Genomic DNA, 70,537 nt, shown 5'->3' with positions numbered 1-70,537 from the left:
CCTCCAGCTACCATGAGGCCCAGGAGGAGTTGCTGGAGAGACAGTGTGGTAGTGTGTGACTGTGTGTAACAGTCCGTTCTCTCCCGTGTCTTCCTCAGTTACCATGAGGCCCAGGAGGAGTTGCTGGAGAGACAGTGTGTGACTGTGTGTAACAGTCCGTTCTCTCCCGTGTCTTCCTCAGTTACCATGAGGCCCAGGAGGAGTTGCTGGAGAGACAGTGTGGTAGTGTGTGACTGTGTGTAACAGTCCGTTCTCTCCTGTGTCTTCCTCAGTTACCATGAGGCCCAGGAGGAGTTGCTGGAGTTCCAGGAAGGGAGCAGAGAGCTGGAGGCAGAGTTAGAGGCCCAGCTAGGACAGGCTGAACACCGCCTCAGAGACCTGCACACAGAGAACCAAAGACTGAAGAGCGAGTTGGACAACCTCAAGGTAACATACGCAGGAACGGAGACACACACACACACACACACACACACACACACACACAGACAGAGGGGTTAGAACCAAACACTGAAGTGCGAGCTGGATAACCTCAAGGTAAATGTTGGAATTTTAACAAATATGTGAAACGGTTGGGATTCGGTTCAGCAAACACTGTTCCTGGGGATTCGGTTCGGTAAACACTGTTCCTGGGGATTCGGTTCAGCAAACACTGTTCCTGGGGATTCGGTTCGGCAAACACTGTTCCTGGGGATTCGGTTCAGCAAACACTGTTCCTGGGGATTCGGTTCGGCAAACACTGTTCCTGGGGATTCGGTTCGGCAAACACTGTTCCTGGGGATTCGGTTCGGTAAACACTGTTCCTGGGGATTCGGTTCGGCAAACACTGTTCCTGGGGATTCGGTTCGGTAAACACTGTTCCTGGGGATTCGGTTCGGCAAACACTGTTCCTGGGGATTCGGTTCGGTAAACACTGTTCCTGGGGATTCGGTTCGGCAAACACTGTTCCTGGGGATTCGGTTCGGTAAACACTGTTCCTGGGGATTCGGTTCGGCAAACACTGTTCCTGGGGATTCGGTTCGGTAAACACTGTTCCTGGGGATTCGGTTCGGCTAACACTGTTCCTGGGGATTCGGTTCGGTAAACACTGGATTACGGTTCCGGAACATCAGTTGACGTCAGCCATTCACCAGGGACTGGAAACAGGAAACAGGGCTCAACCACTACATCTGGATGTCAGAGTAAAGCCACTCCTGGATGTCCCTGCTGCCTGCCAGAGAGAGAGAGCTGCTTGTGTTGGCTGGCTGACCAGCATATCACTGGTTAGATCACTAGTGCTGGCCAGGTATATCACTGACCAGGATGTAGATCACTGAGATAATAGAACATGATGCTAACCAGGATGTAATGCACTGAGATAATAGAACATGATGCTAACCAGGATGTAGATCACTGAGATAATAGAACATGATGCTAACCAGGATGTAGATCACTGGGATAATAGAACATGATGCTAACCAGGATGTAGATCACTGGGATAATAGAACATGATGCTAACCAGGATGTAGATCACTGAGATAATAGAACATGATGCTAACCAGGATGTAGATCACTGGGATAATAGAACATGATGCTAACCAGGATGTAGATCACTGGGATAATAGAACATGATGCTAACCAGGATGTAGATCACTGAGATAATAGAACATGATGCTAACCAGGATGTAGATCACTGAGATAATAGAACATGATGCTAACCAGGATGTAGATCACTGAGATAATAGAACATGATGCTAACCAGGATGTAGATCACTGGGATAATAGAACATGATGCTAACCAGGATGTAGAGCACTGAGATTAAATAACACATGCTTCTTTATGATGAGGTGCTGTCTTTCATGACCATTTCCTTCTGTCTGTGGGATAACCATATTCATGTGTGTTAGACAGCCTGTTAGACTACATATAGCAGCAACATGTGAGTGTGCAGTAGACTAGACTACAGTTCTATGATCGGGCCATGGAGGACTGTGATTCATGTGGGGGCCGGTGGGGCCGGGGGCCGGTGGAGCTGGCCTAGCCTTGCTGTTGACCCAGACCTTAGGTTGGCTTGATTCTGACACCTATGAGCCATTCTTCACCCCTCGCCACAGAACAAAGGAGTTGTAGAGTCTATGAACACTGAGAATGTTAACATGAAGAAAGTTGGCATGTCAACACATTTACATTTACATTTAAGTCATTTAGCAGACGCTCTTATCCAGAGCGACTTACAAATTGGTGCATTCACCTTATGATATCCAGTGGAACAACCACTTTACAATAGTGCATCTCAGTCTTTTAAGGGGGAGGGGGGGGTTAGAAGGATTACTCCCTTCCACCTGTCACCTCGGTCATCAATGCAACCATCTCCACACACTCATTCCCTCTCTCTCCCCCCCCCCCCCCCCCCCCGCAGGAGCAGCAGTATGTTCAGAGCTATAAACAGGTCTATATGTTGTCTGAACGTTGTTCTCTCTCCCTGTAGGAGAAGTTGGAACAGCAGTATGCTCAGAGCTATAAGCAGGTCTATATGTTGTCTGAACGTTGTTCTCTCTCCCCCTGTAGAAGTTGGAACAGCAGTATGCTCAGAGCTATAAGCAGGTCTATATGTTGTCTGAATGTTGTTCTCTCTCCCCCTGTAGGAGAAGTTGGAACAGCAGTATGCTCAGAGCTATAAGCAGGTCTATATGTTGTCTGAACGTTGTTCTCTCTCCCCCTGTAGGAGAAGTTGGAGCAGCAGTATGCTCAGAGCTATAAGCAGGTCTATATGTTGTCTGAACGTTGTTCTCTCTCCCCCTGTAGGAGAAGTTGGAACAGCAGTATGCTCAGAGCTATAAGCAGGTCTATATGTTGTCTGAACGTTGTTCTCTCTCCCCCTGTAGGAGAAGTTGGAGCAGCAGTATGCTCAGAGCTATAAGCAGGTCTCCATGTTAGAGGATGACCTGGGACAGACCAGAGGAATCAAGGAACAGCTTCATAAATACGTCAGAGAACTGGAGCAGGCCAACGATGACCTGGAGAGAGCCAAGAGGTCACTATATACCACAGTAGAACGTTACTAACACAGCCATTCAGATGTTTTGAGTTCCGGCCTCGGTTGTAGGCTAAGTGGATGCTGCCTGGTAGCTGTGCCTCAGTATCAAATGAATTGGTCACATACACATATTTAGCAGATGTCATTGTGGGTGTAGTGAAATGCTTGTAAAGAGAGTGTTACTCCACTCAGTGTTAACCCAGTTATCCAACCCGCACAGATACTGTACATTTTTCACCTCCTGCTACTAACCGTTGTCCACCCCAACTCTTCTCCTCCTGCCTCCCTCAGGGCGACCATCGTATCTCTGGAGGACTTTGAGGGTCGTCTGAACCAAGCCATAGAGAGGAATGCCTTCCTGGAGAGTGAGCTGGATGAGAAGGAGTCTCTACTGGAGTCAGTTCAGAGACTGAAGGATGAAGCCAGAGGTATGAAGACATGAAACACATACCTCTATATCAGACCGACCCTTGCTGTTATGGGTAATACTGCTGTATTAAGTCAGCTGGATGAGAATGAGTCTACTGGTCTCAGTAGAGACTGAAGGATGAAGCCAGCGGTTTGGATGGGGGTAACCCCTAACTCCCTGTCCCCCCCAGTAACTCCCTGTTCCCCCGCGTAACTCCCTGTCCCCCCCAGTAACTCCCTGTCCCCTACTAATCATATGCTTGATGATAGTAGACCAGTGTAATCAGATGTAGTGATAGTACTGGAGTATATGACATAGTTGGAGCTGTCTGGCTGGTACTTGAGGAGAGGGTTGTGAAACACTGCTCTATCCATTTGGTAGAATCATGTCTGTATTGGTGTGACTGATGCCTCAGACCTGAGACAGGAGCTGGCGGAGAGGGAGAAGACTGCAGACGGAATGTCATGTCTGTATTGGTGTGACTGATGCCTCAGACCTGAGACAGGAGCTGGCGGAGAGGGGAGAAGACTGCAGACAATGTCATGTCTGTATTGGTGTGACTGATGCCTCAGACCTGAGACAGGAGCTGGCGGAGAGGGAGAAGACTGCAGACGGAATGTCATGTCTGTATTGGTGTGACTGATGCCTCAGACCTGAGACAGGAGCTGGTGGAGAGGGAGAAGACTGCAGACGGAATGTCATGTCTGTATTGGTGTGACTGATGCCTCAGACCTGAGACAGGAGCTGGTGGTGAGGGAGAAGACTGCAGACGGAATGTCATGTCTGTATTGGTGTGACTGATGCCTCAGACCTGAGACAGGAGCTGGTGGTGAGGGAGAAGACTGCAGACGGAATGTCATGTCTGTGTTGGTGTGACTGATGCCTCAGACCTGAGACAGGAGCTGGTGGTGAGGGAGAAGACTGCAGACGGAATGTCATGTCTGTGTTGGTGTGACTGATGCCTCAGACCTGAGACAGGAGCTGGTGGAGAGGGAGAAGACTGCAGACGGAATGTCATGTCTGTGTTGGTGCTTGTATCTCATGTCTATCTGCCCCTCCCCCCCAGATCTGAGACAAGAGATGGTGGTGAGGGAGAGGACTGCAGACAGGATGTCAGCCCCCAGCTCTCCTACCCTGGACATGGACAAGATGGACTCTGCTGTCCAGGCCTCCCTGTCCCTGCCTGTCACCCCTGTAGGGAAGGGCATGGAGCACCCGTTCATCAACCCTAAATCATCAGGTAGGTCAACAGCCGTGTCTTCTAACAGACCTGGGTGGAAATAGTGTTCCTTGTCTTTCAAATACTTTACATGTGCTTTATTGAGCTTGCTGGGTGCAATGGAATCCATGGAAGAGTCTCAAAAGTCCCTCCAGGCAGTCTCAATTAAATGCTCAAAGTGTTTTGAAAGTATATAAATACTATTTGAACCCAGGTTTGTTATTTAGTTCCTTCACTTTTGGAGCTGTACCTCCGTGTGAAAGTTTATAGGTATCTGTCATGTACTAAACACTGTCTCCTCTCCTCTCCTCTCTCCTCTCTCTCTCTCCTCTCTCTCTCCTCTCTCTCTCTCTACAGTGTTAACAAATGGCTGTGGGCCTGGCGGCTCACCTCTGACCCCATCAGCAAGAATCTCTGCTCTTAATATCGTTGGGGACCTTCTTAGAAAAGTGGGGGTAAATATCAGACTTTTGTTTCTTGTAGCAATGTTTTCCATTGCTATGTATCCATCGTCTGACGCTAATTTTGACGACAAAACATTATGAACACTCTTCTTGAGTGAACCCAACAGTTTGGCTTCCAGCTCCTCTCTTGACAGCAGAGTATATTGGAATGGTGTCTGTGACCTGAATTAAAGGTTAAAGGTTACAACAGAATCCACAGCTTGTGATTAGTCTAATGTAGGCCATGTTTCTCTGTCCTTAGGCGCTGGAGTCCAAGCTAGCTGCATGTAGGAACTTTGCCAAGGACCAGGCGGTGAGGAAAAGCTACTCCACGTCGTCCACCAACATGATCACTGGGAACGGAAACCTCCTCAACAGCAACGCCACCAAGTTCTCCCACTCACTACACACCACCTACTACGACAAAACGTGAGTTCTGTCTCAGGACTATTCCTACTGGGCCATCTACCTCTCTGCTTGACTTCCTGTCTGCAGTGTTAGTGTGACTCACTCTGAGACAGTAGAAGAAGTGACAGGCTGAATGGACTCTATCCCATTTTGAGTCAGAGTTGGTCTAACCAGAGTATGTAGAGAATACACAAACAGCTTTCTATTTGATATTGTGAATGAACTAACTTCTGTCTTTGTGGTTTCTCTCTGTCTGGTGTCGTCCCCCACAGGGCTGTGAATGGACTGGACCCCAGCACCCTGACTGCCCTGGCGTCACCCCGGACTGTCTCCCCTCCTGGCATGCTGCCTCTCACCGTTTAGCATGGCCCCAACCTCTGTACAAGCTCCCCGCAGAACAAGGGTACCCCTCATCCTTCACCCCAACCTCACCCCCTCCGTCACCCCAAACCCCCACCCCAAATCTCTGTACAACTCCTGTACACCCCGCAGAACACTGAGAGGAGAGAACACTTGAAGAACCGTTACTGTGTGTGTGTGTAGGAGAGACACTTGACTGAATGATTGAAAAGGCCTCACTCACCTATGAGTGGGGTTGGATGCTGAGTGTGTTTGTGTATTTAACATACAGGCACATGCCTCTGCCTGAGCTGTTCTTTGCTCATGTGGATGATGTGTTGGTGACCTCTGTGCTCTGGAGTGTCTCCATTTTGGCTCCATCAGTTTATCAGTTTCACTCTATAACAGCTATATAACAGCAACTGTACCTGACAAAGGTCCCCAACGGACTGCAGCTTCCTTCCTCTTAACCTTTTATTTTCTTCTCTGAATGAATTGCACAATTACAAATAATGTATATTTACAGTGTTGTATTTAAAAATGAAAAGGGACTTTTTGCAAAGTTAGATGATTTCATCATTACTGTATGTATGCTTTAAGATGCAATATCTCCTGTTTGTTTGTGTTTATGTTATGGGGTCAGATGGAGTTGATGACCCTTAACCCCCATGTCCAGAAGAATGACTGAATTCACTTTTATTGTGTTCAGGCTGTGATCAGAACCATGTTCTCTTATTGGGCTGCATCTCAATAGCACAGTTAATAGCCTCATCTCCTCATCTCAATAATCCAGTTAGTCTTGGAGAGAATGAGAAAACAGGACCGGTAAAAGCAATATGGATGATCAATCTCTACCAGAAATGAGCTTTCACCTGTAATTTCCTTCCCATCAGTGCAGAGGAGGGAAAGGAGAGAAGGCGAGGAAACCACTTTATACTATTGAGATGCACCCCCAAAGTCCCTATTGTCCTGAGTGTGGGCTGACCAGACAGAACAGGCCGGTCAGCTGGTGGACCATCTGTAGTCTGGTAGGGACCTCCCTGTTAAATAGCCTGGAAACATCGGCTGCTGTCCTCTTCATTAATGAAGTGAGGTCCGCTTCACCACAGACTGTACCGTGCTAATGGCACCCTATCCACTATCTAGTGCACTCCTTTTGACCAGGGACCATGGTGCTCTGGTCTAAGGTAATGCACTACATAGGAATAGAGTGTCATTTTGGACTCAGTCCTTCTTTATATAAGCCTTGGATGGATGGCCGGTGATGTTCAGGGAAAGACTAAGTCCTTACTACTTTATATAAGCCTTGGATGGATGACCGTGTATTTACATGAGGTTGGTACCGTGTTATATTAAATTAATCCTCTTTCCCTGATGCGTAACTAGTATCAGACAAAACTGTTGCTTATAGAAACAAACAAGTCAACCCTGAGCACAGCAGTGTGTCAGACAAAACTTATTCACATTGAGATATATATATATACTGTACTGTGCACCTGTTGGTGGTTGAATCTCATCCAGCTAACACCCTGTCTACCATAACCTGCAGCAACAATAACCCAGCAGTCCAACCATCTAACAGGTTTTGGGTGAAGTTGCCTTAGATGCTGACCCTGGGTCAGTTTTTCCCTTTACCCCACTAATGGTTAAGTTTAGGATTGGGGAGGGGAAGCTGATCCTAGATCTGTACTTGGGGGAAACCTCACCCTAGAGCTACCTAACAGTGGGTCACGCTCATCCCTTTTTCTAGACTAGATCCTAGCCTGGTTAAACCAGACTTAATGTTGTGTTCACCATGAGGGGAGTGCTCAGTCTAGTTTTAATCGGGCTAAAAATGCTCATCTTTGACTAATATGCAAATTGTTATTGGTGACCATTTTGTCACGTTGGCTCCTGTCCTGTCGATGAAACGTTTGTAATAGAGAACCTCATAGAGAACTGACATGCCTCTTCCTGGTTTCTGTCGTTGATATTCACTTGTGATGTATTTTCCATCCCCCATTCTGTCTTATCTCCATCTGGGGTTAATAGTGCTCCCTCCTATCACAGCCTTAAATGAAAAGCCTTAAGGACAGTTTCCCAGACACAGATTAAAGCTGCAATAAATAGCTTTTTGGGTGCCCTGACCAAATTTACATAGAAATGTTATAGATCTGTTATTTTCATTGAAAGCAAGTCTAAGAAGATGGTAGATCTGTTATTTTTCTATGCTTCCGCATTTATAGTTTTGTTTTTTGGTTCTTTTACTTTGGATTTTGTACACCAGCTTCAAATCAGCTGAAAATACAATGTTTTTGGTTATGGAAAATATATTTCACAGCGGTTTAGATGCTACAATGATTCTCTACACTATACTTGCTTGTTTTCTCACAAGTTGAAATTCGAATTCAAGCAACCAGGAAATGGCGGTGCGATATCTGCATAGTGCATCTTTTAAGCCTAGTCTTGGATTTAACACTTTCAATGGAGATTCTCCATTCAGAATGATTTAGAATCCAGCACTAGGCTTAATCTGTGTCTGGGAAACTGGTCCTAAAACTATTCTAGAACTATCATTTTGGAGTGCTTGCTTACTCCCATGGTCTATGATGTCACCCTCCTCTACCATGTCACTCTGTCAGCCTGTTGCTGTGTCCCCATATATACAGGTTTGGAACTAAGCATTGTAACTCTGCCTAACAACACATTTGTACATACCAACGTTTGTCATTATTACAGTTCTATTTATTTCAGATGTCTTTATGGCATGTTTAAAATGAAGAACCTGAGTTTTACTATTGTACATCAGTCCAAGATCACATATGATGTACAATTGGTTGTCCAGTCTGTTCGATAAAACGAAATAAAGATATTGAAAAATAAGTACTGAAACGTTGTTGTACATCACTCGGGATGCAGCTTCTCATGAAGAAGTGAACCTAAAGGTAATGTTTTCCTGACCTGTTGGTTTGAGAGGCTAGAAAGAGCCGTATTATAGGAGTTATCCTCCCACTGTTATTGGCTACAAACACACAATGCTGTCTCTTTCCAGATGGACACACCCCCAACACACGTAGTGTACAGATCTGCTGAACACACTGGGACAATTGCAACCCAAGAAAATAAAGGGAAATATCCAGAATACTGTTGTCACAGTTATCAAATAAAATGTTCTTGTAAACAGGCTATTGGCATTCTGTGTTTGCGTCTCTCTCTCTCTCGCTCTGTCGCTCTCTTCTCTCTGTCTCTCTCGTTGAAATTTGTACTGTCTTTGGTGAAATTACTCGGGGGGGGGGGGGTTTACAAGCCGAGGAGAGACGCAGTTAAAAGATTGATGCATAACCAGAGGAAGCGAGAGGGATAACAGACATGTCTTCTCCAGCAGGTGGCGATGTTGCGTTTCTTTCGCTCACTAAGTGAGGAGATTTTGTATAAAGGTCAATGTGTCGAGTTTGGTAAACATACATTTGAATTGATTATTTGCTACATGAGGTTTATTTATTTTTTAATCAAATACTTGTTTCGTAATGCTTAGGTTAAGTGTACTGATATAATTAGGAAATGTGACATCCGGCAAATTTGAGAAAAAACATTATTGGATTTGTCACGAGGTGGCTATGCATATTCATGATCTCGTGAACAAGTGATCAACAACAATGGACGTGACGGATAGAAGTAGTCACTACAGGTGTGATCATGCCTTACGTCAAAAGTTGCCTGAAGCTGATTGGAAAATGCTATGCCCTGACAAGTTATTCAGAAGAAAATCCTAGGGGACAGAGTCTAATTTACATAACCAACCTTAACTTACCAGTGTTGACCCTAAACAAACACATTTACAAACTACTTGTCTAAAGTGTTATTACATCCATGGTGTTATTGTTTTTACAGAAGCTTGTAAATCAATTAACCTGATAATGATCCACATCATATGGGTAGAAAAACTGTGTGGTATGCAGCAAAACAACTATATATATATATATATTGGTCCATCCTGTTCTGATCTAATGAGATGGATGTAGGATCTTCTCCGACCTAGAATCTAGGCCTTTCCCAGTAATGAAGGACAGAAAGCATACTACATACTACATACTCTGGTTATATTTACGGAGAGCAATTTCCATTTAATAACAGGTAGCGTCCATTTATTTATAGTAATTGTGTTAATTATTGCTTTCTTCCGTGGAAAAATAGAATGTATAAAAATGGAAAATATACCAAAAGCAAAATCAAGCAGAGATTTACGACTATTTAACCATGTTAATCATTGCTGAAACATGCAAACTACAAACATTTAACCAGTTAAAGATAATGAATACATGACAATGAAATACAAATATATTTTATTAAAAACAATTCAGACAAAAGTGGCCAACGTGAGTGTGACGTATAATCACTACTTTACGTACCCCAGGGCATTGTGAAGCAGAATGACGCTCGTAGGTACCCCGTCTAACTGGGAGTGGGGACAGACAATTGTAAATGGCTTTACTTTAATCAAAGTGCAGTACAGATTCACAGAATCCAGGCAATGTAAAAGATAAACAAATTATTTTCTACTTCAGTCGTGCTTCTACAAAAACTACAGATATAACTGGGTGATCAATAAATCATGGGATTTATGTCAGTTGCTAGGTCGTAGCAGGTGAAGGATTCCTTGTCTAATGATTATGCCAGCTAGCTATGGCTCTATACAGAAGATTCGAGCAACTTAAAAATAGCTTGCAAAATAACTTAGCGTAGCTTAGGTGCTTCTACACCTGCATTGCTTGCTGTTTGGGGTTTTAGGCTGGGTTTCTGTACAGCACTTTGAGATATCAGCTGATGTAAGAAGGGCTATATAAATACATTTGATTTGAGCGTAATCGATTTCTGTAAATAGCATCAGACCACAAAGTTAGTTGTAGAAAACTCTTAATAACGGTGATTTGGACAATAGCTTTCAAAAACGTATTCCAAAGAAGAAAATAGGTTGCTACCTAGCCAGAAAATAAAGACATTTTAATTTACCCGCCTTGACAGCTGGGTTTTTATGTTGGACATGCGCAATCAGGACATACGCAAGCAGATTGCGCACGTCGTGTTTCGTAACAGGTTGTACCAGAGCGTCACTGCGGGTAATTGAGCGGACAGTTACAAAAGGCAGTCAAGCCAATAACATTGTTCAGCCATCCGTTCTTCAGTTTCCTCCTGAATTTCTGTGTGCGAATACACAACACTTTACGGTATCGCGTGTTTTCTGGTAGGGAAACTTACGTATGTTATACTTGAAAAGTTTTCTGAAGTTAGAGAACATTTTGTCATTTACTGTAAGGATCTGTTCAGAAAAGTTACAATAGTTTATCATGCAAATATGGTTTGAAAACTCTTGTTATGTGTAACGACCTAGCGATAGCCTACCCATTACCAAGCTCAAATAAGAAGTGCGAGTAATCTATGTTGTAATGACGTGTTATTCAGAAGTAAATGTTCACAGTAAATGTGTTGCATCGAGTATGCTGTATAGCCGCAACATGATTTTAGATAGATGCGCTTGCTGAAAGCAAGAACTGCTTTAGAAATTCGACGTACTTCTTATTAATGTGCGTGCGGGAAATCTGACACTTGTCATGTGCATGCTGAAAGCACATACGTTATCCAACTTCAGAATGTGCAGGTTCCTGTTTGATACTATTCATACTTTTTGTACTGCAACCAATATTAGCTTAAAACCCAATGCATTTCAATGGTCATCGACTTTCTAGATGGGTCATTCCACGAATAGAGTGCCTTTTGCTTTCCTTTGATATTTTACACAGGAATTGTGCACCAATATTGAATTTCAAAAACCTGCTAAATAAAGTGCCTCTTTTAATAGAAACAACATAGAAAAATTAATTAAATCAGAGTTATAAAATGATTTAAGAATTTCTAAAGTGCCAATAATCTGCATTTGTACATGTCCCTTCTGTTTTTCTGACTTCTAGGAAGAGTTTAAGCCAACATGTTTAACAAGGGGTCTAAATGGATTCAGAACCTAATAAATGGGGTCTTATTTTCAGAGGTGACTGAGGCCATGTCAGCGGTGTGGATCAGCTCCTCGCTACTGAGGTCCAGGGCAGCTCACCTCAGACAGCTCAGTGTGTTCTCTAGAAGGGCTGTGTTACAACCTCTACAGGTGGTCTCCTCACTACACAAGACACCTGGGAACCCAACCTGGCTCTGGTGCTGTAGGTAGGTCAGCTCTCTTGACATTGTCATACATAAACAGACTAACTGGATTGTCTTGGCTGTAAGGAACGGGGTTCAGCGTGGTTGTCTTGGCTGTAAGGAACGGGGTTCAGCGTGGTTGTCTTGGCTGTAAGGAACGGGGTTCAGCGTGGTTGTCTTGGCTGTAAGGAACGGGGCTCAGCGTGGTTGTCTTGGCTGTAAGGAACGGGGCTCAGCGTGGTTGTCTTGGCTGTAAGGAACGGGGTTCAGCGTGGTTGTCTTGGCTGTAAGGAACGGGGTTCAGCGTGGTTGTCTTGGCTGTAAGGAACGGGGTTCAGCGTGGTTGTCTTGGCTGTAAGGAACGGGGCTCAGCGTGGTTGTCTTGGCTGTAAGGAACGGGGCTCAGCGTGGTTGTCTTGGCTGTAAGGAACGGGGTTCAGCGTGGTTGTCTTGGCTGTAAGGAACGGGGTTCAGCGTGGTTGTCTTGGCTGTAAGGAACGGGGTTCAGCGTGGTTGTCTTGGCTGTAAGGAACGGGGCTCAGCGTGGTTGTCTTGGCTGTAAGGAACGGGGTTCAGCGTGGTTGTCTTGGCTGTAAGGAACGGGGCTCAGCGTGGTTGTCTTGGCTGTAAGGAACGGGGCTCAGCGTGGTTGTCTTGGCTGTAAGGAACGGGGCTCAGCGTGGTTGTCTTGGCTGTAAGGAACGGGGTTCAGCGTGGTTGTCTTGGCTGTAAGGAACGGGGTTCAGCGTGGTTGTCTTGGCTGTAAGGAACGGGGTTCAGCGTGGTTGTCTTGGCTGTAAGGAACGGGGCTCAGCGTGGTTGTCTTGGCTGTAAGGAACGGGGCTCAGCGTGGTTGTCTTGGGAACGGGGTTCAGCGTGGTTGTCTTGGGAACGGGGTTCAGCGTGGTTGTCTTGGGAACGGGGTTCAGCGTGGTTGTCTTGGCTGTAAGGAACGGGGTTCAGCGTGGTTGTCTTGGCTGTAAGGAACGGGGTTCAGCGTGGTTGTCTTGGCTGTAAGGAACGGGGTTCAGCGTGGTTGTCTTGGCTGTAAGGAACGGGGTTCAGCGTGGTTGTCTTGGCTGTAAGGAACGGGGCTCAGCGTGGTTGTCTTGGCTGTAAGGAACGGGGCTCAGCGTGGTTGTCTTGGCTGTAAGGAACGGGGCTCAGCGTGGTTGTCTTGGCTGTAAGGAACGGGGCTCAGCGTGGTTGTCTTGGCTGTAAGGAACGGGGCTCAGCGTGGTTGTCTTGGCTGTAAGGAACGGGGTTCAGCGTGGTTGTCTTGGCTGTAAGGAACGGGGCTCAGCGTGGTTGTCTTGGCTGTAAGGAACGGGGCTCAGCGTGGTTGTCTTGGCTGTAAGGAACGGGGCTCAGCGTGGTTGTCTTGGCTGTAAGGAACGGGGCTCAGCGTGGTTGTCTTGGCTGTAAGGAACGGGGCTCAGCGTGGTTGTCTTGGCTGTAAGGAACGGGGCTCAGCGTGGTTGTCTTGGCTGTAAGGAACGGGGCTCAGCGTGGTTGTCTTGGCTGTAAGGAACGGGGCTCAGCGTGGTTGTCTTGGCTGTAAGGAACGGGGTTCAGCGTGGTTGTCTTGGCTGTAAGGAACGGGGCTCAGCGTGGTTGTCTTGGCTGTAAGGAACGGGGCTCAGCGTGGTTGTCTTGGCTGTAAGGAACGGGGCTCAGCGTGGTTGTCTTGGCTGTAAGGAACGGGGTTCAGCGTGGTTGTCTTGGCTGTAAGGAACGGGGCTCAGCGTGGTTGTCTTGGCTGTAAGGAACGGGGCTCAGCGTGGTTGTCTTGGCTGTAAGGAACGGGGTTCAGCGTGGTTGTCTTGGCTGTAAGGAACGGGGTTCAGCGTGGTTGTCTTGGCTGTAAGGAACGGGGTTCAGCGTGGTTGTCTTGGCTGTAAGGAACGGGGTTCAGCGTGGTTGTCTTGGCTGTAAGGAACGGGGCTCAGCGTGGTTGTCTTGGGAACGGGGTTCAGCGTGGTTGTCTTGGGAACGGGGTTCAGCGTGGTTGTCTTGGGAACGGGGTTCAGCGTGGTTGTCTTGGCTGTAAGGAACGGGGTTCAGCGTGGTTGTCTTGGCTGTAAGGAACGGGGTTCAGCGTGGTTGTCTTGGCTGTAAGGAACGGGGTTCAGCGTGGTTGTCTTGGCTGTAAGGAACGGGGCTCAGCGTGGTTGTCTTGGCTGTAAGGAACGGGGCTCAGCGTGGTTGTCTTGGCTGTAAGGAACGGGGTTCAGCGTGGTTGTCTTGGCTGTAAGGAACGGGGCTCAGCGTGGTTGTCTTGGCTGTAAGGAACGGGGCTCAGCGTGGTTGTCTTGGCTGTAAGGAACGGGGCTCAGCGTGGTTGTCTTGGCTGTAAGGAACGGGGCTCAGCGTGGTTGTCTTGGCTGTAAGGAACGGGGCTCAGCGTGGTTGTCTTGGCTGTAAGGAACGGGGCTCAGCGTGGTTGTCTTGGCTGTAAGGAACGGGGCTCAGCGTGGTTGTCTTGGCTGTAAGGAACGGGGCTCAGCGTGATTGTCTTGGCTGTAAGGAACGGGGTTCAGCGTGGTTGTCTTGGCTGTAAGGAACGGGGCTCAGCGTGATTGTCTTGGCTGTAAGGAACGGGGCTCAGCGTGATTGTCTTGGCTGTAAGGAACGGGGCTCAGCGTGATTGTCTTGGCTGTAAGGAACGGGGTTCAGCGTGGTTGTCTTGGCTGTAAGGAACGGGGCTCAGCGTGATTGTCTTGGCTGTAAGGAACGGGGTTCAGCGTGGTTGTCTTGGCACGGCACATGTTTGTCACGTATCCGTTATCTCTGGTTTCCCCTCTGAAAGACTTCACGTGACCTGATGGGAGAATAGTGAGTGAGGTGGGCCGTATCTGTGCTGTTTTCCCAACGCCTCATGAGAGAACAGTGGAGAGGGGGAGAGAACAGTGGAGAGAACAGTGGAGAGGGGGAGAGAACGGTGGAGAGGGGGAGAGAACGGTGGAGAGGGGGAGAGAACGGTGGAGAGGGGAGAGAACAAGTGGAGAGGGGATAAGGAACACTCTCACAGTCAACTCTACTGTCTGTAAACCAAACCTATCCCTCTGTTTCTACTCCCTCTCTCTGTACCAACCCATCCCTCTGTGTCTGGGCGGCAGGTAGCCTAGTGGTTAAGAGCAATGGGCCAGTAAGCAAAAGGTTTGAATCCCAGAGCCGACTAGGTGATACATTTATCGATGTGGCCTTGAACAAGGCATTTAACCCTAATTGCTCATGTAGGTCTCTCTGGCTAAGAGCGTCTCCTAAATGACTAAAATGTAAATGTCTACTCCCTCTCTTTTTACCAACCCATCTCTCTCTGTTCAAACCCATCGCTCTCTGTTCCAACCCATCGCTCTCTGTTCCAACCCATCGCTCTCTGTTCCAACCCATCTCTCTCTGTTCCAACCCATCTCTCTCTGTTCCAACCCATCTCTCTCTGTTCCAACCCATCTCTCTCTGTTCCAACCCATCTCTCTCTGTTCCAACCCATCTCTCTCTGTTCCAACCCATCTCTCTCTGTTCCAACCCATCTCTCTCTGTTCCAACCCATCTCTCTCTGTTCCAACCCATCTCTCTCTGTTCCAACCCATCTCTCTCTATTCCAACCCATCTCTCTCTGTTCCAGCCCATCTCTCTCTGTACCGACCCATCGGTCTCTGTACCGACCCATCGGTCTCTGTACCGACCCATCGGTCTCTGTACCGACCCATGTCTCTCTGTGTACCGACCCATGTCTCTCTGTGTACCGACCCATGTCTCTCTGTGTACCGACCCATGTCTCTCTGTGTACCGACCCATGTCTTTCTGTGTACCGACCCATGTCTCTCTGTGTACCGACCCATGTCTCTCTGTGTACCGACCCATGTCTCTCTGTGTACCGACCCATGTCTCTCTGTGTACCGACCCATGTCTCTCTGTGTACCGACCCATGTCTCTCTGTGTACCGACCCATGTCTCTCTGTGTACCGACCCATGTCTCTCTGTGTACCGACCCATGTCTCTCTGTGTACCGACCCATGTCTCTCTGTTGACCGACCCATCTCTCTCTGTTGACCGACCCATCTCTCTCTGTGTACCGACCCATCTCTCTCTGTGTACCGACCCATCTCTCTCTGTGTACCGACCCATCTCTCTCTGTGTACCGACCCATCTCTCTCTGTGTACCGACCCATCTCTCTCTGTTGACCGACCCATCTCTCTCTGTTGACCGACCCATCTCTCTCTGTTGACCGACCCATGTCTCTCTCTGTTGACCGACCCATGTCTCTCTCTGTTGACCGACCCATGTCTCTCTCTGTTGACCGACCCATGTCTCTCTCTGTGTACCGACCCATGTCTCTCTCTGTGTACCGACCCATGTCTCTCTCTGTGTACCGACCCATGTCTCTCTCTGTGTACCGACCCATGTCTCTCTGTTGACCGACCCATGTCTCTCTGTTGACCGACCCATGTCTCTCTGTTTACTCCCTGTTTATCTCTCTATCAGACTTTGGTCAACTACAGTACATATGTCAAATACTTGAGCTGAATTAATTTGGTTGTGTCTACTGTAGTGTTCCTGGTACAATGGAACCAATTAAATAGTCCTCGATGTCCAAACTCCAAAGTGTTATCAAGTGCACCTAAAAACAGCTTCCAAGTTTTTCCCACATGTATTTGACCCAGGTCTACTCTGTATACTGTTTACATCTGTCCCTCAACAGGTCCCTCCATGTGGACAGTCCCCCCATGGTCCCAGGTCTACTCTGTATACTGTTTACGTCTGTCCCTGAACAGGTCCCTCCATGTGGACAGTCCCCCCCTGGTCCCAGGTCTACTCTGTATACTGTTTACGTCTGTCCCTCAACAGGTCCCTCCATGTGGACAGTCCCCCCCTGGTCCCAGGTCTACTCTGTATACTGTTTACGTCTGTCCCTCAACAGGTCCCTCCATGTGGACAGTCCCCCCTGGTCCCAGGTCTACTCTGTATACTGTTTACGTCTGTCCCTCAACAGGTCCCTCCATGTGGACAGTCCCCCCCTGGTCCCAGGTCTACTCTGTATACTGTTTACGTCTGTCCCTCAACAGGTCCCTCCATGTGGACAGTCCCCCCCCTGGTCCCAGGTCTACTCTGTATACTGTTTACGTCTGTCCCTCAACAGGTCCCTCCATGTGGACAGTCCCCCCCCTGGTCCCAGGTCTACTCTGTATACTGTTTACGTCTGTCCCTCAACAGGTCCCTCCATGTGGACAGTCCCCCCCTGGTCCCAGGTCTACTCTGTATACTGTTTACGTCTGTCCCTCAACAGGTCCCTCCATGTGGACAGTCCCCCCCTGGTCCCAGGTCTACTCTGTATACTGTTTACGTCTGTCCCTCAACAGGTCCCTCCATGTGGACAGTCCCCCCCCTGGTCCCAGGTCTACTCTGTATACTGTTTACGTCTGTCCCTCAACAGGTCCCTCCATGTGGACAGTCCCCCCCTGGTCCCAGGTCTACTCTGTATACTGTTTACGTCTGTCCCTCAACAGGTCCCTCCATGTGGACAGTCCCCCCCTGGTCCCAGGTCTACTCTGTATACTGTTTACGTCTGTCCCTCAACAGGTCCCTCCATGTGGACAGTCCCCCCCCTGGTCCCAGGTCTACTCTGTATACTGTTTACGTCTGTCCCTCAACAGGTCCCTCCATGTGGACAGTCCCCCCCTGGTCCCAGGGCAGAGCGTCAGCTACGTCCACGGGGCCTCCTCAGTGTCCCTGCTGGGCCAGACGGTGGGTCAGAGTCTTCAGGCTGCAGCCGACCGCTGGCCCCACAGAGAGGCCCTGGTCTTCCTGCAGGATGGAGTCCGTAAGACCTTCTCCCAGTTTCAGGAGGACGTAGGTCTTTCATCCACCCTCTCTTCTAATCTATTTCATCATATCTAGAGACCGTTACTGTCAGGCCATTAACTCTGTTCAAAGCACATTCCGCAGGCCTATCTGTCAGTGCATTTGATTGGTGGTTTACCAAATAGTAACATAACTATTATCTGTCAGTGCATTTGATTGGTTGTTTACCAGATAGTAACATAACTATTATCTGTCAGTGCATTTGATTGGTGGTTTACCAGATAGTAACATAACTATTATGTGTCAGTGCATTTGATTGGTGGTTTACCAAATAGTAACATAACTATTATGTGTCAGTTTATTGTTGGGAAACTACTGACTACCACTAGTTAAATATCTAAGCAGACAGATAGTAACATGGAGGAAATAGGGAAAATCTGTCCCTGAGGCCTGCTAACTAGGTCATCCATGGTGAAACACCCTGGGACCTGCTAACTAGGTCATCCATGGTGAAACACCCTGAGACCTGCTAACTAGGTCATCCATGGTGAAACACCCTGAGTCCTGCTAACTAGGTCATCCATGGTGAAAGACCCTGAGGCCTGCTAACTAGGTCATCCATGGTGAAACACCCTGAGGCCTGCTAACTAGGTCATCCATGGTGAAACACCCTGAGGCCTGCTAACTAGGTCATCCATGGTGAAACACCCTGAGACCTGCTAACTAGGTCATCCATGGTGAAACACCCTGAGTCCTGCTAACTAGGTCATCCATGGTGAAAGACCCTGAGGCCTGCTAACTAGGTCATCCATGGTGAAACACCCTGAGGCCTGCTAACTAGGTCATCCATGGTGAAACACCCTGAGGCCTGCTAACTAGGTCATCCATGGTGAAACACCCTGAGGCCTGCTAACTAGGTCATCCATGGTGAAACACCCTGAGACCTGCTAACTAGGTCATCCATGGTGAAACACCCTGAGGCCTGCTAACTAGGTCATCCATGGTGAAACACCCTGAGCAGCCTGCTAACTAGGTCATCCATGGTGAAACAACAGAAACAAACTGCTTTGTAATAATATATTCCATTACATTTCTACACATACTCATAAACACAAAGTGCAGAATGCCTTTACATATAGGGATATCATCCTGTATATTACTACCTGGGTCATGGTCTCCCTCCTCCCCAGGTTGACCAGGCTGCTGCAGGTCTCCTGGCCCTGGGTCTGAAGAGAGGGGACAGACTAGGAGTCTGGGGGCCCAACACATACCACTGGATCCTGTTTCAGTTCGCCACAGCCAAGGCTGGCATCATACTGGTGAAGATGAGATATTAGATTCTAAAATGAATATGTATTATCTGTTAGGATCTATTGTTCCTAATATTAAAGTATTGTTCTAATCTCTCCAGGTGTCAATAAACCCAGCCTATCAGCTGAAGGAGCTGGAGTACACCCTGGGGAAGGTTTGTTCTTGTCCAGAACCGTGTTGTTTTACACTTCCTGGGTTGACTGAATGAATAGCTGATCCTGACCCTGGTGCTGTCTGTGTCCCACCCAGTTTAAGACCCAGAGGTTCTGTCTGTCTCTGTAGGTGCAGTGTAAAGCTGTGGTGTGTCCCACCCAGTTTAAGACCCAGAGGTTCTGTCTGTCTCTGTAGGTGCAGTGTAAAGCTGTGGTGTGTCTCACCCAGTTTAAGACCCAGAGGTTCTGTCTGTCTTTGTAGGTGCAGTGTAAAGCTGTGGTGTGTCCCACCCAGTTTAAGACCCAGATGTTCTGTCTGTCTCTGTAGGTGCAGTGTAAAGCTGTGGTGTGTCCCACCCAGTTTAAGACCCAGAGGTTCTGTGACATGCTGAGACAGCTCTGCCCAGAGATGGACACAGCGGAGTCAGGGGTCTTTAGGAGCTCCAGGTATGTTAATATTTTACTACTGCACCATGACTGAGTCAACATACAGGTATGTTAATATTGTACTATTGGACCATGAGTGAGTCAGCATACATATTGTACTACTGCATCATGACTGAGTCAACATACAGGTATGTTAATATTTTACTACTGCACCATAAAGTAAACCAGTAACTAGCAGGATAAACCAGTTATATACTAACATATAGCATAGGTCTACAGACAGTTACCGCAGACAGTTACCGCAGACAGTTACCGCAGACAGTTACCGCAGACAGTTACCGCAGACAGTTACCGCAGACAGGTACCGCAGACAGGTACCGCAGACAGTTACTGACAGTTACGGTTAGAGTGTAGGGGCGGCAGGTAGACTAGCGGTTAGAGTGTAGGGGCGGCAGGTAGACTAGCGGTTAGAGTGTAGGGGCGGCAGGTAGACTAGCGGTTAGAGTGTAGGGGCGGCAGGTAGACTAGCGGTTAGAGTGTAGGGGCGGCAGGTAGACTAGCGGTTAGAGTGTAGGGGCGGCAGGTAGACTAGCGGTTAGAGTGTAGGGGCGGCAGGTAGACTAGCGGTTAGAGTGTAGGGGCGGCAGGTAGACTAGCGGTTAGAGTGTAGGGGCGGCAGGTAGACTAGCGGTTAGAGTGTAGGGGCGGCAGGTAGACTAGCGGTTAGAGTGTAGGGGCGGCAGGTAGACTAGCGGTTAGAGTGTAGGGGCGGCAGGTAGACTAGCGGTTAGAGTGTAGGGGCGGCAGGTAGACTAGCGGTTAGAGTGTAGGGGCGGCAGGTAGACTAGCGGTTAGAGTGTAGGGGCGGCAGGTAGACTAGCGGTTAGAGTGTAGGGGCGGCAGGTAGACTAGCGGTTAGAGTGTAGGGGCGGCAGGTAGACTAGCGGTTAGAGTGTAGGGGCGGCAGGTAGACTAGCGGATACAGTGTAGGGGCGGCAGGTAGACGAGCGGATACAGTGTAGGGGCGGCAGGTAGACGAGCGGTTAGAGTGTAGGGGCGGCAGGTAGACGAGCGGTTAGAGTGTAGGGGCGGCAGGTAGACGAGCGGTTAGAGTGTAGGGGCGGCAGGTAGACTAGTGGTTAGAGTGTAGGGGCACTGCCCCTATCCGATGTATGTGACAATAAAACATTTTTGTTTTATTAACACTGCTATACACTCTCATGGTCCTAGCCTCCCTCCACAACCATGGCATTACCTGGCTCATATCAAACACAGTAAAAGTGCTACACAGGAACTATGCTTGATTGACTCTGAATAAGAAATATTACCACCGGAGGATGTCTATTTACCTGTAACTGTAAATGGAACCTCGTTATCTGTGTATGGTGATGGTGACAGACAGGGACAGTAGAGGACCTAATGAAGGCTGTTACTGTAATGTTACTGTAATGTACCTTTTGTTGTGTTACTGTAATAACTGTCATTGTGTTACTGTAATATTACTGACAGTGTTACTGTAATGTTACTGTAATGTACCTTTTGTTGTGTTACTGTAATAACTGTCATTGTGTTACTGTAATATTACTGACAGTGTTACTGTAATGTACCTGTCACTGTAATGTACCTACTGTGTTCCTCCTGCCAGACTACCAGACCTGTGTATGGTGATTGTGACAGACAGCAGACAGACAGGGACTGTACATGTAGAGGATGTGATGCAGGCTGGAAGCAGACAGCACCACCAGGAGCTGCAGGACCTGCAGACCAAACTGTCCTTCGACGACCCCATCAACATACAGTTCACATCCGTGGGTATCCTGTTGAAAAGAAGTAGAACACTGTCCATTTGGAATGGACTTGTGTCTTGGAACCCAACACACAGGAACCCCCCCCCCCGAGTGGTTGGGTACAGCGCAGGACCCCTGTAGCAGTAATACTGCACACATTGTTTCAACCATCTACATAGACAGACCACAGACTGATCTACACAGATAAACCATCTCCAGTGGGGAGAACAAGTATTTGATACACTGCTGATTTTGCAGGTTTTCCTACTTATAAAGCATGTAGAGGTCTGTAATTTTTTATCATAGGTACACTTCAACTGTGAGAGACGGAATCTGAAACAAAAATCCAGAAAATCACATTGTATGATTTTTAAGTAATTAATTAGCATTTTATTGCATGACATAAGTATTTGATCACCTCCCAACCAGTAAGAATTCCGGCTCTCACAGACCTGTTCGTTTTTCTTTAAGAAGCCCTCCTGTTCTCCACACATTATCTGTATTAACTGCACCTGTTTGAACTCGTTACCTGTATAAAAGACACCTGTCCACACAATCAATCAAACAGATTCCAACCTCACCACAATGGCCGAGACCAGAGAGCTGTGTAAGGACATCAGGGATAAAATTGTAGACTTGCACAAGGCTGGGATGGGCTACAGGACAATAGGCAAGCAGCTTGGTGAGAAGGCAACAACTGTTGGCGCAATTATTAGAAAATGGAAGAAGTTCAAGATGACGGTCAATCACCCTCGGTCTGGGGCTCCATGCAAGATCTCACCTCGTGGGGCATCAATGATCATGAGGAAGGTGAGGGATCAGCCCAGAAATACACGGCAGGACCTGGTCAATGACCTGAAGAGAGCTGGGACCACAGTCTCAAAGAAAACCATTAGTAACACACTACGCCGTCATGGATTAAAATCCTGCAGCGCACGCAAGGTCCCCCTGCTCAAGCCAGCGCATGTCCAGGCCCGTCTGAAGTTTGCCAATGACCATCTGGATGATCCAGAGGAGGAATGGGAGAAGGTCATGTGGTCTGATGAGACAAAAATAGAGCTTTTTGGTCTAAACTACACTCGCCGTGTTTGGAGGAAGAAGAAGGATGAGTACAACCCCAAGAACACCATCCCAACAATGAAGCATGGAGATGGAAACATCATTCTTTGGGGATGCTTTTCTGCAAAGGGGACAGGACAACTGCACCGTATTGAGGGGAGGATGGATGGGGCCATGTATCGCGAGATCTTGGCCAACAACCTCCTTCCCTCAGTAAGACCATTGAAGATGGGTCGTGGCTGGGTCTTCCAGCATGACAACGACCCGAAACACACAGCCAGGGCAACTAAGGAGTGGCTCCGTAAGAAGCATCTCATGGTCCTGGAGTGGCCTAGCAAGTCTCCAGACCTGAACCAAATAATAGAAATCTTTGGAGGAGCTGAAAGTCCGTATTGCCCAGCGACAGCCCCGAAACCTGAAGGATCTGGAGAAGGTCTGTATGGAGTAGTGGGCCAAAATCCCTGCTGCAGTGTGTGCAAACCTGGTCAAGAACTACAGGAAACGTATGATCTCTGTAATTGCAAACAAAGGTTTCTGTACCAAATATTAAGTTCTGCTTTTCTGATGTATCAAATACTTATGTCATGCAATAAAATGCAAATGAATTACTTAAAAATCATACAATGTGATTTTCTGGATTTTTGTTTTAGATTCCGTCTCTCACAGTTGAAGTGTACCTATGATAAAAAATTACAGACCTCTACATGCTTTGTAAGTAGGAAAATCGGCAGTGTATCAAATACTTGTTCTCCCCACTGTACATAGACAGACCAGACTGATATACACAGATAAACCATCAACAGCTATTCATTGTTTCTTCCTGGTCTCACTGATGTCTGTAGGGAATGACAGTATTAGTCTGTCTACTGGTCTGTAGGGAACAACAGTATTAGTCTGTCTGATGTCTACTGGTCTGTAGGGAACAACAGTATTAGTCTCTCTGATGTCTACTGGTCTGTAGGGAACAACAGTATTAGTCTCTCTGATGTCTACTGGTCTGTAGAGAACAACAGTATTAGTCTGTCTGTCTACTGGTCTGTAGGGAACAACAGTATTAGTCTGTCTGATGTCTACTGGTCTGTAGGGAACAACATTATTAGTCTGTCTACTGGTCTTTAGGGAACAACAGTATTAGTCTGATGTCTACTGGTCTGTAGGGAACAACAGTATTAGTATGTCTGATGTCTACTGGTCTGTAGAGAACAACAGTATTAGTCTGTCTGATGTCTACTGGTCTGTAGGGAACAACAGTATTAGTCTCTCTGATGTCTACTGGTCTGTAGGGAACAACAGTATTAGTCTCTCTGATGTCTACTGGTCTGTAGAGAACAACAGTATTAGTCTGTCTGATGTCTACTGGTCTGTAGAGAACAACAGTATTAGTCTGTCTGATGTCTACTGGTCTGTAGGGAACAACAGTATTAGTCTGATGTCTACTGGTCTGTAGGGAACAACAGTATTAGTCTGATGTCTACTGGTCTGTAGGGAACAACAGTATTAGTCTGATGTCTACTGGTCTGTAGAGAACAACAGTATTAGTCTGATGTCTACTGGTCTGCAGGGAACAACAGTATTAGTCTCTCTGATGTCTACTGGTCTGTAGGGAACAACAGTATTAGTCTCTCTGATGTCTACTGGTCTGTAGAGAACAACAGTATTAGTCTGATGTCTACTGGTCTGTAGAGAACAACAGTATTAGTCTCTCTGATGTCTACTGGTCTGTAGGGAACAACAGTATTAGTCTGTCTGATGTCTACTGGTCTGTAGGGAACAACATTATTAGTCTGATGTCTACTGGTCTGTAGGGAACAACATTATTAGTCTGATGTCTACTGGTCTGTAGGGAACAACAGTATTAGTCTGATGTCTACTGGTCTGTAGGGAACAACAGTATTAGTCTGATGTCTACTGGTCTGTAGGGAACAACAGTATTAGTCTCTCTGATGTCTACTGGTCTGTAGAGAACAACAGTATTAGTCTCTCTGATGTCTACTGGTCTGTAGAGAACAACAGTATTAGTCTCTCTGATGTCTACTGGTCTGTAGGGAACAACATTATTAGTCTGATGTATACTGGTCTGTAGGGAACAACATTATTAGTCTGATGTCTACTGGTCTGTAGGGAACAACAGTATTAGTCTGATGTCTACTGGTCTGTAGGGAACAACAGTATTAGTCTGATGTCTACTGGTCTGTAGGGAACAACAGTATTAGTCTCTGATGTCTACTGGTCTGTAGGGAACAACAGTATTAGTCTGATGTCTACTGTTCTGTAGGGAACAACAGTATTAGTCTCTCTGGTGTCTACTGGTCTGTTGGGAACAACAGTATTAGTCTCTCTGATGTCTACTGGTCTGTAGGGAACAACAGTATTAGTCTGATGTCTACTGTTCTGTAGGGAACAACAGTATTAGTCTGTCTGATGTCTACTGGTCTGTAGGGAACAACAGTATTAGTCTCTCTGATGTCTACTGGTCTGTAGGGAACAACAGTATTAGTCTCTCTGATGTCTACTGGTCTGTAGGGAACAACAGTATTAGTCTGATGTCTACTGTTCTGTAGGGAACAACAGTATTAGTCTCTCTGGTGTCTACTGGTATGTAGGGAACAACAGTATTAGTCTCTCTGATGTCTACTGGTCTGTAGGGAACAACAGTATTAGTCTGATGTCTACTGGTCTGTAGGGAACAACAGTATTAGTCTGTCTGATGTCTACTGGTCTGTAGGGAACAACAGTATTAGTCTGTCTGATGTCTACTGGTCTGTAGGGAACAACAGTATTAGTCTCTCTGATGTCTACTGGTCTGTAGGGAACAACAGTATTAGTCTGATGTCTACTGGTCTGTAGGGAACAACAGTATTAGTCTGATGTCTACTGGTCTGTAGGGAACAACAGTATTAGTCTGTCTGATGTCTACTGGTCTGTAGGGAACAACAGTATTAGTCTCTCTGATGTCTACTGGTCTGTAGGGAACAACAGTATTAGTCTGATGTCTACTGTTCTGTAGGGAACAACAGTATTAGTCTCTCTGGTGTCTACTGGTATGTAGGGAACAACAGTATTAGTCTCTCTGATGTCTACTGGTCTGTAGGGAACAACAGTATTAGTCTGATGTCTACTGGTCTGTAGGGAACAACAGTATTAGTCTCTCTGATGTCTACTGGTCTGTAGGGAACAACAGTATTAGTCTGATGTCTACTGGTCTGGAGAGAACAACAGTATTAGTCTCTCTGATGTCTACTGGTCTGTAGGGAACAACAGTATTAGTCTCTCTGTCTACTGGTCTGTAGAGAACAACAGTATTAGTCTCTCTGATGTCTACTGGTCTGTAGGGAACAACAGTATTAGTCTCTCTGATGTCTACTGGTCTGTAGGGAACAACAGTATTAGTCTGTCTACTGGTCTGTAGGGAACAACAGTATTGGTCTCTCTGATGTCTACTGGTCTGTAGGGAACAACAGTATTGGTCTGTCTGATGTCTACTGGTCTGTAGGGAACAACAGTATTAGTCTCTCTGATGTCTACTGGTCTGTAGGGAACAACAGTATTAGTCTCTCTGATGTCTACTGGTCTGTAGGGAACAACAGTATTAGTCTCTCTGATGTCTACTGGTCTGTAGAGAACAACAGTATTAGTCTCTCTGATGTCTACTGGTCTGTAGGGGACAACAGTATTAGTCTGTCTGATGTCTACTGGTCTGTAGAGAACAACAGTATTAGTCTCTCTGATGTCTACTGGTCTGTAGGGAACAACAGTATTAGTCTCTCTGATGTCTACTGGTCTGTAGGGAACAACAGTATTAGTCTCTCTGATGTCTACTGGTCTGTAGAGAACAACAGTATTAGTCTCTCTGATGTCTACTGGTCTGTAGGGAACAACAGTATTAGTCTGATGTCTACTGGTCTGTAGAGAACAACAGTATTAGTCTCTCTGATGTCTACTGGTCTGTAGGGAACAACAGTATTAGTCTGTCTACTGGTCTGTAGGGAACAACAGTATTGGTCTCTCTGATGTCTACTGGTCTGTAGGGAACAACAGTATTAGTCTGATGTCTACTGGTCTGTAGGGAACAACAGTATTAGTCTGATGTCTACTGGTCTGTAGGGAACAACAGTATTAGTCTGATGTCTACTGGTCTGTAGGGAACAACAGTATTAGTCTCTGATGTCTACTGGTCTGTAGGGAACAACAGTATTAGTCTGATGTCTACTGTTCTGTAGGGAACAACAGTATTAGTCTCTCTGGTGTCTACTGGTCTGTTGGGAACAACAGTATTAGTCTCTCTGATGTCTACTGGTCTGTAGGGAACAACAGTATTAGTCTGTCTGATGTCTACTGGTCTGTAGGGAACAACAGTATTAGTCTCTCTGATGTCTACTGGTCTGTAGGGAACAACAGTATTAGTCTGATGTCTACTGGTCTGTAGGGAACAACAGTATTAGTCTCTCTGGTGTCTACTGGTCTGTAGGGAACAACAGTATTAGTCTCTCTGATGTCTACTGGTCTGTAGGGAACAACAGTGTTAGTCTGATGTCTACTGGTCTGTAGGGAACAACAGTATTAGTCTCTCTGATGTCTACTGGTCTGTAGGGAACAACAGTATTAGTCTGATGTCTACTGGTCTGGAGAGAACAACAGTATTAGTCTCTCTGATGTCTACTGGTCTGTAGGGAACAACAGTATTAGTCTCTCTGTCTACTGGTCTGTAGAGAACAACAGTATTAGTCTCTCTGATGTCTACTGGTCTGTAGGGAACAACAGTATTAGTCTCTCTGATGTCTACTGGTCTGTAGGGAACAACAGTATTAGTCTGTCTACTGGTCTGTAGGGAACAACAGTATTGGTCTCTCTGATGTCTACTGGTCTGTAGGGAACAACAGTATTGGTCTGTCTGATGTCTACTGGTCTGTAGGGAACAACAGTATTAGTCTCTCTGATGTCTACTGGTCTGTAGGGAACAACAGTATTAGTCTCTCTGATGTCTACTGGTCTGTAGGGAACAACAGTATTAGTCTCTCTGATGTCTACTGGTCTGTAGGGAACAACAGTATTAGTCTCTCTGATGTCTACTGGTCTGTAGAGAACAACAGTATTAGTCTCTCTGATGTCTACTGGTCTGTAGGGAACAACAGTATTAGTCTGATGTCTACTGGTCTGTAGAGAACAACAGTATTAGTCTCTCTGATGTCTACTGGTCTGTAGGGAACAACAGTATTGGTCTGTCTGATGTCTACTGGTCTGTAGGGAACAACAGTATTAGTCTCTCTGATGTCTACTGGTCTGTAGAGAACAACAGTATTAGTCTCTCTGATGTCTACTGGTCTGTAGAGAACAACAGTATTAGTCTCTCTGATGTCTACTGGTCTGTAGGGAACAACAGTATTAGTCTCTCTGATGTCTACTGGTCTGTAGGGAACAACAGTATTAGTCTGTCTACTGGTCTGTAGGGAACAACAGTATTGGTCTCTCTGATGTCTACTGGTCTGTAGGGAACAACAGTATTGGTCTGTCTGATGTCTACTGGTCTGTAGGGAACAACAGTATTAGTCTCTCTGATGTCTACTGGTCTGTAGGGAACAACAGTATTAGTCTCTCTGATGTCTACTGGTCTGTAGGGAACAACAGTATTAGTCTGTCTGATGTCTACTGGTCTGTAGGGAACAACATTATTAGTCTGTCTACTGGTCTTTAGGGAACAACAGTATTAGTCTGTCTGATGTCTACTGTTCTGTAGGGAACAACAGTATTAGTCTGATGTCTACTGGTCTGTAGGGAACAACAGTATTAGTCTGTCTGATGTCTACTGGTCTGTAGGGAACAACAGTATTAGTCTGTCTGATGTCTACTGGTCTGTAGGGAACAACAGTATTAGTCTCTCTGATGTCTACTGGTCTGTAGAGAACAACAGTATTAGTCTGTCTGATGTCTACTGGTCTGTAGGGAACAACATTATTAGTCTGATGTCTACTGGTCTGTAGGGAACAACATTATTAGTCTGATGTCTACTGGTCTGTAGGGAACAACAGTATTAGTCTGATGTCTACTGGTCTGTAGGGAACAACAGTATTAGTCTGATGTCTACTGGTCTGTAGGGAACAACAGTATTAGTCTCTGATGTCTACTGGTCTGTAGGGAACAACAGTATTAGTCTGATGTCTACTGTTCTGTAGGGAACAACAGTATTAGTCTCTCTGGTGTCTACTGGTCTGTTGGGAACAACAGTATTAGTCTCTCTGATGTCTACTGGTCTGTAGGGAACAACAGTATTAGTCTGTCTGATGTCTACTGGTCTGTAGGGAACAACAGTATTAGTCTCTCTGATGTCTACTGGTCTGTAGGGAACAACAGTATTAGTCTGATGTCTACTGTTCTGTAGGGAACAACAGTATTAGTCTCTCTGGTGTCTACTGGTCTGTAGGGAACAACAGTATTAGTCTCTCTGATGTCTACTGGTCTGTAGGGAACAACAGTATTAGTCTGATGTCTACTGGTCTGTAGGGAACAACAGTATTAGTCTCTCTGATGTCTACTGGTCTGTAGAGAACAACAGTATTAGTCTCTCTGATGTCTACTGGTCTGTAGAGAACAACAGTATTAGTCTCTCTGATGTCTACTGGTCTGTAGGGAACAACAGTATTAGTCTGATGTCTACTGGTCTGTAGGGAACAACAGTATTAGTCTCTCTGATGTCTACTGGTCTGTAGGGAACAACAGTATTAGTCTCTCTGATGTCTACTGGTCTGTAGGGAACAACAGTATTAGTCTCTCTGATGTCTACTGGTCTGTAGGGAACAACAGTATTAGTCTGATGTCTACTGGTCTGTAGAGAACAACAGTATTAGTCTCTCTGATGTCTACTGGTCTGTAGGGAACAACAGTATTAGTCTCTCTGTCTACTGGTCTGTAGAGAACAACAGTATTAGTCTCTCTGATGTCTACTGGTCTGTAGGGAACAACAGTATTAGTCTCTCTGATGTCTACTGGTCTGTAGGGAACAACAGTATTAGTCTGTCTACTGGTCTGTAGGGAACAACAGTATTGGTCTCTCTGATGTCTACTGGTCTGTAGGGAACAACAGTATTGGTCTGTCTGATGTCTACTGGTCTGTAGGGAACAACAGTATTAGTCTCTCTGATGTCTACTGGTCTGTAGGGAACAACAGTATTAGTCTCTCTGATGTCTACTGGTCTGTAGGGAACAACAGTATTAGTCTCTCTGATGTCTACTGGTCTGTAGAGAACAACAGTATTAGTCTCTCTGATGTCTACTGGTCTGTAGGGGACAACAGTATTAGTCTGTCTGATGTCTACTGGTCTGTAGAGAACAACAGTATTAGTCTCTCTGATGTCTACTGGTCTGTAGGGAACAACAGTATTAGTCTCTCTGATGTCTACTGGTCTGTAGGGAACAACAGTATTAGTCTCTCTGATGTCTACTGGTCTGTAGAGAACAACAGTATTAGTCTCTCTGATGTCTACTGGTCTGTAGGGAACAACAGTATTAGTCTGATGTCTACTGGTCTGTAGGGAACAACAGTATTAGTCTCTCTGATGTCTACTGGTCTGTAGAGAACAACAGTATTAGTCTCTCTGATGTCTACTGGTCTGTAGAGAACAACAGTATTAGTCTCTCTGATGTCTACTGGTCTGTAGGGAACAACAGTATTAGTCTGATGTCTACTGGTCTGTAGGGAACAACAGTATTAGTCTCTCTGATGTCTACTGGTCTGTAGAGAACAACAGTATTAGTCTCTCTGATGTCTACTGGTCTGTAGAGAACAACAGTATTAGTCTCTCTGATGTCTACTGGTCTGTAGGGAACAACAGTATTAGTCTGATGTCTACTGGTCTGTAGGGAACAACAGTATTAGTCTCTCTGATGTCTACTGGTCTGTAGGGAACAACAGTATTAGTCTCTCTGATGTCTACTGGTCTGTAGGGAACAACAGTATTAGTCTCTCTGATGTCTACTGGTCTGTAGGGAACAACAGTATTAGTCTGATGTCTACTGGTCTGTAGAGAACAACAGTATTAGTCTCTCTGATGTCTACTGGTCTGTAGGGAACAACAGTATTAGTCTCTCTGTCTACTGGTCTGTAGAGAACAACAGTATTAGTCTCTCTGATGTCTACTGGTCTGTAGGGAACAACAGTATTAGTCTCTCTGATGTCTACTGGTCTGTAGGGAACAACAGTATTAGTCTGTCTACTGGTCTGTAGGGAACAACAGTATTGGTCTCTCTGATGTCTACTGGTCTGTAGGGAACAACAGTATTGGTCTGTCTGATGTCTACTGGTCTGTAGGGAACAACAGTATTAGTCTCTCTGATGTCTACTGGTCTGTAGGGAACAACAGTATTAGTCTCTCTGATGTCTACTGGTCTGTAGGGAACAACAGTATTAGTCTCTCTGATGTCTACTGGTCTGTAGAGAACAACAGTATTAGTCTCTCTGATGTCTACTGGTCTGTAGGGGACAACAGTATTAGTCTGTCTGATGTCTACTGGTCTGTAGAGAACAACAGTATTAGTCTCTCTGATGTCTACTGGTCTGTAGGGAACAACAGTATTAGTCTCTCTGATGTCTACTGGTCTGTAGGGAACAACAGTATTAGTCTCTCTGATGTCTACTGGTCTGTAGAGAACAACAGTATTAGTCTCTCTGATGTCTACTGGTCTGTAGGGAACAACAGTATTAGTCTGATGTCTACTGGTCTGTAGGGAACAACAGTATTAGTCTCTCTGATGTCTACTGGTCTGTAGAGAACAACAGTATTAGTCTCTCTGATGTCTACTGGTCTGTAGAGAACAACAGTATTAGTCTGATGTCTACTGGTCTGTAGAGAACAACAGTATTAGTCTCTCTGATGTCTACTGGTCTGTAGGGAACAACAGTATTAGTCTGTCTACTGGTCTGTAGGGAACAACAGTATTGGTCTGTCTGATGTCTACTGGTCTGTAGGGAACAACAGTATTAGTCTCTCTGATGTCTACTGGTCTGTAGAGAACAACAGTATTAGTCTCTCTGATGTCTACTGGTCTGTAGAGAACAACAGTATTAGTCTCTCTGATGTCTACTGGTCTGTAGGGAACAACAGTATTAGTCTCTCTGATGTCTACTGGTCTGTAGGGAACAACAGTATTAGTCTGTCTACTGGTCTGTAGGGAACAACAGTATTGGTCTCTCTGATGTCTACTGGTCTGTAGGGAACAACAGTATTGGTCTGTCTGATGTCTACTGGTCTGTAGGGAACAACAGTATTAGTCTCTCTGATGTCTACTGGTCTGTAGGGAACAACAGTATTAGTCTCTCTGATGTCTACTGGTCTGTAGGGAACAACAGTATTAGTCTCTCTGATGTCTACTGGTCTGTAGAGAACAACAGTATTAGTCTGATGTCTACTGGTCTGTAGAGAACAACAGTATTAGTCTCTCTGATGTCTACTGGTCTGTAGGGAACAACAGTATTAGTCTGTCTACTGGTCTGTAGGGAACAACAGTATTGGTCTGTCTGATGTCTACTGGTCTGTAGGGAACAACAGTATTAGTCTCTCTGATGTCTACTGGTCTGTAGAGAACAACAGTATTAGTCTCTCTGATGTCTACTGGTCTGTAGAGAACAACAGTATTAGTCTCTCTGATGTCTACTGGTCTGTAGAGAACAACAGTATTAGTCTCTCTGATGTCTACTGGTCTGTAGAGAACAACAGTATTAGTCTCTCTGATGTCTACTGGTCTGTAGGGAACAACAGTATTAGTCTCTGATGTCTACTGGTCTGTAGGGAACAACAGTATTAGTCTGTCTACTGGTCTGTAGGGAACAACAGTATTGGTCTCTCTGATGTCTACTGGTCTGTAGGGAACAACAGTATTGGTCTGTCTGATGTCTACTGGTCTGTAGGGAACAACAGTATTAGTCTCTCTGATGTCTACTGGTCTGTAGGGAACAACAGTATTAGTCTCTCTGATGTCTACTGGTCTGTAGAGAACAACAGTATTAGTCTCTCTGATGTCTACTGGTCTGTAGGGGACAACAGTATTCGTCTCTCTGATGTCTACTGGTCTGTAGGGAACAACAGTATTAGTCTCTCTGATGTCTACTGGTCTGTAGGGAACAACAGTATTAGTCTCTCTGATGTCTACTGGTCTGTAGGGAACAACAGTATTAGTCTCTCTGATGTCTACTGGTCTGTAGGGAACAACAGTATTAGTCTCTCTGATGTCTACTGGTCTGTAGAGAACAACAGTATTAGTCTCTCTGATGTCTACTGGTCTGTAGGGAACAACAGTATTAGTCTGATGTCTACTGGTCTGTAGGGAACAACAGTATTAGTCTGTCTGATGTCTACTGGTCTGTAGGGAACAACAGTATTAGTCTGATGTCTACTGGTCTGTAGGGAACAACAGTATTAGTCTGTCTGATGTCTACTGGTCTGTAGGGAACAACAGTATTAGTCTGATGTCTACTGGTCTGTAGAGAACAACAGTATTAGTCTGATGTCTACTGTTCTGTAGGGAACAACAGTATTAGTCTGATGTCTACTGGTCTGTAGAGAACAACAGTATTAGTCTGATGTCTACTGGTCTGTAGGGAACAACAGTATTAGTCTGATGTCTACTGGTCTGTAGGGAACAACAGTATTAGTCTGATGTCTACTGGTCTGTAGGGAACAACAGTATTAGTCTGATGTCTACTGGTCTGTAGGGAACAACAGTATTAGTCTGATGTCTACTGGTCTGTAGAGGACAACAGTATTAGTCTGATGTCTACTGGTCTGTAGGGAACAACAGTATTAGTCTGTCTGATGTCTACTGGTCTGTAGGGAACAACAGTATTAGTCTGATGTCTACTGGTCTGTAGAGAACAACAGTATTAGTCTGATGTCTACTGGTCTGTAGGGAACAACAGTATTAGTCTGTACTGGTCTGTAGGGAACAACAGTATTAGTCTGATGTCTACTGGTCTGTAGAGAACAACAGTATTAGTCTCTCTGATGTCTACTGGTCTGTAGGGAACAACAGTGTTAGTCTCTCTGATGTCTACTGGTCTGTAGGGAACAACAGTATTAGTCTGATGTCTACTGGTCTGTAGGGAACAACAGTATTAGTCTGATGTCTACTGGTCTGTAGGGAACAACAGTATTAGTCTGATGTCTACTGGTCTGTAGGGAACAACAGTATTAGTCTGATGTCTACTGGTCTGTAGGGAACAACAGTATTAGTCTGATGTCTACTGGTCTGTAGGGAACAACAGTATTAGTCTGATGTCTACTGGTCTGTAGAGAACAACAGTATTAGTCTGTCTACTGGTCTGTAGGGAACAACAGTATTAGTCTGATGTCTACTGGTCTGTAGAGAACAACAGTATTAGTCTGATGTCTACTGGTCTGTAGGGAACAACAGTATTAGTCTGATGTCTACTGGTCTGTAGAGAACAACAGTATTAGTCTGATGTCTACTGGTCTGTAGGGAACAACAGTATTAGTCTGATGTCTACTGGTCTGTAGGGAACAACAGTATTAGTCTGATGTCTACTGGTCTGTAGGGAACAACAGTATTAGTCTGATGTCTACTGGTCTGTAGGGAACAACAGTATTAGTCTGATGTCTACTGGTCTGTAGAGAACAACAGTATTAGTCTGATGTCTACTGGTCTGTAGGGAACAACAGTATTAGTCTGATGTCTACTGGTCTGTAGAGAACAACAGTATTAGTCTGATGTCTACTGGTCTGTAGGGAACAACAGTATTAGTCTGATGTCTACTGGTCTGTAGGGAACAACAGTATTAGTCTGATGTCTACTGGTCTGTAGGGAACAACAGTATTAGTCTGATGTCTACTGGTCTGTAGGGAACAACAGTATTAGTCTGATGTCTACTGGTCTGTAGGGAACAACAGGAAGCCCTAAAGGTGCCACCCTCTCCCACCACAACATTGTCAACAACGCCTATTTGGTGGGTCTACGTCTGGGATTCAACTGGAGGGTCAGTGGAGACATACGACTATTATTATCTGTCTCTCTCTGTCGCTCTCGCTGTGTCTCTCTCTCTCTCTTTGGCTCTCTCTCTCTCTGTGGCTCTCTCTCTCTGTGGCTCTCTCTCTCTGTGGCTCTCTCTCTCTCTCTCTCTCTGTGGCTCTCTCTCTCTCTCTCTGTGGCTCTCTCTCTCTCTCTCTCTCTGTCTCTGTGGCTCTCTCTCTGTGGTTCTCTCTCTCTCTGTGGCTCTCTCTCTCTCTGTGGCTCTCTCTCTCTCTGTGGCTCTCTCTCTCTCTCTGTCTCTGTGGCTCTCTCTCTGTGGTTCTCTCTCTCTCTGTGGCTCTCTCTCTCTCTGTGGCTCTCTCTCTCTCTCTTTCTCTCTACTTTTCTCTTTCTCATGTAACCTCTGCTCTTTTTGCTTCCCCCTCAGCCTATAAGAGCGTGTGTTCCTGTACCCCTGTACCACTGCATGGGCTCAGTGTTAGGAGCGATGTGTTTGGCACTGCATGGCATCACCCTGGTCTTCCCCTCTGCTGGGTACAACAGTCGTGCCAACCTGGAGGCCATCCAGAATGAAAGGTGGGGGGGTAGTAAAAAAGTTTAGGAACCTCTTAAGTGACTTCCACATCCTGGAGACTTACAATAGAGATATTTCATGTCAGTCTGTTGTAATAAGAATAATATAAATGGCTGCCACTGAGCACATTCAAAATGAACCTCTGTAGAACACTAAATACCTCTTCATATGTTCTCTGGTTCAGGTGTAATTTCCTCTACGGAACTCCTACCATGTACATTGACATGCTTGGACAGCCTGACCTACACAAGTATGACCTGTCATCAGTTGAATCTGGTGAGAGATTTGAAGTTTATGTTTGTGTAGAATGTTGTTTGTTGGCTGGCTGGAAATAAATACAAATAAACGTAATTGTTATGGTTTAAGTTTAAGCTTAAAGGGGCAATCTGATACATCCATTTTTTGGACTTTTAAATTCATGTACCCATTGATTCTTGAAGAATATAACATACAAATGCCAGCTTAGTTCAGCTGTCGTACCCCACCATAACCAAAAATACAAGTCTGTTTTACTCCAATGTTTGTAAACGTTAGTCTGGAGCCCTGTTTTAACCATGTTTTGAGGCTCTTGACTATCATTTTCAGTAGGTGTCTCTGGTGCCGCTATCATTTTCAGTCGGTGTCTCTGGTGCCGCTATCGTGTTCAGTCGGTGTCTCTGGTGCCGCTATCGTGTTCAGTGGGGGTGCCGCTGTGGTTTTCAGTGGGGGTCTCTGGTGGCGCTGTGGTTTTCAGTGGGGGTCTCTGGTGGCGCTGTGGTTTTCAGTGGGGGTCTCTGGTGGCGCTGTGGTTTTCAGTGGGGGTCTCTGGTGGCGCTGTGGTTTTCAGTCGTGGTCTCTGGTGGCGCTGTGGTTTTCAGTGGGGGTCTCTGGTGGCGCTGTGGTTTTCAGTGGGGGTCTCTGGTGTCGCTGTGGTTTTCAGTGGGGGTCTCTGGTGGCGCTGTGGTTTTCAGTCGTGGTCTCTGGTGGCGCTGTGGTTTTCAGTCGGGGTCTCTGGTGGCGCTGTGGTTTTCAGTCGTGGTCTCTGGTGGCGCTGTGGTTTTCAGTCGGTGTCTCTGGTGGCGCTGTGGTTTTCAGTCGTGGTCTCTGGTGGCGCTGTGGTTTTCAGTCGGTGTCTCTGGTGGCGCTGTGGTTTTCAATTGGTGGCACCAGTTCATGATTTGGTTGCACCAATATCTTGTCACTCAATATAATTTTTTTTAAATCGTGTTATAAAGTCATTCACTGTGGTTTACGGAGATGGTATGATTAAAGAATAACCTTTTATCATCAAACATGTCCAAGCAGTACTGCATGATTCAGGTAATTTTCATCTACAACTTAAACCATTTGCTAAGTACTGTTGCAACCTCGGACAACATTTTCCAGAGAAGCCCAATTCACAATTCAACCACTGGCAAAATCCTCTGACAATGATTTCAAAATAATACACAATTAAATTAAACACAGATGACCCTTACTAATTAGGAAGCTCTCTGATATGTTGTGATGGACTGTCATTATACATGCTTCACAGGAACCTGGTCAAATGATGTTTGTCGTGTGGCTAGCCACTGAATGACTCTGAATTCACTGTCAGCATGCAGTCAAAGCTACCAACCACTTTTGGAGATAACTAGTGTTCTCAAATCGTATCCTGATGTCGACAGCAGATATGAGTTGTCTTCATAATATGGCTAACTTAGCTAGCTTACATACATTTAGAGAAAACAAGTTATATTAAGTGGCTAGCTAACTAGCTAGCATTAGCAATGTTTGGTGGTCAATGAGACTGAGAGCTAGCTAACCAGCTGAGTTAGCAAACAATGTAACAAAATAATAATTTAGAAAAATCCTCAAGGGCTCTGCATTTCAGGAATCACAGTAGCAAGCATTGGAACGCTGCGATTGGTTGCCCAAAATTCTGGGGTGAGGCTTAGCGAAGCGTCAATTAGCTTATTGTTGCTATATTTTTATTTTATTGTCAAACTAGGGCTCTGGAAATGTCAGATGTTTTGCTCAGTAGAGATCCATTGACCTACATGTTTGTGTGCACTAGCTAATAGGCTAATTCATTAGGGACTAATTCACCACTAAATGAAATCTCAAAACACATTAGCTAGATCGCTAACTGTGAATATTGCTGATGTTTAGCCGTGTAGTTGATTCATGGCAGTAAATTGAATGCCCTAAAAACATTCCAGTGTTAAGTCTCCTAGGACTCGCGCCAACGTGTACCTCACGCTCTCTGCAGACATGTCGTTTTTTTAAAACAGTGCCTATCGCTCAATATTGAGAGTTGAGAAATAGTGATCATACCCCCAGAAAGCTGAGACCCTTCCCCTCTTCAACTAACAACATGTTTTCAAAACCATGTTTTTCCTGCAACTGCATTTTGAAAGAAAGCATTTTTCTCTCTCTTTTACCAAAAGAGTGGCGAGGTGTCAATTTGTTTTATTTTTCAACTGCAGATTGCCCCTTTAATAGTAATATAGTGTATTAGTAATACAGTAATAGTATTTGTGCCCAGGAAGGATGGTGGTTGATTTAATATGCTGTATAAAGCAGTAGTATAGTATTTGTGCCCTGGTAGGATGGTGGTTGTGATTTCTGTTGTTGTGTTCCAGGGTTTATGAGTGGGTCTCTTTGTCCTTCTGAAGTCATGAGGAAACTCAAAACTGATATGAATGTCAATGATATGATAGTAAGTTCTTCCCATCTATTTCTCTCTGAGTGTATAATACACTTTATAATCTGTATGGGATAACATAATGTTCCCTTGTTAACATCAGATAGGCTATGGGACCACAGAGAACAGCCCTGTAACATTCCTTGGTTTCCCGCGAGACAACGAGGAACTGAAGACAGAGACAGTAGGATGTATCCTGAACCACACTGAGGTATCAATCCTTAACTGATACCAGACGTGTGTGAGAGGAGAGAGACAGAGAAGAGATGGTCATGTGTCTAATGTCAGGGTCCTAATTCATCAACATGCTGTATGTTTATATTTCTCCTTCTTTAAAACACATATGAAACCATACCTGTGTTATTTTGGCCAGGCGAAGGTGGTGGATGTGTCCTCTGGAGAGGTGGTTCCTCTGGGGGATCCAGGAGAGCTGCTGATCAGAGCTTACTCTGTTATGCTGGGGTACTGGGATGACCCAGACAAGACCAGTGAGGCTATCACCAAAGACCGCTGGTACAGGACCGGGTAAGAAATTAGAGATTCAGAGACCCCAGGCGGGGACCCCAGACCTCAGACAGGGACCCCAGACCCCAGACCGGGCCCCAGACAGGGACCCCAGACAGAGACCCCAGACAGGGATGACAACAGATGAAAAGTTAGAGTGAACATCAACTGTGAATGTCTCTCCGCAGTGACATAGCCAGTCTGGACAGGTTTGGGTACTGCCGTATAGTGGGACGTATAAAGGACATGATCATACGTGGAGGAGAGAACATCTACCCTGCTGAGATAGAGCAGTTCCTTCACAACCATCCCAAAGTACAGGAGGCCCAGGTGAGAACCACACCCATCCCAAAGTACAGGAGGCCCAGGTGAGAACCACACCCATCCCACTAGTACAGGAGGCCCAGGTGAGAACCACACCCATCCCACTAGTACAGGAGGCCCAGGTGAGAACCACACCCATCCCACTAGTACAGGAGGCCCAGGTGAGAACCACACCCATCCCACTAGTACAGGAGGCCCAGGTGAGAACCACACCCATCCCACTAGTACAGGAGGCCCAGGTGAGAACCACACCCATCCCAAAGTACAGGAGGCCCAGGTGAGAACCACACCCATCCCACTAGTACAGGAGGCCCAGGTGAGAACCACACCCATCCCACTAGTACAGGAGGCCCAGGTGAGAACCACACCCATCCCACTAGTACAGGAGGCCCAGGTGAGAACCACACCCATCCCACTAGTACAGGAGGCCCAGGTGAGAACCACACCCATCCCACTAGTACAGGAGGCCCAGGTGAGAACCACACCCATCCCACTAGTACAGGAGGCCCAGGTGAGAACCACACCCATCCCACTAGTACAGGAGGCCCAGGTGAGAACCACACCCATCCCACTAGTACAGGAGGCCCAGGTGAGAACCACACCCATCCCACTAGTACAGGAGGCCCAGGTGAGAACCACACCCATCCCACTAGTACAGGAGGCCCAGGTGAGAACCACACCCATCCCACTAGTACAGGAGGCCCAGGTGAGAACCACACCCATCCCACTAGTACAGGAGGCCCAGGTGAGAACCACACCCATCCCACTAGTACAGGAGGCCCAGGTGAGAACCACACCCATCCCACTAGTACAGGAGGCCCAGGTGAGAACCACACCCATCCCAAAGTACAGGAGGCCCAGGTGAGAACCACACCCATCCAAAAGTACAGGAGGCCCAGGTGAGAACCACACCCATCCCAAAGTACAGGAGGCCCAGGTGAGAACCACACCCATCCAAAAGTACAGGAGGCCCAGGTGAGAACCACACCCATCCAAAAGTACAGGAGGCCCAGGTGAGAACCACACCCATCCAAAAGTACAGGAGGCCCAGGTGAGAACCACACCCATCCAAAAGTACAGGAGGCCCAGGTGAGAACCACACCCATCCAAAAGTACAGGAGGCCCAGGTGAGAACCACACCCATCCAAAAGTACAGGAGGCCCAGGTGAGAACCACACCCATCCCAACGTACAGGAGGCCCAGGTGTTTATTATCTCTACCTGTCCTCTCTTTCTCCCCAGGTGTTTATTATCTCTACCTGTCCTCTCTTTCTCCCCAGGTGTTTATTATCTCTACCTGTCCTCTCTTTCTCCCCAGGTGTTTATTATCTCTACCTGTCCTCTCTTTCTCCCCAGGTGTTTATTATCTCTACCTGTCCTCTCTTTCTCCCCAGGTGTTTATTATCTCTACCTGTCCTGTCCACCTCTCTTTCTCCCCAGGTGATAGGCGTGAGAGATGAGAGGTTGGGGGAACAGCTGTGTGCCTGTATCAGACTGAAGGAGGGACAGGACTGTAGCAGAGAGGAGATCAGAGACTTCTGCAAGGGACAGGTGAGACAGAAAGGAACAGGTCACCTGGGGTTTGAACACGGGGCTCCTGCAAGACACAAGATAGTTATCACACTGAGTTGAGGTCGTTTTAACCAGATATTTATCCCACTGAGTTGAGGTCGTTTTAACCAGATATTTATCCCACTGAGTTGAGGTCGTTTTAACCAGATGGTTATCACACTGAGTTGAGGTCGTTTTAACCAGATGGTTGTCCCACTGAGTTGAGGTCGTTTTAACCAGATATTTATCCCACTGAGTTGAGGTCGTTTTAACCAGATGGATATCCCACTGAGTTGAGGTCGTTTTAACCAGATGGTTATCCCACTGAGTTGAGGTCGTTTTAACTAGGTGGTTATCCCACTTAGTTGAGGTCGTTTTAACTAGGTGGTTATCCCACTGAGTTGAGGTCGTTTTAACTAGGTGGTTATCACACTGAGTTGAAGTCGTTTTAACTAGTCTGTAGGTCATCCCACTGAGTTGAAGTCGTTTTAACTAGTCTTATGTGAACGAGAAGAGTAACTCTTTGAACTTGTTCCAGATTTCTCACTTCAAGATCCCCCACTATGTGGTGTTTGTGGACAGCTATCCACTGACTGCCTCTGGAAAGGTAGGATGGCTTCATGACAGCATTAAACAAATCAGGTTAATGATATTAATACCAGCATAGACTAATGTGGTGATCACCTCTGTGCTTCTCCTTTCCTAGATCCAGAAGATCAAACTGAGGGAGGAGATGGAGAAGAAACTGGGTCTGTGATGGACACAGGGTCCTAGACAGACTGTGTTGGTTCCAGCTGGAGAGAGATTGGTTACAAACGGTCTGTGATGGACAGAGGGTCCTAGACAGACTGTGTTGGTTCCAGCTGGAGAGAGATTGGTTACAAACGGTCTGTGATGGACACAGGGTCCTAGACAGACTGTGTTGGTCCCAGCTGGAGAGAGATTGGTTACAAACGGTCTGTGATGGACACAGGGTCCTAGACAGACTGTGTTGGTCCCAGCTGGAGAGAGAGAGGTTACAAACGGTCTGTGATGGACAGAGGGTCCTAGACAGACTGTGTTGGTTCCAGCTGGAGAGAGATTGGTTGCAAAGGGTCTGTGTCTGTTACAGCAATATATTGCTGTATTTCAATAAAACCAAGAACAAAAATAAAGTCTAAGCTCTTATGTTACAGTTCATGAGTGATGTGCACCAAACTCTTTCAGTACTTATTTTTCAATATCTTTATTTTTGTTTTATCGAACAGACTGGACAACCAATTGTACATCATGATATGTGATCTTGGACTGATGTACAATAGTAAAACTCAGGTTCTTCATTTTAAACATGCCATAAAGACATCTGAAATAAATAGAACTGTAATAATGACAAACGTTGGTATGTACAAATGTGTTGTTAGGCAGAGTTCCAATGCTTAGTTCCAAACCTGTATATATGGGGACACAGCAACAGGCTGACGTGGTAAAGGTGGGTGACATCTGTGATGACCCCCCCACTCCGTCTGCCGTATTCCTTCTCTTTGCTCTCGTTTTCCTTATTAGGATGCCGGTGGGCGGAGCCGGGAGAGTCGTCAGCGACATGGGACACACCTGGGCCCGGGTGTGTCCCAGGATAAATACACCACTTCCCCATTCACAGAGGAGACTCCATGCAGACACCTTTATAGATTTTGTTGTGGCCTTTTGGTTGTTTGCTTTGGCACCTTTCAACACCCCACATTTATGCATGCAAAACACTCACACTACTGAAAATTGTATTCAGTTTACTTTATTTAATAAATATATTTTGTTATTCGTTGTCTCCCTTTTGTTACGAACTTCGAGCCGGTTCGTGACACATCATAGACCATGGGATAAGCAAGCGCTCCAAATGATAGTTGTAGAATTCTGGAAGAGGTGGGCCAGTTTAAGGCCAGTTTCCTGGACACAGATTAAGCCTAGGTCAAGCGGTGAATGTCAGGATACCGTGGCTTTCTCCGCCAGAAGGACATTACAGATGGTGTATTATCCATGTGTGAGGTCAAAACGGAACGTCCTCCAAACTCTGATTGGTTGGGCTTATGCCCTCCAGGCCCACCCATGGCTGTGCCCCTGCACATTTAAATTGACTGATTTCCTTCTATGAACTGTAACTCAGTAAAATGGTTGAAATGGTTGCATTTCTAGTTACAGCCCCTACTGGCTTAAACTCAGTATTCCAATTCACAACCAACAACATTTTAAACAAACATTAACATTGTTTCATCTTCAAATCTCTGTTTTGTGTGTAGGTGAGGGTAATGACACACTGTGTTGAGAATAATGTATTGATATGTGTTTTGTGTGTAGGTGAGGGTAATGACACACTGTGTTGAGAATAATGTATTGATATGTGTTTTGTGTGTAGGTGAGGGTAATGACACACTGTGTTGAGAATAATGTATTGATATGTGTTTTGTGTGTAGGTGAGGGTAATGACACACTGTGTTGATAATAATGTATTGATATGTTGTGTTTTGTGTGTAGGTGAGGGTAATGACACACTGTGTTGATAATAATGTATTGATATGTGTTTTGTGTGTAGGTGAGGGTAATGACACACTGTGTTGATAATAATGTATTGATATGTGAGCTGTGCAGTACAGTATTACTGCTCCAGGGGGCGCTGCACTGCAGCTGATCCTGTTCTTCCATTACCTTGTGTGTGTGTGGGGATGTGTAAGGGCTGATTTCCCAGACACAGATTAAGCCTAGTCCAATGGAGATCACTATGAAAAGTGCTTCTTTGTCCAAGACTTGGCTTAATCTGTGTCCAGGAAATCAGGCGTAAAGTATTCGTCTACTTCTTTTCAACAGGATACCCACGGATGTGAACTATGTTGATGGGGTCGTCGAAGGACAGTTTGGTCTGCAGGTCCTGCAGCTCCTGGTGGTGCTGTCTGCTTCCAGCCTGCATCACATCCTCTACATGTACAGTCCCTGTCTGTCTGCTGTCTGTTACAATCACCATACACAGGTCTGGTAGTCTGGCAGGAGGAACACAGTCGGTTAATATTACAGTAACACAATGACAGTTATTACAGTAACACAACAAAAGGTACATTACAGTAACAGCCTTCATTAGGTCCTCTACTGTCCCTGTCTGTCACCACCACCATACACAGATAATGAGGTTCCATTTACAGTTACAGGTAAATAGACATCCTCCGGTGGTAATATTTCTTATTCAGAGTCAATCCAGCATAGTTCCTGTGTAGCCCTTCTACTGTGTTTCACATTAGCCAATAATTCTGATATACAGTATCACATGCCTTATGTTCCTGCATCAGTAAAAGCAGGAAGTGCAACACCTATGCCTCTACTTCCATTCCTTCCAATTAGGCTGGTTTGGATTTGTCGCTGACCAAAATGGCTGCCATTATTATTCCATTCAGGAACTTTGAGGGTTTATGACATAGCCCTTCTACTAATTTAATCGGATCTCTACTATGGCTATAAATATGTTAGTCACAGACCACATATATGTTCAGGGTTCTATATCTATGACGTTAGCTATCCTGCTAGGTACTTGTTTACTTCATGGTGCAGTAATACAATATGTCTGTTGATTCAGTCATGGTGCAGTAGTAAAATATTAACATACCTGTATGTTGACTCAGTCATGGTGCAGTAGTAAAATATTATTAACATACCTGTCTGCTGACTCAGTCATGGTGCAGTAGTACAATATTATTAACATACCTGTCTGCTGACTCAGTCATGATTCAGTAGTACAGTATTAACATACCTGTCTGCTGACTCAGTCATGGTGCAGTAGTACAATATTATTAACATACCTGTCTGCTGACTCAGTCATGATGCAGTAGTACAGTATTAACATACCTGTCTGCTGACTCAGTCATGGTGCAGTAGTACAATATTATTAACATACCTGTCTGCTGACTCAGTCATGATGCAGTAGTACAGTATTAACATACCTGTCTGCTGACTCAGTCATGGTGCAGTAGTACAATATTATTAACATACCTGTCTGCTGACTCAGTCATGATGCAGTAGTACAGTATTAACATACCTGTATGCTGACTCAGTCATGATGCAGTAGTACAATATTAACATACCTGGAGCTCCTAAAGACCCCTGACTCCGCTGTGTCCATCTCTGGGCAGATCTGTCTCAGCGTGTCACAGAACCTCGGTCTTAAACTGGGTGGGACACACCACTGCTTTACACTGCACCTACAGAGACAGACAGAACCACTGGGTCTTAAACTGGGTGGGACACACCACAGCTTTACACTGCACCTACAGAGACAGACAGAACCTCTGGGTCTTAAACTGGGTGGGACACACCACTGCTTTACACTGCGCCTACAGAGACAGAGAGAACCTCTGGGTCTTAAACTGGGTGGGACACACCACAGCTTTACACTGCACCTACAGAGACCGACAGAACCTCTGGGTCTTAAACTGGGTGGGACACACCACTGCTTTACACTGCACCTACAGAGACAGACAGAGACAGACAGAACCTCTGGGTCTTAAACTGGGTGGGACACAGACAGCACCAGGGTCAGGATCAGCTATTCATTCAGTCAATCCAGGAAGTGTAAAACAACACGGTTCTGGACCAGAACAAACCTTCCCCAGGGTGTACTCCAGCTCCTTCAGCTGATAGGCTGGGTTTATTGACACCTGTAGAGATTAGAACAATACTTTAATATTAGGAACAATAGATCCTAACAGATAATACATATTCATTTTAGAATCTAATATCACAGCTCATCTTCACCAGTATGATGCCAGCCTTGGCTGTGGCGAACTGAAACAGGATCCAGTGGTATGTGTTGGGCCCCCAGACTCCTAGTCTGTCCCCTCTCTTCAGACCCAGGGCCAGGAGACCTGCAGCAGCCTGGTCAACCTGGGGAGGAGGGAGACCATGACCCAGGTAGTAATATACAGGATGATATCCCTATATGTAAAGGCATTCTACACTTTGTGTTTATGAGTATGTGTCGAAATGTAATGGAATATATTATTACAAAGCTGTTTATGTTTCTGTTGTTTCACCATGGATGACCTAGTTAGCAGGCCTCAGGGTGTTTCACCATGGATGACCTAGTTAGCAGGCCTCAGGGTGTTTCACCATGGATGACCTAGTTAGCAGGCCTCAGGGTGTTTCTATTACTATTTGGTAAATCACCAATCAAATGCACTGACAGATAATAGTTATGTTACTATTTGGTAAACCACCAATCAAATGCACTGACACATAATAGTTATGTTACTATTTGGTAAACCACCAATCAAATGCACTGACACATAATAGTTATGTTACTATTTGGTAAATCACCAATCAAATGCACTGACAGATAATAGTTATGTTACTATTTGGTAAACCACCAATCAAATGCACTGACACATAATAGTTATGTTACTATTTGGTAAACCACCAATCAAATGCACTGACACATAATAGTTATGTTACTATTTGGTAAACCACCAATCAAATGCACTGACAGATAATAGTTATGTTACTATTTGGTAAACCACCAATCAAATGCACTGACAGATAGGCCTGCGGAATGTGCTTTGAACAGAGTTAATGGCCTGACAGTAATGGTCTCTAGATATGATGAAATAGATTAGAAGAGAGGGTGGATGAAAGACCTACGTCCTCCTGAAACTGAGAGAAGGTCTTACGGACTCCATCCTGCAGGAAGACCAGGGCCTCTCTGTGGGGCCAGCGGTCGGCTGCAGCCTGAAGACTCTGACCCACCGTCTGGCCCAGCAGGGACACTGAGGAGGCCCCATGGACGTAGCTGACGCTCTGCCCTGGGACCAGGGGGGGACTGTCCACATGGAGGGACCTGTTGAGGGACAGACGTAAACAGTATACAGAGTAGACCTGGGACCAGGGGGGGGACTGTCCACATGGAGGGATCTGTTGAGGGACAGACGTAAACAGTATACAGAGTAGACCTGGGACCAGGGGGGGACTGTCCACATGGAGGGACCTGTTGAGGGAGAGACGTAAACAGTATACAGAGTAGACCTGGGACCATGGGGGGACTGTCCACATGGAGGGACCTGTTGAGGGAGAGACGTAAACAGTATACAGAGTAGACCTGGGACCAGGGGGGGACTGTCCACATGGAGGGATCTGTTGAGGGACAGACAAACAGTATACAGAGTAGACCTGGGACCAGGGGGGGACTGTCCACATGGAGGGACCTGTTGAGGGACAGACGTAAACAGTACACAGAGTAGACCTGGGACCATGGGGGGGACTGTCCAGATGGAGGGATCTGTTGAGGGACAGACGTAAACAGTATACAGAGTAGACCTGGGACCAGGGGGGGGACTGTCCACATGGAGGGATCTGTTGAGGGACAGACGTAAACAGTACACAGAGTAGACCTGGGACCATGGGGGGGACTGTCCACATGGAGGGATCTGTTGAGGGACAGACGTAAACAGTATACAGAGTAGACCTGGGACCAGGGGGGGGACTGTCCACATGGAGGGATCTGTTGAGGGAGAGACGTAAACAGTACACAGAGTAGACCTGGGACCATGGGGGGGACTGTCCAGATGGAGGGATCTGTTGAGGGACAGACGTAAACAGTATACAGAGTAGACCTGGGACCAGGGGGGGACTGTCCACATGGAGGGATCTGTTGAGGGACAGACGTAACGTATTATAAGCCTTTATAAGACATTATAAAGGCCCAGCAGCATCACTGAGGTCCTATGGCTGTAGCTACAGCTCACATAAGTGTACTGCTTATAAAGGTGATATGACGTGGTTATAAATATATTATGAACGTGGAAAGATACTACGCCTTGCAAAATAGTATTCATACCCGTTGGATTTCATTCCTGTCCTGCAGCTCAGTTCAGTAGCTTTGATGTGTCTGGGGTGTTTAATACATGATCCACAGCATAATGATTAACTTGACCATGCTTAGAGAGATATCCAAGTCTGATTTGTTATTGTTGACCATCTACCAATCCCTGCTCTTCTTTATAATGCTTTCAAAAAGCTCCCTGGTCTTTGTAGTTGAATCTGTGCTTGAAATGTAATACTTGATTGAGGAACCTTCCAGATGTTGTGTGTAAGGGGGACAGAGGAAGGGGTAGTCAATCAAAAGTCTTGTCAATCCCTATTATTTCACACAGAGTCCATGTAACTTATTATGTGATTTGTTAAGCCACCTTTTACTCCCGAACTAATTTATGCCTGCCTTGACAAAGGGGCTGAATACTTCTGCAATGACTATATTTTAGTCATGTAATTTTTATTACTCTTAAAAAGATAAAACATGTTTTCCTCCACTTTAACATTAGAGTATTTTGAGTAGATTGTTGACAAAAAGAATACAGTTATATCAATTTGAATTCCACTTTGTAACACAATCAAATGTGAAGAAATCCAAGGGGTATGAAGACTTTAGCAAGACAGTGTATACAGAGAGAGGTACACAGGGGGGTGGAAACAGACAGCGGTGGGTTGGTGGACATTATCCATGACAAGACAGTGTATACAGAGAGAGGTACACAGGGGGGTGGAAACAGACAGCGGTGGGTTGGTGGACATTATCCATGACAAGACAGTGTATACAGAGAGAGGTACACAGGGGGGTGGAAACAGACAGCGGTGGGTTGGTGGACATTATCCATGACAAGACAGTGTATACAGAGAGAGGTACACAGGGGGGTGGAAACAGACAGGGGTGGGTTGGTGGACATTATCCATGACATGACACTACAATACTAGAGTTAGTCAAACATCAGAAAGGAAACCCCTGCATCCCTGACCCTAACCTGACCTCCTGTGGACCCTAACCTGACCTCCTGTAGACCCTAACTTGACCTCCTGTGGACCCTAACCCGACCACCTGTGGACCCTAACTTGACCTCCTGTGGACCCTAACTTGACCTCCTGTGGACCCTAACCCGACCTCCTGTGGACCCTAACTTGACCTCCTGTGGACCCTAACCTGACCTCCTGTGGACCCTAACCTGACCTCCTGTGGACCCTAACCCGACCTCCTGTGGACCCTAACCTGACCTCCTGTGGACCCTAACCTGACCTCCTGTGGACCCTAACCCGACCTCCTGTGGACCCTAACCTGACCTCCTGTGGACCCTAACCTGACCTCCTGTGGACCCTAACCTGACCTCCTGTGGACCCTAACCCGACCACCTGTGGACCCTAACCCGACCTCCTGTGGAGTTCTGTGGGCTGTGGTTTCATAGTCGACCTCTCTCGGCTGTTCTGTTGGGAGCCGACATAAACAGCAGGCCGCTATTAAAACAAATATGGCCCACCTCACTCACTCAATATTATTCCCATCAGGTCACAGGACATGTGAAGTCTTTCACAGGGGAAACTGGACTTAATGGATATGTGAAAAAACAAACATGTTCAGTGCCAAGACAACCACGCTGAACCCTGTTCCTTACAGCCAAGACAAAGCAGAAACTGAGCTAGACAATCCAAGTAAAAACATATTTGATTTGTAAAAAAAAAACATGTTTCTGAAAAGGAAATCTCAAAAGGAAGCAGTGAAAAACATACCCTCAGTCTAAATAAGTCCAGTCACATACAGGTCCTTTAGTTTGTACTCTACAGTTGGCAATTCAAAGAAAAAACATGTGGTTTGCCAAATAAGGGTGAATAAAGAGAAATGATCCAACTAGTCTAACTCTGTGGATAATCTCTGCACCCATCACCAAATTCGCTAGGCTGTGATAAGAGACTAGTGTGTATGACAATGTCAAGAGAGCTGACCTACCTACAGCACCAGAACCAGGTTGGGTTCCCAGGTGTCTTCTGTAGTGAGGAGACCACCTGTAGAGGTTGTAACACAGCCCTTCTAGAGAACACACTGAGCTGTCTGAGGTGGTGAGTTGACATGGTCTGAGGTACCAGAAGGACAGGACAGAGGAGGAGACTGGAGGGACCTTTGACCGAAGGCTTCAGGAGAGAGAATCCCAATGTGTGTAGTGATATCTTTAACTCTGATTGGGTATTTACAGGTTACAGGTAATGACCTGGGCTGTAGGCTATATAGCCCACAGTCATGTAGAGGCAACGGTTATAGCTGATTGGGTATTTACAGGTTACAGGTAATGACCTGGGCTGTAGGCTATATAGCCCACAGTCATGTAGAGGCAGCGGTTATAGCTTGGTATGTCAGGGTGGGTTGTTTAGTGAAAAAAAGAGGGTAGTCAGTTCACAAAATGTTCATTTAGCGATTTAAAAAAAAAGTATATACTTTTCTAAATTTTTCTGGCTTACACTGTGATGTGTTTGGAAATGTGTGTTGGTGCATGTTAGAGGATGCAAAACTGAAAATAATAAGTTCATTTACTTTCAACCCTCAAGCTTCCAAAATGCTCACTGAAGACTGAACAGGGCCCTTCATGGTAGACCGTCATCGAAGACTGAACAAGGCCCTTCATGGTAGCCCGTCACCGAAGACTGAACAAGGCCCTTCATGGTATCCCGTCACCGAAGACTGACCAGGGCCCTCCATATTAGCCCTTCACTGAAGACTGAACAGGGCCCTTCATGGTATCCTCTCACTGAAGACTGAACAGGGCCCTTCATGGTAGCCTCTCACTGAAGACTGAACAGGGCCCTTCATGGTAGACCGTCACCGAAGACTGAACAGGGCCCTTCATGGTAGCCTCTCACTGAAGACTGAACAGGGCCCTTCATGGTAGACCGTCACCGAAGACTGAACAGGGCCCTTCATGGTAGCCTCTCACCGAAGACTGAACAAGGCCCTTCATGGTAGACCGTCACTGAAGACTGAACAGGGCCCTTCATGGTAGACCGTCACCGAAGACTGAACAAGGCCCTTCATGGTAGCCCATCACCGAAGACTGAACAAGGCCCTTCATGGTAGCCCATCACCGAAGACTGAACAAGGCCCTTCATGGTAGACCGTCACCGAAGACTGAACAAGGACCTTCATGGTATCCCCTCACTGAAGACTGAACAGGGCCCTTCATGGTAGCCTCTCACTGAAGACTGAACAGGGCCCTTCATGGTAGCCTCTCACTGAAGACTGAACAGGGCCCTTCATGGTAGACCGTCACCGAAGACTGAACAAGGACCTTCATGGTAGCCCGTCACCGAAGACTGAACAGGGCCCTTCATGGTATCCCCTCACTGAAGACTGAACAGGGCTCTTCATGGTAGACCGTCACTGAAGACTGAACAGGGCCCTTCATGGTAGACCGTCACTGAAGACTGAACAGGGCCCTCCATATTAGCCCTTCATCGAAGACTGAAGAAGATACCTGACAACATGATTGAGTGATCAGGGCTTTCACTGTTTGGCCCAGGTTGGGGGAAGGAAATTGTGAAAAAGGAAGTTGAATTAGTCTATTAACTTTCAAGCCTCAAGCTACCAACATACTTCACCAACCATCATAGGAGCCGTCTCACTGAAAGGCCAACGATGACAATTGATCAGGTAATTGATCAGATAATTGATCAGGTCATTTTCAGATAATTGATCAGTTAATTGATCAGGTAACTGATCAGATATTTGACTGATCAGGGCTTCACTGGACACAGTCTTCAGTATTATGTGTTTACCAGAAAATAAAAATAAAAGTAGAAAAACTGGTTAGGTTAAAACAGACATGATAAGACATGACAAGAATCTGGGTTGTGAGTGACAGGACACGCTAATGGAGGCACGTCTTATACAGTATGTGGCAGAGTCTGGACAATATCTTAAAAAGTACACAATTTGACAAATAGGCTTCATTGGTAATTTTTCAAAACTGTCATTTGGCTGTCATGATGATTATTAAAACAACTGTACATAACACATTCCACAAGGTGGCGATAAAGGTGAGTGGAAGGAAATGAGACAGTAGAAGGAAGTGAATGACATCAGAGCTGTATTAACAAGAATTGTTGTATTAATGTTGAAGACCTATTCAATCTGATCCGTCCTCAAATTCAGATTATTATTATACAGTGATAAAACAAGACTGACACATGAACACAAATCAACTTACTTTTATAGAAAATGTTTAATATTCTGTAAACATTCAATATTAAATCTTCAGAAATAAGTTGACTAAAATACAAAATATTTGTATATCCTTTCATACATAAGGCTATTGTTTCATTTTCAGTTATATTAAGGCATCTAAGAAGTCACAGAGGATATTCAAAAAGGTGCAGGAATACATTCATAGCCATACTCAGTGTTGTCACGGTGACAGTGTACAAACAACCATAATCTCATCCTAAAGCCAAACAGTTAATTAAAGCACTAAATAGTTAGGTCGCCCATGTTATTGGCAGTACAATTTCCGCAATTCGTGAGTAACACTGCTCTAGCACAGGGTTGTCAAACTCATTTTGCCCTGCGGGCCGTATTCAGTCTTCACCAAGGTCTGGAGTGCCGCACTTAAAATGTGTATATATTGTCTTGGCGTCAAAATGTGCAAAATGCACTCTATCCATCGGCTTTGGAATTTTTGATGCTCCCTGACTGTCTAGCTTTCATTTTGTTGACTGTTATTGCTCGACAGAGTAAAGAGACTATAAATGTAGCTTTCATTTGGATGACTGTTAGCTAGCTGGACAGAGTGAAGAGACTATAAATGTAGCTTTCATTTGGATGACTGTTAGCCAGCTGGACAGAGTGAAGAGACTATAAATGTAGCTTTCATTATGATGACTGTTAGCCAGCTGGACAGAGTGAAGAGACTATAAATGTAGCTTTCATTTGGATGACTGTTAGCTAGCTGGACAGAGTGAAGAGACTATAAATGTAGCTTTCATTATGATGACTGTTAGCCAGCTGGACAGAGTGAAGAGACTATAAATGTAGCTTTCATTTGGATGACTGTTCGCTAGCTGGACAGAGTGAAGAGACTATAAATGTAGCTTTCATTTGGATGACTGTTAGCTAGCTGAACAGAGTGAAGAGACTATAAATGTAGCTTTCATTTGGATGACTGTTCGCTACCTGGACAGTGTGAAGAGACTATAAATGTAGCTTTCATTTGGATGACTGTTAGCTAGCTGGACAGAGTGAAGAGACTATAAATGTAGCTTTCATGATGATGACTGTTAGCTAGATGAACAGAGTGAAGAGACTATAAATGTAGCTTTCATTATGATGACTGTTAGCTAGCTGGACAGAGTGAAGAAACTATAAAATGTAGCTTTCATTATGATGACTGTTAGCCAGCTGGACAGAGTGAAGAGACTATAAATGTAGCTTTCATTATGATGACTGTTAGCCAGCTGGACAGAGTGAAGAGACTATAAATGTAGCTTTCATTTGGATGACTGTTCGCTAGCTGGACAGAGTGAAGAGACTATAAATGTAGCTTTCATTTGGATGACTGTTAGCTAGCTGAACAGAGTGAAGAGACTATAAATGTAGCTTTCATTTGGATGACTGTTCGCTACCTGGACAGTGTGAAGAGACTATAAATGTAGCTTTCATTTGGATGACTGTTAGCTAGCTGGACAGAGTGAAGAGACTATAAATGTAGCTTTCATGATGATGACTGTTAGCTAGATGAACAGAGTGAAGAGACTATAAATGTAGCTTTCATTATGATGACTGTTAGCTAGCTGGACAGAGTGAAGAAACTATAAAATGTAGCTTTCATTATGATGACTGTTAGCTAGCTGCACAGCGTGAAGAAACTAGATTTAGGTCCATTATCATTTCTAAATATTTATGGTTTGGTTTTAATCATTTAAATGTAGATTGAGATCGTTGTTAGTCAGAAAATTAGTAACAAATTCAAATATTTATTTGTGTGTACTACGAGCCGTATGTTAGACAGTTCTACTGTAGCGTCGACTAGTGGGCCGTATGTTAGACAGTTCTACTGTAGAGTCTACTAGTGGGCCGTATGTTAGACAGTTCTACTGTAGCGTCTACTAGTGGGCCGTATGGACGACAGTTCTACTGTAGCGTCTACTAGTGGGCCGTATGTTAGACAGTTCTACTGTAGAGTCTACTAGTGGGCCGTATGTTAGACAGTTCTACTGTAGAGTCTACTAGTGGGCCGTATGTTAGACAGTTCTACTGTAGCGTCTACTAGTGGGCCGTATGGACGACAGTCCTACTGTAGCGTCTACTAGTGGGCCGTATGTTAGACAGTTCTACTGTAGCGTCTACTAGTGGGCCGTATGTTAGACAGTTCTACTGTAGCGTCTACTAGTGGGCCGTATGTTAGACAGTTCTACTGTAGAGTCTACTAGTGGGCCGTATGTTAGACAGTTCTACTGTAGAGTCTACTAGTGGGCCGTATGTTAGACAGTTCTACTGTAGAGTCTACTAGTGGGCCGTATGTTAGACAGTTCTACTGTAGAGTCTACTAGTGGGCCGTATGTTAGACAGTTCTACTGTAGCGTCTACTAGTGGGCCGTATGTTAGACAGTTCTACTGTAGAGTCTACTAGTGGGCCGTATGTTAGACAGTTCTACTGTAGCGTCTACTAGTGGGCCGTATGTTAGACAGTTCTACTGTAGAGTCTACTAGTGGGCCGTATGTTAGACAGTTCTACTGTAGCGTCTACTAGTGGGCCGTATGTTAGACAGTTCTACTGTAGAGTCTACTAGTGGGCCGTATGGACGACAGTCCTACTGTAGCGTCTACTAGGGGGCCGTATGTTAGACAGTTCTACTGTAGCGTCTACTAGTGGGCCGTATGTTAGACAGTTCTACTGTAGAGTCTACTAGTGGGCCGTATGTTAGACAGTTCTACTGTAGAGTCTACTAGTGGGCCGTATGTTAGACAGTTCTACTGTAGCGTCTACTAGTGGGCCGTATGTTAGACAGTCCTACTGTAGCGTCTACTAGTGGGCCGTATGTTAGACAGTTCTACTGTAGAGTCTACTAGTGGGCCGTATGTTAGACAGTTCTACTGTAGAGTCTACTAGTGGGCCGTATGTTAGACAGTTCTACTGTAGCGTCTACTAGTGGGCCGTATGTTAGACAGTCCTACTGTAGCGTCTACTAGTGGGCTGTATGGACGACAGTTCTACTGTAGAGTCTACTAGACTGCTTGGTCAGCTTTTACAGCACTGTCATTCAGGGTCTGAATGAAATAGGGATGGTGTGTCATTCAGCCTCGTGTTTGTTGATGAAAACAGAAGATATTTATTGAAAAAAAGATGGTGGTGTATACTGTATATATAGAGAGAGGGAGAGACAGAGTGTGACTTCCAAATCCAGACTAGATCTGTGTGCAAACTCTTGTGTTGTGAATGCCTGGATACGTACGTACATACATAGGAATCACAGTGATAATAACAGTCGTGTATGTGTAACCTCCCTGTTCTTCCCTCTGAAGGCAGCAGACAGCAGGCACCACAGAGATCCTATCCTTCATTGGTTCATCATAGTGGGGGCGTTACACAGTGAGCAGTTCCTGTGATATGCTGCAGCTCCTACAGGCCAAGGCTCGTGGAAGGCTACCTCCTTACTTCATTCTGATTCTAGATGTAATTCTATGGCAGGCAGCTAGACAGTTTGTCTTACTGGGTTACACACGTGCATATTAGTACGTCACACGTTGGTGACACGTACAGTGTCCGCTGCTCTCCCTCCCTGTGTAGAAGGAACATGGCTGTACTGGCAGTCAGGGACTAGGCTGATAGCAGGCTTCCCTCCCTGTGTAGAAGGAACATGGCTGTACTGGCAGTCAGGGACTAGGCTGATAGCAGGCTTCCCTCCCTGTGTAGAAGGAACATGGCTGTACTGGCAGTCAGGGACTAGGATGATAGCAGGCTTCTGTTGGTATGCAGCAGGAGGACCTGCTCTCTTCTTCTCTTCCCTCTTCTTCTGTCTGTCCAGATAGTAGAACGCTCCGATCAGGAAGAGGCCAGAGGAGGAGACAATCACACTGCAGGCATGGAACACATAAGAGTAGTGTCCTGTACTGTCCACCAACATGCCTGGAAGAGAGGGACATGGCAACAGGCACAGTGTTAGGAAAGACTTGGGTAACACTTCATTTGAAGGGTACCTACATTACCATGTCATAACACGTTCATAACCACACAAAACAGTTCATAAGCTGTACATAAGCATTTCCTAGAAGGCTTGTATCAACAACCACACATGGTGCTATAACAGTGAAAGAACAGCTATATTTAAGTGTGTCAGTGTGTGTCCTCATAACACATTCCTCTGAACTGGATGCTAGTTCAGTACAGCTCTGCCAGGACCCGCTGAGCACAGGGCTAGTCGGCTACTACCAGGCGTTGACATTAGAGTTGCCATGGCGCTGGAAACCAGAGACCACCTTACTACCAGGCGTTGACATTAGAGTTGCCATGGCGCTGGAAACCAGAGACCACCTTAGGAGTTCAGCAGGGGTACACTAGGCCACGCCCTCCTCCAGTCAGCCTGCCCCAGAGCCGTTCCCTGTCGACCCTCCTACCCGCCTGACGCACGCACACACAGACACACACGCAAGCATACACACATTGTGGAAACCAGAGCACATGACCCATTCACATCCCCAGCTAGACATGGGAATCCAGTGGAAAGAACATTCCATTTCCCTGTGTGACAAAACTCAGACCCTCCCCAGTCCTCATATAACATAACAGGTTTATACTGGGCATAACTCATACCCTCCCCAGTCCTCATATAACATAACAGGTTTATACTGGGCATAACTCATACCCTCCCCAGTCCTCATATAACATAACAGGTTTATACTGGGCATAACTCAGACCCTCCCCAGTCCTCATATAACATAACAGGTTTATACTGGGCATAACTCATACCCTCCCCAGTCCTCATATAACATAACAGGTTTATACTGGGCATAACTCAGACCCTCCCCAGTCCTCATATAACATAACAGGTTTATAATGGGCATAACATTGATTCTGTACCACAGACAAAGAATCCACACATAGGACTTGAACAGATGCCATAGACTAGAAGACCATACATAGGACTTGAACAGATGCCATAGACTAGAAGATCATACATAGGACTTGAACAGATCCCATAGACTAGAAGACCATACATAGGACTTGAACAGATGCCATAGACTAGAAGACCACACATAGGACTTGAACAGATGCCATAGACTAGAAGACCATACATAGGACTTGAACAGATGCCATAGACTAGAAGACCATACATAGGACTTGAACAGATGCCATAGACTAGAAGACCATACATAGGACTTGAACAGATGCCATAGACTAGAAGACCATACATAGGACTTGGAACAGATGCCAAAGACTAGAAGACCACACATAGGACTTGAACAGATGCCATAGACTAGAAGACCATACATAGGACTTGAACAGATGCCATAGACTAGAAGACCATACATAGGACTTGAACAGATCCCATAGACTAGAAGACCATACATAGGACTTGAACAGATGCCATAGACTAGAAGACCATACATAGGACTTGAACAGATGCCATAGACTAGAAGACCATACATAGGACTTGAACAGATGCCATAGACTAGAAGACCATACATAGGACTTGAACAGATGCCATAGACTAGAAGACCATACATAGGACTTGAACAGATGCCATAGACTAGAAGACCATACATAGGACTTGAACAGATGCCATAGACTAGAAGACCATACATAGGACTTGAACAGATGCCATAGACTAGAAGACCATACATAGGACTTGAACAGATGCCATAGACTAGAAGACCATACATAGGACTTGAACAGATGCCATAGACTAGAAGACCACACATAGGACTTGAACAGATGCCATAGACTAGAAGACCACACATAGGACTTGAACAGATGCCATAGACTAGAAGACAACACATAGGACTTGAACAGATGCCATAGACTAGAAGACCATACATAGGACTTGAACAGATGCCATAGACTAGAAGACAACACATAGGACTTGAACAGATGCCATAGACTAGAAGACCATACATAGGACTTGAACAGATGCCATAGACTAGAAGACCATACATAGGACTTGAACAGATGCCATAGACTAGAAGACCATACATAGGACTTGAACAGATGCCATAGACTAGAAGACCATACATAGGACTTGAACAGATGCCATAGACTAGAAGACCATACATAGGACTTGAACAGATGCCATAGACTAGAAGACCATACATAGGACTTGAACAGATCCCATAGACTAGAAGACCATACATAGGACTTGAACAGATGCCATAGACTAGAAGACCATACATAGGACTTGAACAGATGCCATAGACTAGAAGACCATACATAGGACTTGAACAGATGCCATAGACTAGAAGACCATACATAGGACTTGAAAAGATGCCATAGACTAGAAGACCATACATAGGACTTGAACAGATGCCATAGACTAGAAGACCATACATAGGACTTGAACAGATGCCATAGACTAGAAGACCATACATAGGACTTGAACAGATGCCATAGACTAGAAGACCACACATAGGACTTGAACAGATGCCATAGACTAGAAGACCATACATAGGACTTGAACAGATGCCATAGACTAGAAGACCATACATAGGACTTGAACAGATGCCATAGACTAGAAGACCACACATAGGACTTGGAACAGATGCCATAGACTAGAAGACCATACATAGGACTTGGAACAGATGCCATAGACTAGAAGACCATACATAGGACTTGAACAGATGCCATAGACTAGAAGACCATACATAGGACTTGAACAGATGCCATAGACTAGAAGACCATACATAGGACTTGAACAGATGCCATAGACTAGAAGACCATACATAGGACTTGAACAGATGCCATAGACTAGAAGACCATACATAGGACTTGAACAGATGCCATAGACTAGAAGACCATACATAGGACTTGAACAGATGCCATAGACTAGAAGACCATACATAGGACTTGAACAGATGCCATAGACTAGAAGACCATACATAGGACTTGAACAGATGCCATAGACTAGAAGACCATACATAGGACTTGAACAGATGCCATAGACTAGAAGACCATACATAGGACTTGAACAGATGCCATAGACTAGAAGACCATACATAGGACTTGAACAGATGCCATAGACTAGAAGACCATACATAGGACTTGAACAGATCCCATAGACTAGAAGACCATACTGTACCAAACACTTTATTACTTAGATTTTTTACTTGTCTTGTAAGGTCTACCTACACCTGTTGTATTCGGCACATTTACCACACACCCCTATAGCCCCTACAGTGGTGTACCACACACCCCTATAGCCCCCACAGTGGTGTACCACACCCCCCTATAGCCCCCACAGTGGTGTACCACACACCCCTATTGCCCCCGCAACCCTCCCCCACTCCCCAGATAGCATATGAACATGTCATAAGCAATGTAAAAAATATATACATAATTGAAGAAAATTAGCTGTAAAACTGAAAATGTTTATCTTTGTCCCATGGCAAAATGTGTAGTAGTACAATCCTGACAGGCGCAATACACACAGTACCTGCGAGCGGCGGTCCAATCAGCAGTGTTCCACTCTCTAACATACTGATGAGACCCAGGGCAGAGGGGAACCGGCTCATCTCCACCGTCTCCATCAGCACCGTGAACAGCAGAGAGCCAATCACAGACATGGACAGACCAAAGATGACCACGTAGACCAGGAGCACGGGGAAGGTGGCGGCAGCACCACAGATACTGTTACTCAGCCCGTTGACCAGGAGGGCTACCGCAAACACATACACAAAACAGCCACTGCCCCTGAGAGGAGGAGGAGGAGGAAGAGGAGGAGGAGGAAGAGAAGACCAATTTATTATCCATATTCATTTTCAGATCACATCATTTTTTATTAAATGTTTTCTTGCTTGGGATTTGAACCAGCAACCCTCCGGTCCAGTTGCTGACCCACTCCTAACCTCTAACATCCAGGCTACAGTACCTGAAGCGCGGCAGGCCGAAGAAGACAGCCGCCACGGGTCTCACAGCAATGTTAACCAGGCCCAGTATGGCCATCAGTAGCGCGGCTCGGTCCTGTTCCATACCATTGGCTGTAGCATAGGGCACCAGGTAGATCAGGGGAACTACAAACCCCAACATCATCCACGTCACTCCCAGGGCGTAGGCACGGTAACGAGGGTTACTGACCAACAGGTCAAAGGCCATGTGTCTCCGTAGGAACACGACAAGGTCACTGAACGCTGTCCTAAGTCTTGCCTTAAGTCCCTCCTTCTCCTGTTGGAGAGGACCTTTGATTGGTTGCTTGCTGAGCCCCTGGGCAGCTTTGTTAGTGAGTATCCTCTGGGCTCCACTGTGTTTGGCCCCCAGGGGCCTCATGACAGCCCCACACACACAGCAGTTCAACAGCAGCCCTCCCAGGACCAGGAAGCTGCCTCTCCAGCCAAACTGGCCCAGCAGGAAGTTGGCCAGCAGGGGTAAGGTGCTGAGGCCCAGGGCCGTGCCGGTGGACGACAGGGCATTGGCAAACGCCCGCCGCCTCAAAAAGTAGTGGCCCATCATGGTCACAGAGGGCTGGAAGGACAGGCAGAACCCCAACCCTGTATGAGGAGGACAGAGGAACTGATGAGGATGACTCATAATGCCCCATAGAAAGAAGGAGAGATGTCTTATATTGGTGGGTTTATAGTGTGTGTGTGTGTGTGTGTGTGTGTGTGTGTGTATTCGTGCGCCCTCTGACCTGCGATGATGCTGGTGATGTAGAGTTCTGTGATGGTTCTGGCGAGGGCACTGACCACCATGCCTAGTCCACTCAGAACCCCTCCCACCATCACCGTTACCCGGCAACCAAACCGTTCCACGAGCACGCTGCATAGTGGACCTGGAGACAGGAAAACAACGTTCAATCACAATACACACACACACACACACACACACACACACACACACACACACACACACACACCTGGAGAGACAGGAAAACAATGTTCAATCACAATATACATACACGCACACACACACACACACACACACACACACACGGGGAGACAGGAAAACAATGTTCAATCACAATATACACATACACACCACACACTCCCCAAAAGCATACAATGGACTGATTAGCATATCAGATCACAATAATTAGCATCATCAATGCATTATCACTGAACATGGAACAATAGTCTGCAAAAAGAGGACGCTGTTTATTTCCACTAAAACACAGCTGATGAAACCCACTCTGTAATGTCATTCAGCAGACACTTCCTCCCAATGCTGGGAACGTCTGGTGGACCAAAGCTTCAAACTAAAACACTACAAAGCAGTTCACTCCCCAGTCGGCCAGACTTGTTAGTTGGCGTTACAGGCTTATGTATATGTGCTAACCACAGTTAGCCTGGGAAAAGGTCACGAGGTTACCCACACTGTGACAGGTGGCTATGTGTGCAGGCTCTTACAATAATGCGGTCAGAAACACATGATCTGAATGATCATCTTCCAGCTCTTCAATCCAACTCTCCAAGACAGACCGAAGCTTACAGGAGTACCTATCAGGCTAATTGATTCAAACGAACATGAGATTCAGAGTACTGAGAACTCTTGGTACTGTCTTTGATGTGGGAATAATGAGTCCATTCTTTGTGCCGTCTCATCTGTGCTCGTGTCATGATAATGTCTGCTCCAGTCATGTGGTCTAGTCTAGTCTCTGTCATGATAATGTCTGCTCCAGTCATGTGGTCTAGTCTAGTCTCTGTCATGATAATGTCTGCTCCAGTCATGTGGTCTAGTCTGGTCTCTGTCATGATAATGTCTGCTCCAGTCATGTGGTCTAGTCTAGTCTCTGTCATGATAATGTCTGCTCCAGTCATGTGGTCTAGTCTGGTCTCTGTCATGATAATGTCTGCTCCAGTCATGTGGTCTAGTCTAGTCTCTGTCATGATAATGTCTGCTCCAGTCATGTGGTCTAGTCTAGTCTCTGTCATGATAATGTCTGCTCCAGTCATGTGGTCCAGTCTGGTCTCTGTCATGATAATGTCTGCTCCAGTCATGTGGTCTAGTCTGGTCTCTGTCATGATAATGTCTGCTCCAGTCTTGTGGTCCAGTCTGGTCTTTGTCATGATAATGTCTGCTCCAGTCATGTGGTCCAGTCTATCATGATAATGTCTGCTCCAGTCATGTGGTCTAGTCTGGTCTCTGTCATGATAATGTCTGCTCCAGTCATGTGGTCTAGTCTGGTCTCTGTCATGATAATGTCTGCTCCAGTCTTGTGGTCCAGTCTGGTCTCTGTCATGATAATGTCTGCTCCAGTCATGTGGTCCAGTCTGGTCTTTGTCATGATAATGTCTGCTCCAGTCATGTGGTCCAGTCTATCATGATAATGTCTGCTCCAGTCGTGTGGTCCAGTCTGGTCTCTGTCATGATAATGTCTGCTCCAGTCATGTGGTCCAGTCTGGTCTCTGTCATGATAATGTCTGCTCCAGTCATGTGGTCCAGTCTGGTCTTTGTCATGATAATGTCTGCTCCAGTCATGTGGTTCAGTCTGGTCTCTGTCATGATAATGTCTGCTCCAGTCATGTGGTCTAGTCTGGTCTCTGTCATGATAATGTCTGCTCCAGTCATGTGGTCTAGTCTGGTCTCTGTCATGATAATGTCTGCTCCAGTCATGTGGTCTAGTCTGGTCTCTGTCATGATAATGTCTGCTCCAGTCATGTGGTGTAGTCTGGTCTCTGTCATGATAATGTCTGCTCCAGTCATGTGGTCCAGTCTGGTCTCTGTCATGATAATGTCTGCTCCAGTCATGTGGTCCAGTCTGGTCTCTGTCATGATAATGTCTGCTCCAGTCATGTGGTCTAGTCTGGTCTCTGTCATGATAATGTCTGCTCCAGTCATGTGGTCCAGTCTGGTCTTTGTCATGATAATGTCTGCTCCAGTCATGTGGTCTAGTCTGGTCTCTGTCATGATAATGTCTGCTCCAGTCATGTGGTCTAGTCTGGTCTCTGTCATGATAATGTCTGCTCCAGTCTTGTGGTCCAGTCTGGTCTTTGTCATGATAATGTCTGCTCCAGTCATGTGGTCCAGTCTATCATGATAATGTCTGCTCCAGTCATGTGGTCTAGTCTGGTCTCTGTCATGATAATGTCTGCTCCAGTCATGTGGTCTAGTCTGGTCTCTGTCATGATAATGTCTGCTCCAGTCTTGTGGTCCAGTCTGGTCTCTGTCATGATAATGTCTGCTCCAGTCATGTGGTCCAGTCTGGTCTTTGTCATGATAATGTCTGCTCCAGTCATGTGGTCCAGTCTATCATGATAATGTCTGCTCCAGTCGTGTGGTCCAGTCTGGTCTCTGTCATGATAATGTCTGCTCCAGTCATGTGGTCCAGTCTGGTCTCTGTCATGATAATGTCTGCTCCAGTCATGTGGTCCAGTCTGGTCTTTGTCATGATAATGTCTGCTCCAGTCATGTGGTTCAGTCTGGTCTCTGTCATGATAATGTCTGCTCCAGTCATGTGGTCTAGTCTGGTCTCTGTCATGATAATGTCTGCTCCAGTCATGTGGTCTAGTCTGGTCTCTGTCATGATAATGTCTGCTCCAGTCATGTGGTGTAGTCTGGTCTCTGTCATGATAATGTCTGCTCCAGTCATGTGGTCCAGTCTGGTCTCTGTCATGATAATGTCTGCTCCAGTCATGTGGTCCAGTCTGGTCTCTGTCATGATAATGTCTGCTCCAGTCATGTGGTCTAGTCTGGTCTCTGTCATGATAATGTCTGCTCCAGTCATGTGGTCCAGTCTGGTCTTTGTCATGATAATGTCTGCTCCAGTCATGTGGTCTAGTCTGGTCTCTGTCATGATAATGTCTGCTCCAGTCATGTGGTCTAGTCTGGTCTCTGTCATGATAATGTCTGCTCCAGTCATGTGGTGTAGTCTGCTCTCTGTCATGATAATGTCTGCTCCAGTCATGTGGTCCAGTCTGGTCTCTGTCATGATAATGTCTGCTCCAGTCATGTGGTCCAGTCTGGTCTCTGTCATGATAATGTCTGCTCCAGTCATGTGGTCTAGTCTGGTCTCTGTCATGATAATGTCTGCTCCAGTCATGTGGTCCAGTCTGGTCTTTGTCATGATAATGTCTGCTCCAGTCATGTGGTCTAGTCTGGTCTCTAAGAATGTTCCTTAGTCCTGGGTGAACCCTATCCCTCCCTCCCTCCAGCTCTTTGTTAGTCTCCCTAGGCAGATGGGTTGCCTCCCACATGAACAGTGTTCTGACATACGCTTTGGCCCTAGGTCTGGGACTTCCGAGACTATTTCTGAAACTATCCCTCCATCCCCCCTCAGTCTCTCCTTCCATCTCTCCCTCCATCCACACTCTATCTCTCCCTCTGTCCCTACAACCATCCCTCCCTTTCATCTCTCCCTCCGTCTCCTCCAGATTAATTCGGTTTAAAACCAACCCTGTACACTGGAAAATCATTGCAGCCTTGAAAATCATAATATCTTGGTCCAACTGAAAAAAAATCCCCAGTTTGACACACAGGAACTACAGTCATTTCCCCAATACGACACATGATGCTGGTTCTCACCAGTTGATGACTGCTAGCCGAGAACACAGACTTACATTTTAGTCATTTAGCAGATACTCTTATCCAGAGCAACTTACAGTGGTGAGAGCATATATTTTCATACTGGTCCCCCGTGGGAATCAAACCTACAACCCTGGTGTTGGAAGCACCATGCTCTACCAACTGAGACACACCAGACCACACACATATTTAACCTTTGACAACTAGAAATGAAGAAAACACTGACATTACGCAACAATAATTTCATGAATTCAGAATTTACAGTCATGACATCGGATCAACAGGATGTTTAATATCGATGGATCAGCTGGAGGTCTAACATCGATGGATCAACAGGAGGTCTAATATCGATGGATCAACAGGAGGTCTAATATCGATGGATCAACAGGAGGTCTAATATCGATGGATCAGCTGGAGGTTTAATATCGATGGATCAGCTGGAGGTTTAATATCGATGGATCAACAGGAGGTCTAATATCGATGGATCAACTGGAGGTCTAATATCGATGGATCAACAGGAGGTCTAATATCGATGGATCAACAGGAGGTCTAACATCGATGGATCAACAGGAGGTCTAATATCGATGGATCAACAGGAGGCTTAATATCGATGGATCAACAGGAGGTTTAATATCGATGGATCAACAGGAGGTCTAATATCGATGGATCAACAGGAGGTCTAATATCGATGGATCAACAGGAGGTTTAATATCGATGGATCAACAGGAGGTTTAATATCGATGGATCAACAGGAGGTTTAATATCGATGGATCAGCTGGAGGTTTAATATCGATGGATCAACAGGAGGTCTAATATCGATGGATCAACAGGAGGTCTAATATCGATGGATCAACAGGAGGTCTAATATCGATGGATCAACAGGAGGCTTAATATCGATGGATCAACAGGAGGCTTAATATCGATGGATCAACAGGAGGTTTAATATCGATGGATCAACAGGAGGCTTAATATCGATGGATCAGCTGGAGGTCTAATATCGATGGATCAGCTGGAGGTCTAATATCGATGGATCAACAGGAGGTCTAATATCGATGGATCAACAGGAGGTCTAATATCGATGGATCAACAGGAGGTCTAATATCGATGGATCAACAGGAGGTTTAATATCGATGGATCAACAGGAGGTTTAATATCGATGGATCAACAGGAGGTTTACTATCGATGGATCAACAGGAGGTCTAATATCGATGGATCAACAGGAGGTCTAATATCGATGGATCAACAGGAGGTCTAATATCGATGGATCAACAGGAGGTTTACTATCGATGGATCAACAGGAGGTTTAATATCGATGGATCAACAGGAGGTTTAATATCGATGGATCAACTGGAGGTCTAACATCGATGGTCTACGGTCCAGAATGAGTAAAAGGCTTACTGTAAATAAGTAAGGACTATCCAATATCCAATCACACTATCCAATCACTCAAGTGAATCACCAAATAACGTTCCTTTTCAACATATCATATTACTTCAGTGAATCACCATTTAATGCTCCTCTTGGCTTTAGTCCTCCTCAGCAGGAAGAGAAAGAGGAGGAACAGGAGGGAGGGTCAGGGTGATAGAAAGAGGAGGAATGAGAGGGAGGGAGGGTCAGAATGATAGAAAGAGAGGAACAGGAGAGAGGGTCAGGGTGATAGAAAGAGGAGGAATGAGGGAGGGAGGGTCAGGGTGATAGAAAGAGGAGGAATGAGGGAGGGAGGGTCAGGGTGATAGAAAGAGGAAGAAAGAGGGAGGGAGGGTCAGGATGATAGAAAGAGGAGGAATGAGAGGGAGGGAGGGTCAGGATGATAGAAAGAGGAGGAATGAGAGGGAGGGAGGGTCAGGGTGATAGAAAGAGGAGGAATGAGAGGGAGGGAGGGTCAGGATGATAGAAAAAGGAGGAATGAGAAGGAGAGAGGGTCAGGATGATAGAAAGAGGAGGAATGAGGGAGGGTGATAGATAAATATACATTGGGCCACCAGAACAATGGACTACTGGTCCTGTCTGTCCCGTTTGGCCCTGAGCTACCGCCCTGTAATAACAAACAGAGTCTGAGTCACACACAACCCAACACACAAACACACTGCGGCACGTCTGAACCTGGGCCGTCCGTTCTCACACACACGGGCCCGAACAGACAGCATCCGCAGTGTTACCAGAACTCTTCACCTAACCTCTCACCCTTACTCTAAACACACAGCCTGCAAGGAAACACCCTATACTCCCTCTGTGTGTCCAGTGTGTGTCCAGTGTGTGTGTGGTACATCTGACCCTGGGCCGTTCCCACAGGCGCAGGGTCACGGAAAGAGACACAGAGTTTCCAGAAATCTTCACCCTAACCCCTCAACTTTACTGTAAATCTACAGCCTGACAGAAAAACTGACTAACACTTCATCTGTGTGTGTCCTGTGGGTTTGTGTCGAGTGTGTGTGTGTGTGTGTGTGTGTGTGTATTTCTGTGTCAACATACATTGAGGTGAAAGATAACATAAAATGAATCATTAACCTGTAGTACTGTTTCATTGCAACATACTGTTATGTATTGGAAGTAGACCTACTTCAATCAGCCAAATAAAGACACTACAATAAATGTGTACAATCCTACAATGACAACGACAGTTAGCATCGCTACCACCAGTGTGTGTGAGAGAGAGAGAGGGTGATAGAGGGTGAGAGAGAGAGGGTGAGAAAGAGAGAGAGGGTGATAGAGGGTGTGAAAGAGAGAGAGGGAGAGAGAGGGTGATAGAGGGTGATAGAGAGAGAGGGGTGATAGAGGGTGAGAGAGAGAGAGAGGGTGTGTGTTCAATCATGCAACAATGCCTCAATGTACAATGACAGAAGCATCCTCACCACCAGCGTGCAGCACAGCAGTCATGATAGCAGGCACCCAGGACGTCTCTGTGTTGCTGGAGCTGAACTCAGCCTGTAGCTCTGTGTAAAAGATACCAATACAGGAAGGGAAGGCCAGCGTTAGAGCCAGGACCAGGATAGTAGCCACCAGCACTACCCAGCCCCAGCCCCCATCCGGGGCCACCTGTTGGGCATACCCGTTCCCAGACAGCCCAGCCCCTGGTTCTCCAGTTGGGCCATTGTGGGGTGGTAACCCAGTAAGGTGGTGGTGTTGGAGGGAACCCTCCTCCTCCTCCTCCTCTTCCTCCTGCTCCTCCGAGTTACTGTCTGTGCTCCTCCTCACAGTACTGTGGTTCACCCCGGTCCAGTCCTGAGACGTCTGTGTCTCTACCACATCCTCAGATCCCCTGGACCCCTCTGCCCTAACCTCGGGTCCCTTAGGCCCCTGGGGGCCCTCTCCTCCACTACCCCTCCTCAGCAGGACTGTGTCGCCCTGGGTCTGGTTTTGTCTGGTCCTCTGGGTCCTGTGGGTCTGGTTCTGTCTGGCCTCCAACTCCACCCCTTCTGTCATCCTGCCTAGCTGGCTGTGGACTGGGCCTTCTGCTGATCAGCTTCCTGAGTGGAGGATAACAGGGAGGGAAGGAGGGATAGATGAGATGGAGGGAAGGAGAGAGGGATAAGAAAAAGGGTGGGAAGGAGGTAGAAAAAGAGAGCATGAGAGAGAAAGAGAGAGAGAGAGAGAGAGAGAGAGAGAGAGAGAGAGAGAGGTGTCTGATGTTGTTAGTTACTCAGAGGCAGCAGCTGCCCTGGCTGGCTGTGGTATTGGCCCCGTGTCTAAACAGCCACTGATAATGGATGCAGAGGAACAAAGCAAAGCATGACAGCCTCACTGGCTGAAGATATATTGTAAATTGATTAACTTGAGTAAATGTTTTCCATGAATACCCCCAAAAATAGGCTATTAGACAGATCCTTTCTACCAATGCTTAAAGTGTGTATAAGAGATCCATCTGTCTCAACTCACTCACTGTTGCACACCACTATTTCTACTGCACATCATCATCTGCACATCTATCACTCCAGTGTTAATTTGCTAAATTGTAATTTCTTCACTACTATGGCCTATTTATTGCCTTACCTCCTTACTCCATTTGCACACACTGTATGTAGACTTTTTCTATTGTGTACGTTTGTTTTTGTGTAACTCTGTTTTGTTGTTTGTGTCGCACTGCTTTGCTTTATCTTGGCCAGGTCGCAGTTGTAAATGAGAACTTGTTCTCAACTGGCCTACCTGGTTAAATAAAGGTGAAATAAATATATATATAAATACTTTTTTTTTTAAATCACCAATTAGCCTCAACGACTACCTACCATATACATGGTAAATAGACTAATAACATGGATGCATAGTCTATTGCTATAGCTGTAATAAAGTCATATGCAATTGTACATTTAAATAGATTTGAACAGATAAGCAATCTAAATACAAGTAATGTGGCACTCCCATTGATTAAAATAATAAATGCATATGGCTGTAACCTATCCTACACAAATCCCGTTGGTTTTCCTACCTGGAGTGTCCCTGGTCAGCCCGTCAAAACACGGCGAGATACTTTACCATTATCACGTCGATGAAGTCAGTGGGTGTTAGCATAATGCATTTACCATGAATACGATTATATCACTTTTCACAATTACCCTTAGTCGCGCAGCATCACCAATGTTTCCCCGATGTCCATGTCTGGGCGTCAGCACAGAACGCTTTAAGTCGCCCGCGGTACCATAGGATGTGTGTGCAGACACAAAACGTATGCCTCTCAATCAGGTGGCGTTGCGTAAACTCGCAGTTCTTTCAAAAACGCTGTCAAATCAAAACCTGGAGAACACCCGATGATTCAATCGCCTCTCTTGTTCTCAACTTTAATTTGCCGGTCTGCCTGGCAGAAAGCCAGCAAGCTCAGTCACAGCACTGGATAGGACAAATCTCCCCGGAACCAATATTATCCAACCAGCTTGCCTACAGACAAGCCGTCAACAAAAATCCCCCTTTGTCATTATTGTAATCCCCAGGACTCGTGTTCACTTAATCTAAACTACTTCATAATAAATACAGAATTATCAAGATTAGGTTTACCATATAAAGCCCGGTTGGCTGTTTATCGTATAGTTTCTCGTCAGAGGTCCCTTGCGAATTTGTCTCCATGGGAACAGAACAGCCGGGTTTCTGGTTTGCACCTGCAGCTCTACAGGATATCTGACCGCAATAAATCTAGAATAATTGTAACAATCATTGGCCATTTTGGAAACTAACATAACCTTTTACGCAATATATTGCAATAGGTCTAGGCTAAATAATGATATTAACATTGTCAGATGACATTTGTCATAGCCTGTCCCCGATAATGCAATTTACAATCACGGGCGGTTCCAGCTTGTATGGCTCCCTGGGCGAACCCCCGACATTTGGAACAGCACAAATAAATAATCATAACATTTAAAACTATATAAATATACAAAATATATACAAAAATACGCCTCATAAATATAAAAAATAAGTAACAAAGTCAAATAGAAACAAATGTTAGTATATAAATACAAAATATAATCAAATTATTACACTATTCATTTATTAAGTTGTCTGCTCGGGGATTCGATCCAGCAACTTTTCGGCTACTGGCCCAACCACTAGCCTACCTGCCGCCCTAGGCGTAAGACACCCCAAAAGACTGAATATATTACAAAATATACAAAATATCAGCATACTATATACGTTTTTTTAAGTAGCTGCATACCTTTATCTTTTGCCGTTTCTCTTCTTCTTTCCTCTTTTTCCTAAACTGATGGCTTAGACCTTTTCCTGGGCGGCTGCCCATGTCACCCATACCGAAATCCCTGGGCGGCTGCCCATGTCACCCATACCGAAATCCGCTACTGTTTACAATAATTAGGCCTAAATAAGCCATACCAAAAAATATATTAACCTAGTGATGCAAAACGCAACAATTTCAAAGATTTTACTGAGTTACTGTTCATATAAGGAAATCAGTCAATTGAAATAAATGAATTAGGCTTTAATCTATGGATCTTACATGACTGGGAATACAGACAGATACGCATCTGTTGGTCACAGAAAAAAAGAGTAGGGGCATGGATCAGAAAACCAGTCAGTATCTGATGTGACCACCATTGGCCTCATGCAGCGCAACACATCTCATTTGAATAGAGTTGAACAGGCTGTTGATTGTGGCCTGTGGAATGTTGTCCCACTCCTCTTCGATGGCTGTGCGAATATGTTGGATATTGGTTGAACTGAAACATCCTGTCCTACACGTCAATCCAGAGCATCCCAAACAAGCTCAATGGGTATGTCACCCTGGTGAGTATGCAGGCAATGGAAGAACTGGGACAGTTTACGCTTCCAGGAATTGTGTGCAGATCCTTGCGGCATGGGGCCGTGCATTATCATGCTAAAACATGAGGTGATGGCGGTGGCTGACTGGCACGACAATGGGCCTCAGGATGTGGTCACGGTTTCTCTGTGCATTCAACGTGTCATCGATAAAATGCAATCATGTTCATTGTCTGTAGCTTATGCCTGCCCATACCATAACCCCACCGCCACCATGGGGCGCTCTGTTTATAATGTTGACATCAGGAAATCACTCGCCCACACGATGCCATTCACGTGGTCTGCGGTTGTGAGGCTGGTTGGACGCACTGCCAAATTCTCTAAAACTACGTTGAATGCAGCTTATGGTAGAGTAATTAACAACAGCTCTGGTGGACATTCCTGAAGTCAACATGCCAATTGCACTCTCCCTCAAAACTCTGTGGCATTGTGTTGTGTGGCAAAACTACACATTTTATTCTACCTTTATTTCAACAAGGAACACAGACTGAGACCAAGGTCTCTTTTACAGCTGGGCCCTGCGTATACATGTTTACACATACAATTTAGGTACAATGATTAAAAAAACTAAACAAGACAAACAAAACGATCACAGATAATACAAAAAAATAAAATAAATACAACAGATTACATTTAAACAGGTTATTCTACAAACAGCACAAGAACCTGCATTACCCGAAACAGTTACAAGCAATACAAAAATAAAA

The 70,537-nt window shown here is 45.6% G+C and overlaps 4 protein-coding genes across 11 annotated transcripts in view; 2 read left to right on the top strand and 2 right to left on the bottom strand.

Moving 5' to 3' along the window:
* ndel1b (nudE neurodevelopment protein 1-like 1b) overlaps positions 1 to 8,694 on the top strand; it is a 16,182-nt gene extending 7,488 nt beyond the window's left edge. For 2 of the 3 annotated variants that reach the window (XM_071397466.1, XM_071397297.1), the window contains exons 3-9: positions 273 to 426; positions 2,863 to 3,011; positions 3,306 to 3,442; positions 4,490 to 4,663; positions 5,000 to 5,097; positions 5,348 to 5,514; positions 5,766 to 8,694. In XM_071397466.1, coding sequence (XP_071253567.1) covers positions 273 to 426; positions 2,863 to 3,011; positions 3,306 to 3,442; positions 4,490 to 4,663; positions 5,000 to 5,097; positions 5,348 to 5,514; positions 5,766 to 5,856 — 970 coding nt within the window. In that variant the 3' untranslated portion in view covers positions 5,857 to 8,694. Of the gene's footprint in view, positions 1 to 272; positions 427 to 2,465; positions 2,505 to 2,862; positions 3,012 to 3,305; positions 3,443 to 4,489; positions 4,664 to 4,999; positions 5,098 to 5,347; positions 5,515 to 5,765 lie in introns of all 3 variants that reach the window. The other variant, XM_071397381.1, reaches the window with a different exon arrangement.
* A 2,232-nt stretch (positions 8,695 to 10,926) lies between these two features.
* Positions 10,927 to 41,246, top strand: LOC139573394 (medium-chain acyl-CoA ligase ACSF2, mitochondrial-like). Of its 4 annotated transcripts, XM_071396909.1 has the most exons (18): positions 10,927 to 11,053; positions 11,853 to 12,024; positions 17,659 to 17,854; positions 18,997 to 19,125; positions 19,218 to 19,271; positions 19,598 to 19,716; positions 21,302 to 21,464; positions 34,387 to 34,482; positions 34,903 to 35,051; positions 35,234 to 35,325; positions 37,653 to 37,729; positions 37,818 to 37,925; positions 38,088 to 38,239; positions 38,407 to 38,548; positions 39,982 to 40,092; positions 40,631 to 40,699; positions 40,799 to 40,855; positions 41,132 to 41,246. In XM_071396909.1, the coding sequence occupies exons 2-17, from the start codon at positions 11,867 to 11,869 to the stop codon at positions 40,847 to 40,849; spliced, it is 1,866 nt and encodes a 621-aa protein (XP_071253010.1). In that variant the 5' UTR covers positions 10,927 to 11,053; positions 11,853 to 11,866; the 3' UTR covers positions 40,850 to 40,855; positions 41,132 to 41,246. The 4 variants fall into 4 exon arrangements, 3 of the variants coding, with proteins under 3 accessions (XP_071253010.1, XP_071252928.1, XP_071253090.1); XR_011674617.1 differs by having other exon boundaries at positions 39,936 to 40,092; positions 40,799 to 41,246; XM_071396827.1 differs by having other exon boundaries at positions 40,799 to 41,246.
* A 673-nt stretch (positions 41,247 to 41,919) lies between these two features.
* On the bottom strand, positions 41,920 to 48,990 carry LOC139573998 (medium-chain acyl-CoA ligase ACSF2, mitochondrial-like). The gene is made up of 7 exons (XM_071398488.1): positions 48,869 to 48,990; positions 45,742 to 45,937; positions 44,860 to 44,988; positions 44,709 to 44,762; positions 44,524 to 44,570; positions 44,190 to 44,261; positions 41,920 to 43,097 (listed from the first exon to the last, which is right to left on the bottom strand). Exons 1-7 carry the CDS (start codon positions 48,988 to 48,990, stop codon positions 42,911 to 42,913), a joined length of 807 nt encoding a protein of 268 aa, XP_071254589.1. The 3' UTR covers positions 41,920 to 42,910.
* A 2,122-nt stretch (positions 48,991 to 51,112) lies between these two features.
* LOC139573140 (monocarboxylate transporter 6-like) lies at positions 51,113 to 68,780 on the bottom strand. Of its 3 annotated transcripts, none has more exons than XM_071396318.1 (6): positions 68,120 to 68,767; positions 66,422 to 67,036; positions 59,740 to 59,880; positions 58,984 to 59,599; positions 58,549 to 58,805; positions 51,113 to 55,031 (listed from the first exon to the last, which is right to left on the bottom strand). In XM_071396318.1, exons 2-6 carry the CDS (start codon positions 66,990 to 66,992, stop codon positions 54,643 to 54,645), a joined length of 1,974 nt encoding a protein of 657 aa, XP_071252419.1. In that variant the 5' UTR covers positions 66,993 to 67,036; positions 68,120 to 68,767; the 3' UTR covers positions 51,113 to 54,642. The 3 variants fall into 3 exon arrangements, with proteins under 3 accessions (XP_071252419.1, XP_071252504.1, XP_071252585.1); XM_071396484.1 differs by having other exon boundaries at positions 54,849 to 54,979; positions 68,120 to 68,780; XM_071396403.1 differs by lacking the exon at positions 68,120 to 68,767 and having other exon boundaries at positions 66,422 to 68,107.
* Between the last annotated feature and the right edge of the window lie 1,757 nt (positions 68,781 to 70,537).

The sequence above is a fragment of the Salvelinus alpinus genome, chromosome 1 (assembly GCF_045679555.1).
Source record: "Salvelinus alpinus chromosome 1, SLU_Salpinus.1, whole genome shotgun sequence".
NCBI classification, from domain to species: Eukaryota; Metazoa; Chordata; class Actinopteri; order Salmoniformes; family Salmonidae; genus Salvelinus; species Salvelinus alpinus.
Note: the sequence above shows the minus strand (reverse complement) of the source record. Positions and strands in the feature narration are given on the sequence as shown.

What these genes read in the sequence shown, in the direction of transcription:
- LOC139573394 (XM_071396909.1), top strand. Translation starts at nt 11,867, where the DNA reads ATGTCAGCGGTGTGGATCAGCTCCTCGCTACTGAGGTCCAGGGCAGCT. An exon ending in CCTGTCATCAGTTGAATCTG is followed by an intron (nt 35,326 to 37,652) that starts GTGAGAGATTTG and finishes GTTGTGTTCCAG; the next exon opens with GGTTTATGAGTGGGTCTCTT. An exon ending in CCAAAGTACAGGAGGCCCAG is followed by an intron (nt 38,549 to 39,981) that starts GTGAGAACCACA and finishes CTTTCTCCCCAG; the next exon opens with GTGATAGGCGTGAGAGATGA.
- LOC139573998 (XM_071398488.1), bottom strand. Translation starts at nt 48,990, where the DNA reads ATGTCAACTCACCACCTCAGACAGCTCAGTGTGTTCTCTAGAAGGGCT. An exon ending in ACCTGGTTCTGGTGCTGTAG is followed by an intron (nt 45,938 to 48,868) that starts GTAGGTCAGCTC and finishes GTCCCTCAACAG; the next exon opens with GTCCCTCCATGTGGACAGTC. An exon ending in GGGGTCTTTAGGAGCTCCAG is followed by an intron (nt 43,098 to 44,189) that starts GTATGTTAATAT and finishes TCCTCCTGCCAG; the next exon opens with ACTACCAGACCTGTGTATGG.
- LOC139573140 (XM_071396318.1), bottom strand. Translation starts at nt 66,992, where the DNA reads ATGACAGAAGGGGTGGAGTTGGAGGCCAGACAGAACCAGACCCACAGG. An exon ending in TGCTGTGCTGCACGCTGGTG is followed by an intron (nt 59,881 to 66,421) that starts GTGAGGATGCTT and finishes TCCTGTCTCCAG; the next exon opens with GTCCACTATGCAGCGTGCTC. An exon ending in TTCGGCCTGCCGCGCTTCAG is followed by an intron (nt 58,806 to 58,983) that starts GTACTGTAGCCT and finishes TCCTCCTCTCAG; the next exon opens with GGGCAGTGGCTGTTTTGTGT.